A 72,089-nucleotide genomic window follows, 5' to 3' on the forward strand; every position below is an offset into this window, starting at 1 on the left:
ATAGGTGGTATATTGAGTGGGACACTTGAAAACATGTCAACACAATCAATTAAAAATAAATTTTATAAAAAGAAGAAAAACAATACTATAGCAGAGACCTGATGATGTGAGAATGAAGAAAATGTCAAATTGAGCATTCAGTAAATACAAAGCATTAATAATAATTCTGGTATTCTGACACTGTAATATTTTAGAACACAGCAACTGGAGTGCCTAAAAGCCAATCATTTTAGAATTATGGAGGGCCAGATTTAAAAGGGGCCTTAGAGAGCTCTTAATCCAAATTATTTTCTTCTACTCTTAGTGCAAATACTTCATCTGGGGCCTAGGAAGCATGTTGCCCAAGTACGGTAAATAGATTTAAATAAACATACAACATGAAAAACAGAAAAGGAAAAAATGTGGTCCTTCCAGAAATTAGTAACACTTTCTTATTTGTAAGTATTCCTTGTCTCCTAGTTAGTTCAGGAGACTGTATTTCTGTGGCTAAGTAACGAAGGCCCAACTAGGGCAGAGCCCAGCGACCTGAGCTTCTGCATCTAGTAATGTTTTAAAATAACTACTGGTCTTAGGTATTGACACAGTTCTCATTTGTTAGTAGTCTTTACAGGGAGGACAGAGGGCCTCATAAGAACTAATGAGTAGCCATGAAGTATATATATTTCAGTACACAATACATGTTATATTACTAGGTATATATATGAGTATTCTGTTAACATGCCAAGAAGATGAAATTGAATTTTTAAACTAGTTTTAAACAGACCTTTTTTCTTAATTTACTGGGGAAATTAAAATAACTAAAGCTGTTGGTAACAGGTAAATGCCAGGAACGGTTGGGTGATACTCAAAGCTACACACAGATACCTGGATTTTTCGGGGCTGTTCTCTGCTGAGTCCATGTCGCTTTGGGGTCCTTCTTCTTTCTTGTTAAACTCCTCTTCTTCTTCCTTCCTTTCAGCATCTTGGGCTTCTTCCTCAGCGTTTTCACATTGATATTTACTTGTTCCTTTAGTTAAGAATAAGACAAACTTTGGGGCCAGATATTCACAGGAAAAAATCCCAATTCATAAGGAATGGGGACATCCAGCACTCAACCCGCAAGTGAAGCAAGACAGTGGAAGTAACCAGGAAAAGAACAGCTAGGCACCTTCCTACTGGTTGATGCAACACTCCCGCGGCCCCTCATTGCTGCTGCTCAATTGTTTTCATAGTGACCTGATTTCCCTAGTAAAGCTGTGCTGCTGATGCCTGCTGGCCCTTCAGAGAAGGGATCAGAATCATCGGGGTCTAGGGCATTCATAGGGTTTGGTCAGAACTTTCTTGTGAAAATATTGTTTCCTTCACTGACAAATTCTATGGCGAAGTTCAGTTGGTCCTCAACTCCATGGGGGAGATGGATATATATATAAAAATTTTTTTCAGTCTCCCTATCAGTTCGTAATGTTTGCGGGTTGACTTTTTAAGGCTCTTGATACTTTTGGCAGTCATGAAGCAAACAGGAGACATGACATTGGCTTTTTCCTCTCCTTTGGGTTCCCCACCATGTCCTGCCTGCTCACTCCTGAAACCTTCCCCTGGGTCGTTCGGACATTCGCTGATAGGCTGTGCCCTGCACTGAGGAGCTCAGGTTGCTTAGTGCAGGTTGGGAGAGAGTAAGGTATTTTTTCTCAAGGTGGGGGAGGTCGTTATGAAGTTGGGCTTCTCTTCCACAAGGCCTGTAGTGCAGTGGTTCTCAACCTTTCTAATGCCGTGACCCCGCAATACTGTTCCTCATGTTGTGGTGACCCCAAACCAAAAAATAATTTTGGTGGCTGCTTCATAACTGTAATTTTGCTACACTTATGATTTGGAATGTAAATACCTGATATGCATTATGAATTTTCCCATGGTTTTAGGCGACCCCGGTGGGGTCGCGACCCACAGGTTGAGAACCGCTGCTGTAGTGTGTTCAGGGCCCCAACCCCCCTGGTGCACATGGCCAGCCAGGGCGCCAGCTGTGCCTACAGGCCTTGGGGCTTCCCTGGCCCTGGGGCCTCACAATCCTGATGCCTTTTCTGCGTGATGCTCACCTTCCAGGGCTTCAGACTCCTGCGTGGGCTCCTCCCTGGCCTGGGGCTGGTCCTCGGGCTCCAGGGCCAGGGCACCCTCTCCAGAGCCTGTGGCTCTATCTCCAGGGCCCTCAGGCACCAAGACTGCAGCCCCTTCTCTGGTGCACTGGTGGGCCTGGCCAGGGATGCCGGACAGATGAGGTCTGGCCGGGACCGTCCTGCGGCGGTCGCGAGGTCGCTCAAGGATGTGGTCATTGTGGTATATGCGGTTCAGCGACCTGCTCACCGCGTCCACGAAAAAGATGTGAAAACCCTCCCTAGGCAACTGGCGAGGGGCTTCCGGCACATTCCAGTTTTGCTCCATGTCGTCCTCCCCCTCGTCAGCTGCCCCGATGTCAGAATCCTCGCTGACCCTGCCCTCTGGGACTTCCACTGCTGCGGCTTCCTCCCCCAGGCCCCTGATAGCCCTTCCTACTACCTCCAGCCCGGCTACATTTTCCCCGTGGAGCTCCAGGTCTTGAATCACCGCCCCCTCATCTCCAGCTTCCCAGACCCCGGCTCCCGCCTCATCCATGGAGCTCTCCTGAACACCGGGGGCCAGGTTTCTATCACCAGAGTCAGACATGGCTCCAGGAAATACCTCAACCTAGACGGGATCAGGCTATGGCGTCAAAGGCCAAGATGGTGGCTACTGGGAGGAGACTGCGGACCGTGGACCCGGATGTGAGGTGGACGGAGTCTTAGAAGGGACAATAGTCTCCGGTGGTGCCTGAAGAAGCCCAGGGACCACTAGGGCAGGGGCGAAGACACAACAGGGGGCCATACGCTTTGGTCACAAGCTCACTGGCTGAGAAGCACAGATTGACATGTCGTATGTCCAATAAATGACCAAAGCCCTTCAGTTCCAGGATGGCTTAGAACTGCCTCTCTTTTCTTTGAGGCTTTTGGGTCCTGAGCTGCCTTCAGGTACACACAAGTTCTGTCCTTTTAATTTTGCGATTGTCTGAAAAACTATAGTAGTCTAATATGGAGGCACCCTGGGCCATATGAACTGAGAGGTCCAGGGTGCCTCCATATTATTATTATTATTATTATTATTATTATTATTTTCATGTGCTAATCGTTCAGGTGAGTAGGGAAAGAATCATAAAAATGCTTTGTGGCCCAGACCTCAGCAGCAGTAACACTCCCCTCCCGAAAAAAGAGAGACTAACTTGGACCTATAATGTGGTTAAAGCTACTTGGAAAATAATATAATTGAAATAGATGCATTCAGAACTGTGTATTGCAGTGGTAAATGGCAGGACCTGGAAGGTAGGTAATAAACCTGACATTCACTTCAAACCTCTAAAGAAGGAATAAAAAAGACACATGTCTTTTATTTTTATTTTTATTTTTATTTTTAAAAGATACATGTCTTTTAAAGCAGTGGTCCCCAACCTGTTTTGGGCCATGGACCCGTTTAATGTCAGAAAATATTTTCACGGACCGGTCTTTAGGGTGGGATGGATAAATGTATCATGTGACCGAGACAAGCTTCAAGAGTGAGTCTCAGATGATGTAACAGAGGGAATCTGGTCATTTTTTAAAAATTAAACGTCATTCAGACTTAAATATTAATAAAACGGAAATAATGTAAGTTATTTATTTTTTCTCTGCGAACCGGTACCAAATGGCCCACGGACCGTTACCGGTCTGCGGCCTGGGGGTTGGGGACCACTATTTTAAAGGATCAGGTCAGGGGTCCCCAAACTTTTACACAGGGGCCAGTTCACTGTCCCTCAGACCATTGGAAGGCTGGTCTATAAAAAAAACTATAAACAAATCCCTATGCACACTGCACATATCTTATTTTAAAGTAAAAAACAAAATGGGAAGAAATACAATATTTAAAATAAAGAACAAGTAAATTTAAATCAATAAACTGACCAGTATTTCAATGGGAACTATGGGCCTGCTTTTGGCTAATGAGATGGTCAATGTGCTCCTCTCACTGACCACCAATGAAAGAGGTGCCCCTTCCGGAAGTGCGGCAGGGGCTGAATAAATGGCCTCAGGGGGCGCATGCGGCTTGCGGGCCGTAGTTTGGGGACCCCTGGATTAGGTTATCTTCTAAGAGCTAATCATGATCCACATGAAAAGAGCGGGCTTTCTAGATGTTTCTGAGGCAACAGTACAAGATTGGTGATGTTAAGATTCCGGTAATCAAGACCTCAAGTGTAAGCAATTCTGAAAATTATAGAAAAATTAGTTTATATTCATTCTGTAAAAGAAAAACATTTTATAATACTAATTTTTTTGAAAAACAAATGTATATAATTATGTATAATATTTAGATAAGTGTAATATCCAAATCTTATTTTATAATACCAATATAATTCTATCAAGATAGATTTCACATTGAAAATCAAATGGATTTTCACATTTCAATGTTTTTTTTCTTCTTCTGGTCCCACCTCAAGAATGGAGCATGATGTCATAAATCACTGGTTTAAAGATGGAAGGCAATGTCGAAAATCTGCAATCCAAATCGTTACTATAGAGACAGCAAAACGAAGGCAGAATCTCAATCTGAGATCTAGAGTTGGCTTTAACATTTGCCCCCGATGAGATCTTGGAAAAGCTACCTATCATATCGAGGCCTTAGGTTTATCACCCATCTGAAAAAGTAATGATTACCTATCTCTGAGAATCAAATAAAATAATGCTGAAAAAGTCCTATTCACACTGTGAAATTCTATATACATATTAGGGGTTATTATATCAATAATAATTTTTCTGTTCTTGATCTATTGCAGAGACGTTATTGTGTATTCTCTCAGGCCTTCAGAGGAAATAATTTATTTTCATTTTGGAGAAATCAGTTGTTCCCAGCTATATGGAGTTACATCCTTCCTCCTTGGCTAAGTTCATACCCTATCTTCAGTCAAGATTTGGGTGAGATAGATAGATTAAATGAAATAGGATTATGTTTAGAATATTAACCATTTTTGAGAATATTTTTCCTAGTTTTACTTTTGCCTTCTAAGTTGGTTAATATTTCTAAGTACATAGTATTCCATTTTTATGTTTCAATATCTAATAGTATTTTCTTTTTCATGGTTTTAACATCATTGTAAGTTTGTAAGTCTTTTCTTAACCAGAAAAACATTTATATTTTCTTCCTTTTGGAGATTTTCTGAATGTTTGTGCTTAACTCCTTCCTTATCCATTTGGAATTAATACTGACACATACTATAAGATTTGTTGTGTGTATGTGACAGAGAAGAGACAGAGAGAGGGACAGATAAGGAGAGAGATAGATGAGAAGCATCAATTCTTCGTTGCGGCACCTTAATTGTTCTTTGATTGCTTTCTCATATGTGTTTTGACCAGGGAGCTACAACAGACCTGGAGAGCCCTCGCTCAAGCCAGTGACCTTAGGCTCAAGCTGGTGAGCCTTGCTCAAAACAGATGAGTCCATGCTCAAGCTGGTGACCTCAGAATTTTGAACCTGGGTCCTCCGCACCCTACTCTGATGCTCTATCCACTGCACCACTGTCTGGTCAGGCAAGGCTTTTGTTTCTAGAAGCTCACCTATAGCACCATTTTTGAGCAATCATTCAACTCTCTAATGAAGTGTAACCATGCACCCTTTACCACTTTCTTTAAAGGCAGAAGAGATGCAAGAGGAAACATATTATCCCCAAATGTCAGAGCTGGAAAGGCCTTTCGAGATTGAATCTAAGACCATTCTTTTTAAAATGCAGAAGTAAAGGTATATGGCAGCTAACTGGCTTTTCCAATGTCATGTTGTGAATAGAACCAACCTCCTGACCTTTAATCTGAACTTGAGACAGGCTTCTTTCTTATACATGCAGCTTCAGGAGAAACTTGGAAGAAGAAGGTTAATTAACCATGCAAAACATAAAGAGCCATGAGTTGAGGGTCTCTAAAAGCCCCATACCACCCCTCCTGATCCGCAATCAGACAGCAAGTATTTACCCAACACCTACATACAATGCTTCATGGAAGACCTTGCCAAGGATGGAGAAGCAAGTGCCAACATCTCAGGCAACAAGCATCTCACAGTTTAATTGGGAGAAATGACTGCATGTTCAGAATAAAATAAAAAGAAGCTCCTGACATTCAGAGTTTAACTGGCACTTACACCTAAGACATCTTATTCTTCTATAACACAGAAGCAGGCCTTACATAGAGCACCAACATCAGATAAGGCCAATCTGAGACCATGACATAAGGAAACCACAAGGCCACTTTGTAATTTTGTTAAGCAGAGTCAAAAACAAGGTCACAACATATTAAACATCTTCTTCTGTTAGCTAAAATGAGTGCCTACCTCTTATTTACCAATTATAGCTATATCCTGGTTTTAGTTCCCCCTTCCAATAGATAAGATTGATTGAACTACCCATCACAGAATTGCCCCTGCTTGGTAATCCCATCTAATCTAGAGCAAACCCCCATTTGTTCAAAACTTCTCCAAATAACCCAACCGAAACTCAAATTCTATAATGAGTTCTTTCTGACACCTCTTACTGAGACACCACATGGTTCTGCATGGTGAATGTTTTCCCAAACTGAAATAAGTAACAAACCCAACTTGTTCAACTACAACCATGTTCCTGTGCTCTTTGGTTGGAGGACAATGACAACGTAAAACAGTTCATCTTTATACTCTTATATATTAATTCATTCAATTCTGCAGCAGAGAGAGTCAGGAGGCATCACAGTTGATGGGTTTTTCTCAGGAAGGCTTCCCAGAGGAGGGAGGACATAGAAGATGGGCAACATGTCCTGCCTGAGAACACATGCAAAGGCAGGGTATTTTCTCCACATGGCCCGTGCTGTAATGTGCTCATAACCGCAGAGGGTCTAAGAAGAGCCTGAGTCTTGGGGCAGGGAATGGGAGCAGATGTTGCTCCTGGCTGAGGGTAAATCTAGGGGATTTGATATAAGTTCTGTGGTGAGGAACGTGCCAGATGGAGCACTCTTGTTTCCTACTGTATGTTGTGAGCTAGGACCAGGACTGCCTCCACTCTTTCTTAGAAAAAACAAATACACTCTGGGAGATGTTTTATTTTGTATTATTAAAATAGCACTCCTGCTTTATTTACCTCCATCTTGTTTTTGTTCATCCATTCTTTTTACCTCAACCTTTCAACACTACCCTCACTATTCACTTAATGAGGAGATAGCATGTTACTAAAGCATAATGAAACAAAAACAAAACAATATCCATACAAATGTCTTTCAAGGTCCTGAAAAGCTGGGCTGTCCACTTGAAGCTATAGGACAAATAGTCTAGACACTAGCCAGTCAGTAGCTGAGCATGTTTTAAGCACCTACTATGTGCCTGAAATTATGTTAAAGGTTCAGGACTCACCAGTGCACAAAAGCCATGGTTTATCCTAGACCATGGTCCAGAAGGTTTGACATGCACTTTGATAATGATCTAGTAAAAAGATGAACAGAATGTGTTATGGGAGCATGGAGGGTGAATGATTGGTGGCGGAGAGGGGAGGGAGGTGGTTTCGTGGTCAAGAGGAGGCATTTCAGGTGGGTCCTAAAACCTAGCAGTCCCAACTGTAAGTAAATGGGGGTGGAAGGGAGGTTACTGTGGGTAAAGGAAGCAACAAGAACAGTGGCAGAGACGTTTGTGTACCTATGTAGGGAATGAAATGGCTGGGCCATTGGGCAGAGTGGCAGTTCGGCCTTTAAAGCAAATTAGAACCACAAGTGCTTTAGTAAAGAGTTTGCCCTTTGTCCTAAAAGTGGGGTTTCTGTCTTCCAAACAAATGACCATTGAGATGGTGACAGAATGAGTGGAATAGTTTGTGGTGCATTCATGAATGAGTAGTCAAGAAAAAGTTTGCTAAGGCACTCAAAGTTCTTCATAGCAAGTTTTAGTACTCATATTTCTTATAAAATGAATACGTTTTTGTATGAGAGATTAATAAAACAGACATGCCAAAACAGGGAAACAAAAGTCATACACATCTTGCTCATAAAAATCTATAGGGCCCTGGGTGGTTGGCTCAGTGGTAGAGTGTAGACCTGGCATGTGGATGTCTGGGGTTTGATTCCTGGTAGGAGCACAGAGGAGATGCACCCACCTGCTTCTCCACCTCTCCCTCCTCTTGTCTCTCTCTCTCTCTCTATCTATCTCTATCTCTCTTTCTCTCTCTCTCTCTCTCTCTCTCTCTCTCTCTCTCTCTCTCCCCTTCCTGCAGCCATGGCTCTGTTGGAGCAAGTTGGACCCGGGTGCTGGTAATGGCTCCATGGTCTCAGCCTCAGAGCTCTGTTGCAGAGCAAAAGAGCAATGATCCAGATGGGAAGAATGTTGCCCCCTAGTGGGTTTTCCTGCTGTATTCCGGTTGGGGCACATGGGGGAATCTGTCTCTGCCTCCCCTCCTCTCACTGAATAAAAAAAAAATCTGTAAGATAATAAGCCAATACAAAAACGAACAAAAGAGATTGATACATATATCATAGATAAATGCAAATGATTTTTAAACAAATGGACAAGTGACTTTTGACCACATGAACATGTGCTTCAACCCAATGCAAATTAATTGTTTTGAGGTATTAATCATTAACAGTTTTTAAGTGCTTATTATAGGTTGGGCACTATTTTAAGTACTTATATAGATTATTTACTCCTTGCAACAATTTATGATGTGAATACTATTATTATCCATCTTCTGCAAATGAGGAAATCAAAACAGAGAGAGGTCTAGCAACTTTCTCAAGGTTATACATCTTGTAAGGGGCAGAGCCTGAATTAAGAAAAAAGAGTCACCCTTGCCAACCCTTGTTATTTGAGTATTTACTGATGATAGCCATTCTGGCAAGTGTGAGGTGATATCTCATTGTGGTTTTAATTTACATCACTCTGATGATTAGTGACATTGAGCATCTTTTCATATGTCCATTGGCCTTCTATAAGTATTCTTTAGAAAAGAGTCTATTCAGATCCTCTGCCCATTTTTTAATTGAATTATTTGTTTCTTTGGTGTTAACTAGCATGGGTTCTTTATACATTTTGAATATTAATCCCTATTAGGTGTATCATTGGTGAATATGTTTCCCTATTGAGTAGATTGTCTCTTCGTTTTTTTATGGTTACCTTTGCTGTGAAACAATTTTTAGTTTTGTTGTAATACCATTTGTTTATTTTTTTATTTTTTTTCCTTGCCAGAGGTGATATCTCAGAAAAAAATATACTGAGACTCATGGACATAGATAAAAATTAAGTGGTTACTAGGGAAAAGGGGTAGGGAGGAAGGGATTAAAGAGGAACAAATATCTATTCCTCATAGGTGGGATATAAAACTGAGACTCATGGACATAGATAAATGTAAAATGGTTACTTGGGGGAGGGATGAGGTGGAAAGGAGTAAAGAGGGACAAATATACAATGACAGAAAATGATTTGATTTTGGGTGATGGGCACACAACGCAATCACCAGTTCAAATGCTATAGAGGTGTTCACCTGAAACATATGTAGTCTTATTGATCAATATCACCCCATTAAATTTAATTTTAAAAAAGAAGTAATTAAGCTAAAGTGAGGTCATTTGAGTGGACCCTAATCCAATATGATTGGTGTCCTTATAAGAAAAAGAAATTTGGACACCACTACATAAAAAGAAAAGATGATGTGAAGACACAGGGAGATTGTGGCCATCCACAAAACAAGGAGAGGCCTGGAACCAAGTCTTCCCTCAGAAAGAACCAACCTTGCCAACACCTTGATCTTGGACTTCTAGACTCCACAATTGAAGAAAATAAATTTCTGTTGTTTAAGACCCCCCTCCCCCAAAAAAATATTGCTAAGAGAAATGTCAGAGATTTTACTGTCTATGTTTTCTTCTAGGATTTTTGTGATTTTGAGTCTTACAAGTTTTTAATCCACTTTGAGTTTGTTTTTGAGTATAGCTTAAAGAGGTGATCTAGTTTCGTTTTTCAGCAAGTGTCTGTTCAATTTTCCCAGCACCATTTAGTGAATAGACTTCTTTCTCCATTGTATGTTCTTGCCTCCTTTGTCAAATATTAATTGACCATATAAACATGTGCTTATTTCTGGGCTCCCTATTCTGTTCCATTAATCTCTCTGTTTTTATGCCAGCACCATGTTGTTTTGATTACTATGGCCTTGTAGTATAGTTTGATATCAGGTAGCATGATACTCCTAACTTTCCTGTTCTTTCTCAATATTGCTGAGGCTGTTTGGGAATTTTGTTTTGGATCCCATATAATTTTTTGGATTATATGTTTTAGTTCTACAGAATATGCCATTGGTATTTTGACACGGATTGCACTGAATCTATACTTTCTTATGGGTAGTATCAACATTTTATTAGAGGAATGGTGTTATCTTCCTATCCATTAACAAACACAGTGTATGCTTTCATTTATATGTGTCTTATTTCATTTCTTTCTTCACTGTTTTATGATTTTCGAGTACAGGTATCTTGCCTCCTTGGTTAAATGTATTCCTAGGTATTTTAGGTGAAAATGTAAATGAAATTGTTTTCTTAGTTTCCTTATCAAGTGTTGGTGAGGATGCATAGAAATAGGAACCCTTGAGCACTGTTGGTGGAAATGCAGGTTAGTGGTGCAGCCACTGTGTAAAACAATTTGGAGTTTCCTCAAACAACTAAAACTGTGTCTGTCTATGACCCACTTATTCCACTTTTGAGGATTTATCTGAAGAAAACCATCATTAATTCAGAAGAATATATCTATATATGCCTATACTTAATGCATCACTATTTATAATAGCCAAGATATAGAAGCAACCCAAGTGCCCATCACCAGACACATAAAAAATCTGTATGACGTATATACAGTGGAATATTACTCTACCATGAAAAGAATGAAATTTTACCATTTGCAACAATATGGTGGACCTGATAGTATTATGTTAAGTGAAAAAAGCCAGTTAGAGAAAGACAAATACCATATGAATTCACTTACATGTGGAATTTTGTAAACAAAATAAACTAACAAAACAGAAACAGACTCATGCTTGACCAGGCTGGGATGCTGAACATCCAGGTTTGAAACCCCAAGGTCACCAGCTTGAAAAGAGGCTTACCAGCTTGAGCATGGGGTCACCAGCTTGAGCAGGGGATCATGGTCATGACCTCATGGTCACTTCCTTGAGCCCAAAAGGCACTGGCTTCAAGCCCAAGGTCACTGGCTTGAGTAAGGGGTCACTGGCTCAACTGGAGCCCTCCACTCAAGGAATATATGAGAAAGCAATCAATGAACAACTCAAGTGCCACAACTATGAGTTGATGCTTCTCCTCTCGCTTCCTTCCTGTCTATCTTCCCCTGTCTGTCCTGCTCTCTGTCTCTCTCATAAAAAGAATAGAAAGAAACTCATAGATACAGAGAGAGAACTGGCGATTGCCAGAGGGGAGGTGGGTTGGTGGGCTGGGTGAAAGAGGTTTGGAACTAAGAAACACAAATTTGTAGTTTCAAAATCTTCATAGGAGAGTAAAGGATAGGAAATGTACTCAATAATAATTATGTATGGTGCTGGAAATATTGAGGGAACACTATGTAAAGTGTAGGATTGTTTAACTACTAAGCTGTATAACTAACTCAGTACAATATAAAAATCTAAAAATATGACCCATAATCTCACTACCCAGAAATAATCACTCTGCCATTTGGTTATAGTTTTCTTTATTTTTTCCAGGTTGGTAAGAAACTATAACTTCTTTAACATGTAATCTAAAAGTTTATTCTTAGAAAACTCGAATTTAGAATAAACCAGATTCCTTTCCATGGAATTTTTGAAACATAAATTATTTGTGTGCGGTGGCACAGTGGACAGAGCCCCAGACGGAGATGCAGAGGACCCAGGTTTGAAACCCCAAGGTCAGCGGCTTGAGTACAGGCTTATCTGGCTTGAGCACTGGCTCACCAGTTTGAGCTCAGGGTTGCTGGCTTGAGTGTGAGATCATAGACATGACCCCATAGTCGCTGGCTTGAGCCCAAAGGTTGATAGCTTTAAGCCCAAGGTCGGTGGCTTGAGCTCAAGGTCACTGGATTGAGCAAGGGATCACTTGCTCTGCTGTAGTCCCCGGTCAAGGTACATATGAGAAAGCAATCAATGAACAGCTAAGGAGCTGCAATGAAATGATGCTTCTCATCTCTTTCTTCCTGTCTCTGTCCCTATCTGTCACTCTGTCTGATTCTCTCTCTCCGTAAAAAAGAAAAAAAAAAGAAAAAAAGACTCTTGAGTTTGCTACCAGTAAGGAGCTCAGATGTAGAGAGGCCAATGTAAGATGGATTATAAAGTATGCTATTACAGCTTCTGGAAGAAGAGGTTATTAATGTCAGTTGGTATTTATGTAACCATAAATACATGTAGAAGCAAAGCTTTTTCCCCAAACTTGTGGCCCACCTTCTCTTTCTCTGATCATCTATTCTTTCACCCACTTTCTCATCTAGATTGTAGAGACTAGGCCCATTTACCACTTAAAGTCACACGTTAAACTATAGCACTACTAATATGAACACTAACACGATCTTCCTCGGCACTCATGTAACCGCGCCGGCTTAAGAAGTAAAACATTAGAAACGCAGTTGAATCTCTGTGCATTCTTTCCTCAGTAGTAACCAGTGTTGTGAATTTGATGTTTCTTTCCCATGCACATCTTTACTTTGCCTACATTTATTGGCATGAAACGTGTGCTACTAAATACACACTTAAATCCCAAAATATAGTATTTTTTTGCATGTTTTAAAATTGTATATAAATTGTCTTATAGTATCTGTATTCTTCTGCGACGAGCTTAGTGCCTTACACTTTTCTTTACTACTACCACCCAATCATTACCTTTACACAGGTGTGTGACTTGGGCCCCAGTGAGTTCTAGCCTCCTCTCCAGCGGAGTCCTTGCTGTCATGGTCAGTTAAAGAGTAACACTTTTAAGCCAGTGAATTAAGGTTGGCTTACCTTGGGTGAATGTCAGCTTATTCCACTACTGTCTTAAGCTGAAGTACAGGGCTGATACCAGCTGCATGCTGTCGCCGCCTAGATCACATAGGAAACTACACTTTTAAAAACTACTGCTCCAGAGCATCTTTTTTTTAACGTCAATATTTTAGCCTTTCTTCAACAAAATAAACTGATACAAGCTGACCAAAATCTGAAAAGATATCATTCTTTGCACAAAAACTTCCTGTTAACTGTTTAAATGTACTTCATGACTAATTTTAAGAAGACAAGACTTTTTCTTTAAATATTTCAGTGCTTAATCATCTGACTATGATTAAGTTTCTTTTAATTTAATGGCCAACACAAAAATCCTCAAACAAGCTAATAGTTATCGAATACTGTCTTACTGGAACAAAACTATGCACATGGTCAGGTTAGAAGTGTATCATTTACTAAAAGTGTATCAAGACCATTTTTTTCCTACACACGATGAAGGCACAGGTCATGCAAGCTGGCTTGAAAACTACTAACATTAGTTTCTCGAAAAGGATTTCCAAGCCACTCTGGCCTTCATTAAGTATTTTGATACTTTACAGCTGTAGTCTTATAGCTATGACAAAAGTACTTCACCTGAACCATACTATGTGAGTTCAAGGTTGCAGTTAATTCTACCCCTAGCAAAAAGAGTGGGGACCATCAAAAATTTCAGAAGAAAGCACTGATTTTAAAATCTTTAAAAAGATTCTTATTTACAGCCTCACCTGTGGTGGCACAGTGAATGGAGTGTCGACTGGGAACACTGAGGTCACTGGTTTAAATTCCTGGACTTGCCTGGTCAGGGCGCATATGAGAGTTGATGCTTCCTGCTCCTCCCCACTTCTCTCTCTCTCTCTTTCCTCTCTAAATGAATATATAAAATCTTTAAAAAGATTCCTATTTAGCTACCTAGAAAATAAAGTAAAAAAGAAGCTGTAAGCAACTCAGAGTATATTTAGTCTATCTTTTTTTAATTTTAATTTTATTTAGAAAATTAAATTTAATGAGGTGACATTAATTGCTAAGAGTACAAAGGTTTCAAGTAAATATTTCTGTAGCATTTGAACTGTTGATTTTGTTGTGTGCCCATCACCCAAAGAGAGATCATTTTCTGTCACCATATATTTGTCTCCCTTCCCTCCCCTCCCCTCCTCTTGCCCCCTGCCCCTGGGGACCACTTCACTTTTAATTATGTCCATGAGTCTCATTTTTATAGTCCACCTATGTGTAAAATGATATAGTTCTTAGCTTTTTCTGACTTACTTATCTCACTTAGTATAATGTTCTCTGGGTCCATCCATGTTGTGGTAAATGTCACTATATCATCATTTCTTATGGTTGAGTAGTATTCCGTTGTATATATGTAGCACATATTCTTTATGTAATCCTCTATCGAGGGACACTTTCATTGTTTCCATGTTTTGGCCATTGTGAATAATGCTGTGATGAACATGGGGCTGCATGTGTATTTGCTTACTGATGCTTTCTTTAGTGGCATATGACACACATGGCTCGCTACAGCTGGCACTATGCAAAATAATGTTGGTTTTAGGGTTCTCCTTCCACTTCCGATTTTGTTTTCTTTCTTTTTTCTTCTCATCCGGTTCTTTTCCTGTGTCACAGTCATCATTTTCTATACCTTATCTTAGCAAGTATAATACTGATCTTGACACTGCATATTCCTGGGGGCACAAATACAGGAAACGTTGCTTACAAATTTTAGCTGTAACAGCCTCACTTAACATTCCAAATGGGAACATTTCAGGAGTATAAAAGCAATTGAAGAATTTTGTACTCAACTCTACAAGATCGATTTTCCTTGCAACCTTGTTGCTTAATGCATTCTGAGGACATTCTTCCTATTCTTCCAAAGTATTTGGCACGCAATGTGGCCTATGTAACCTGTGGCCTATGAGAAAAGCAGAGATCAGAATCGTCCCTGTATGAACTCATTATGTATGTTTTAGTCAATACTTTCTGAAAAGTGTTTTTTTCAGCTGAAAGAGTAATTGTACTGTGACACTCCTAGGCTCCCCAGCATCTGAGTATTTGTGCCGAATATCTTTCAGGTGCACTAAAATAGGTTCATCAGGTTTCTGAATCACATTTCTGTGCAACTCTGCAATCTTCAAACATTAATGCCAAAATAAAAAAATCTTTTTGGATAGACTTTACCTTCAGACTTTCTTCTCAAGTGTTTTTTTTTATTAGTAGTAGTATTTACTATAACTGTCTTCTCAACACCTTGTTTCCATTTATTTTCACCTTTCAAAGGCTCAAAAGATGCTTTTGTACTTCTTATCAAACAGAGGTTGATAGAAACAGGCCGATATTCTCTCACTATCAGGAAATGCTTTATGATGTTTGGATTTTATTTTTGGCAGTTCTAAGTTTTCTGAGGGCATTTATATTACTGTTTAACAGCATTAGGCAAGTCCTGAAAGAAGTTTGCACATGCTTCAACTGAATCAACACATCATTTTTGGGAATCTGCATCAGCCTGGAATTTGGTTCCCTTCAACAGGTTTTTCTTCCTTCCTGTCCTCAGCAACATGGTGGCCCCCTCTTGTCACACCTTCTGATGCTGGTGCCACAGCCTCTATAGCAAAAAAGAGAGCCTTCTGGACACAGCTTGAAGGTTTTTTGCTTGTTGACCTCAGTACCTTTATTTTCCCCATCATTATGTGTGAGGCCAAGTCGCTCAAGTGTCCTCCACCCCATAATTAAGACAGGAAGCTCAGGCCTGACCAGGCGGTGGCACAGTGGATAGAGCATTGGACTGGGATGCAGAGGACCCAGGTTTGAAACCCCAAGGTCACCAGCTTGAGCGTGGGATCGCTGGTTTGAGTGTGGGATCATAGATGTGACCCCATGGTTGTTGGCTTGAGCCCAAGGTCGCTGGCTTGAGCAAGGAGTCACTCGCTCAGCTGGAGACCCTGGTCAAGGCACATATGAGAAAGCAATCAGTGAACAACTAAGGTGCTGCAGCGAAAAACTAATGATTGATGCTTCTCATCTCTCTCCCTTCCTGTCTGTCTGTTCTTCTCTTTCCTTCTCTCTGACTCTCTCTCTCTTTCTCTGTCAAAGAACAACAACAACAACAAAAAAGACAGGAGGCTCAGGATGGTGTGGATCGTGAAAGATGATGGGCAGTCCCTCAGCGCCTATTCTATCTACGGTGCCAGGTCGCCGGATCCCTCCTCTTGGCCTTCATTGGATTCCTCCTTCGCATCAAGGTTAATTAACATGTTCGGCATTCCTCTGGACATTGCCAGTTTATCTCCTCCACCTCCATCCCCGTAGCAGGTGCTTCCCGTCTGCCAATGGAGCCGGTGTAATGTCGCTTTCATCATGCATGTTGGGGAACCCAGACACCTCTTGAATAGCTATAAGGGAACTGGTGGCGCAGGCGGAGCAAGCAGTGAAGAGGTAGCAGTGGTGCCGCTGGGGTGAGGGAGATGGGCTGTGGCTGAAGTGGAGGCCTCCCTGCTGGGTGAACTGTTGTCAGGTCCGAGTTCAGAGGCAAGGGACAGAGGCTGCGGGTGGGGGCGGGGGCACAGGAGCTGGAAATAGACCTGAGGCTTTAGGAAGACAGGACAAACTTCATTGGCAGCGGCAGCCATAAGCACTTCGGCCACAGGAATCAGAGCAGCCTGAGGCATTGCGTAGGTGTTTTCTAGTAAAATTCACAAAAGTGGCACCAAGCCATGACTACAAGAAGTGGGGGTAACATTATCAGTTATATAAGGCAGGCCCACATGCATATTGTCCTGGCCTGTTTCCTTAGTCATGCATGGCCAGATCTGATGTAGCGGACCTGTCCTCACTGACTGCATCTTGTGCAGGCTGCTTACCAACTCTGGGGAGACCGGCTTCCCCACAACTCTATTAGGCGATGATGGCTGAGGAGCAGAGACTTTGCCTGAGCCTGAGAGTCCAGGCACCTCAGTGTAGGGCCGGACCACAGCACCAGGCTAGCAGAGGATTTCCTGTCAACCTTGGGTTGGCATTTAAATCTGGCCAAAGTCAGGGCAAGGCAAGAAGGAGCAGCTAGGCTCAGCAAAGGTCCAGAGTCAGCCCCAACCCCTGCTGTTCCCTTTAGCAGTTTCTCCAGCTGGTCCTGCAGCGCTCCAGGTCTAAGTTCATTTGCTAGAAGAGGTGATTGACAGGCACTGTCTTGGTGGCCCTGCCCACTCACCCACCCCACTGCTTTGGTTTGCTTTTGAGCTGGGGCTCACTGTTCCTCTCTGCATGCAGGCCCCAGCGGCATAGGAACACCCAGTTCATGACTACAGATGTGCCATATGCAAAGTGCAGAACAGGCAGCTTCTAGTAGACAATTCTGTAGATACAAATCCATGAGGGAAGCAGCTTTCCGCCACTAACGCAAACTCGGACCAAACTTTTCTTTGACCTTTTGGTGCAAGGTCAAGGACACAGCATGGTTTTGTGCAAAATGCTCTGGAGATGAACACTCAGGTATCAATGAAAATGTTCTAGATCTGGAAGAGACCTCAGAAGTATGGAAACAGTGAATATCCAAACATGGTTGTAATGCAGGAATCACCTGGGAGGCTTACCAGATCAGATTGCTGGGTCCCACCCCAGAAATTAGGATTCCACGGGTCTGATGTGACCTGAGAATTTGCATCGTCAACAAGTTTCTGTGGGAGGCTGCTGCTGGTCTGGGCACCGCCCTTCCAGAACCACAGGTCTGATCCAATGTCCTCATTTCACAGGTGACCCAAGTGAGGCAGAACCCCAGCTGCAGTCTAGAGTTGGTGCAATGCTGGTGGCCAAGGCCAGGCAGGTTCACGTTGGATTCGGGCAGACGGTGGAGGAACTGCAGAGCTGGAAAGCCTTGGTTGGGCCGTTCCCATTTAATATTAGATTCTGGCAATGTGGACAAGCAAACAGGCGGGGAGAACCGCTTCTCCCAGCAGCGGGCAAACCAACAGGAAAAGGGCCCCTCACAGTGTGGGGAAGCGATCAGGGCAAAACCGCCAGGAGTCAGAGCACCCGTAGCTCTATGTAGGCTTCTCTGCCATGTGCTCATGCACTAATCATGCAAAGTGCAAGCGAGCAAGCCTAACACAGCTGTTTTCCCGACGGTTTTAACACTGACCAGATGTTATGCGTTTGCAATCTCATTAGCTTCTCTGGGCCTCCATTTTCCATCGGCAAAATTAGGGTAATAACCTGTGTCCTGCCTACTCCACGGAGTTGTTTAACTTAGAAGGCGGCTGCTATTGGGTAGTTACTCAGGCCTTCTGCAACAACCCTCTTTCTCGGATGGGGCAGTCACAGGATCATGGGGTCCACGAACTTAAATATTGCCCGGCTGACTACTTACTGGGTCAGAGTTCATACGTTGCCTTCCATTTCGTCCGGGACTGAAAAAGGGAGCGACCGTGTCAAATTGAGAGTAGGACAGAAACCATCTATTCTTTCTGTATATCTTTCTCCGTTTGTGTTTGCCTGTTATGTTAGGTAATATTTTTAAGTATATTGGTATTGCTTTTCCATGTGGGAAGTTTCTCAATGTTTTCCTTTTCTACTTCTTCCATGTTCTTTAAATTCACCAAGTTTTTTTACTATTCATGTATATATTTTATATGATTATATTATCATTCATATATATTTTTTTCATCTTTCAGTGTGAATTTTATTATTTATATCTTTATCTCGAGTTAAATATATATATTTATTTTTTACAAGGAGTGAGAGAGTGTCAGAGTGATGGACAGATAGGGACAGACAGACAGGTACAGAGAGAGATGAGAAGTATCAATCATCAGTTTTTCGTTGCAACACCTTAGTTGTTCATTGATTGCTTTCTCATATGTGCCTTGACCACCGGCCTTCAGCAGACTGAGTAACCCCTTGCTTGAGCCAGTGAAGCTTGTGAGCTTTTTTTTTTTCAAACCAGATGAGCCCACACTCAAGCTGGCGACCTCGGTGTCTCGAACCTGGGTCCTTCCGCATCCCAGTCTGACACTACCCACTGTGCCACTGCCTGATCGAGCTCTCTGCAGTTATATTGACATGTAAGTTGGAGTTTCAGTTGGCTTTTTCCCCTGCAACCATTAACTTCTGGCACAGTTTATTTCATACTCCCTTTCCTCTATCTTGTGTGGTTAGTCTAGTGCAGTGGTTCTCAGAGTGTGCGCCAGGTGCACTGGTGCACCCTAGAAGATTTCTAGGTGCGCCCTATGGTATTCCATAGAAATATGTGCCTGTTGGGGACAAAAAAAACCAACAGGGTTTTTGGAGTTTATGTTTTTGGGGAACAGAGGTGTGGAGGATTGGCTCTAAGCTGCCAGTCTGCCCAACCCTCCACCTCACTTGCCTGATTAGGTGCTGGATTGTTTACACTACCTCTCATGTTCCCGAGAAACACGGGAGACAACTTTCTTCTCTCCTTTGTTTCGTGTCAAGTTAAGATAATATGTATGGTGGGGTTTTTGGTACTCAACACAACTAAGAGTAAAAAGAGAAATTCTTCAATGTATTGACAAGGAAATGAGAGTTTGCCCTTCAAATAGATGCCCAAACATTGAATAAATTGCTAGGACACATCAGGCTCATGTTTCTCATAAACACAAGATGAAAAAACTTAACACATTTGCACTGGGACCTGCCGAATTTACTAATCTTACTAAGAATATATCTATATATATAAAAAGATAACTTTTTGTTGTTTTTTTTTAATTTTTTAACTCCTCTTTTTTACAAATTCTAAAACTCATAACTCAAAAAATGTAACAAAATGTTTTACAATGTCAGAATAAATTTAATTTTGTTGTATTTATTTTGTTTAATTACCATAAAAGCACACTTGGACTTTATATATATATATTTTAAATACTTGACTTCATTATTATAACATATTTTTCAGAAATTTGTATATGGTGTGGCTACAATTATTTGTAGGATTTTGAATGCACCCCAACGTTAAACAGTTTGAGAGCCAGTGGTCTCGTGTAATGCCAGTGGTTGAGGCCAGGCAGGTTAGCATTGAATCTGTCAAGTTGTAGAGGAACTGCTGAGCTGGAAAGCATGGGTCATTCCTGTTTATTACATTCTTGTAACAGCAGGTGAGCATCAGGCAGGGGAAACTTCTTCTCATGGTGGTGGGCGAGCAAACCAGAAAACAGCCCAAAGGGTAAGTGCCTGTAACCTTATACAGGCTACACACACTTGGCATTATGCCACGTGCTCATGAACTAATCATGCAAAGTACAAGCAAGCAAGCCTAACACAGCTGTTTTCCCTACATCTAGCTAAAAGTTTTTCAATTTTGTTTAGCTTTTAAAATAAACGTTTAGTGTCATTGATCATTTCTATTGTTTTTATATTCTCTGTTTTATTTATTTTTTATTAAATTTAATGCAGTGACATTGATAAATCAGGGTACATATGTTCAGAGAAAACATCTCCAGATTCTTTTGACATTTGATTGTGCTGTATACCCCTCCCCCAAAGTCAAATTGTCTTCTGTCACCTTCTATCTGGTTTACTTTGTGCCCCTCCCCTCCCCCAACCCCTCTCTCCTTCCTCGCCCCATCCCCCCTCCCCACACCCCCGACCCCTGTTGCCATCACACTCTTGTTCATGTCTCTGAGTCTCATTTTTATGTCCCATCTACGTATGGATTCATATAGTTCTTAGTTTTTTTTCTGATTTATTTATTTCACTCTGTATAATGTTATCAAGGTCCATCCATGTTATTGTAAATGATGCAATGTCATCATTTCTTATGGCTGAGTAGTAATCCATAGTATATATGTACCAAAGCTTTTTAATCCACTCGTCCTCTGATGGACACATGGGCTGTTTCCAGATCATCGCTATTGTGAACAATGCTACCACAAACATGGGGGTGCATTTCTCCTTTTGGATCCGTTCTATGGTGTTCTTGGGGTATATTCCTAAAAGTGGGATAGCTGGGTCAAAAGGCAATTCAATTTTAAGTTTTTTGAGGAATCTCCATACTGTTTTCCACAGTGGCTGCACCAGTCTGCATTCCCACCAGCAGTGCAGGAGGGTTCTTGCACTTACTCGGTGTTGTTTTGTTGAGGAGTGCCATTCTGACTGGTGTGAGGTGATATCTCATTGTTGTTTTAATTTGCATTTCTCTAATGATTAGTGATGTTGAGCATTTTTTTATATGCCTATTGGCCATCTGTATGTCCTCTTTGGAGAAGTGTCTATTTGTTTCTTTTGCCCATTTTCTGATTGAATTGTTTGTCTTCCTGGTGTTTAGATTTACAAGTTCTTTATAAATTTTGATTATTAACCCCTTATCAGATGTATTATCAAATATGTTCTCCCATTGTGTAGTTTGTCTTTTTATTCTGTTCTTATTGCCTTTAGCTGTGCAAAAGCTTTTTAGTTTGATAAAGTCCCATTTGTTTATCGTGTCTTTTATTTCACTTCCCCTTGGAGATAAATCAGCATATATATTGTTCTGAGATATGTCAGAGAGCTTACTGCCTATGTTTTCTTCTAAGATGCTTATGGTTTCATGACCTACATTTAAGTCTTTTATCCTTTTTGAGTTTATTTTTGTAGAGAGAGAAATGCTTGGAAGCAGAAGTGGGGTCTCTAAAACATGGAGCTCGGGACAGAGGTCTCTCTTGCCTAAGTCTAAAAGCAAGACTATAGTATCAACTTACACAGTGTAAGATGGACAAATCAAAACCAGTTTGAAGGTGCTTCAATCCTACTATATGGAAGAAGGTCTATTGGCCTGCCTCTGCTTCACCATATGGTTCTAGCCATAAGAAATAAATCATACATTTTAAAATGTCAACACACACATACACATACAAAATGGACGTGGAAGTGTTAGGTTTGCTTCACTTTAACAGACATTAGTAGAGCACCTACTAAAGAAAAACTCAGTAGACTTTGGAACGGAAAGAAAACCTCTTACTGTCCCAGCCATTCAGAAGTTCATAGTCCAGGTGGTCAGGGTCCGCGAGGAGGGATGGGGCAGTAGACACACGCACACACACACATACAAATATTTAAAAATAATGCACAAATACTTGGTCATGAACGTTTATAGCAGCATTATTTATGACAGCCAAAAGGTAGAAACAATGCAAATGTACATCAGCAGAAGAATCGATAAACAACTTGAGATACATGCATACACTAAAATATTCAGCCATAAAACAATGAAGTATACATACATACAACCTGGATGAACCTTAAAAATATGTTAACTGAAAGAAGCCAGACAAAAAAGGGTAGATACTATATGATTCATTTATATGCGATATCCTGAATAGATAAATTCATCGAGGTGAAAAGCAGATTGTTGGTTGCCAGGGGCTGGGGGATGGGGAGATGGGGAGTGACCGCTTAATGGGTACAGGGTCTGGAGGTAATGAAAATATTTTGGAAATAAAGAGTTGGTGGTTGCACAAAATTTTGAATGTCATTGAATTGTTCACTTTTAAATGATTAGTTATAAATGAATTTTGCCCCAAATATAGAATGATGATATAACGTAGAATATGAGATGTGTCACCACAGAATGTAAGAGAAAGTATCAGTTCTACCAGGACAGCACTTAGGAAACATTAACTAAATGCAGAAATGAGGCTGTCTAGTGTCCCCCTACAACCCTACACCTGCTCTGATCCTTTGGTCAATATGACTCTACCATTTTTTCCATGTTAAACAGTCTAGAGCAGGGGTCAGGAGCCTATGGCTCGTGAGCCAGTTGTGGCTCTTTTGATGACTGCATGTGGCTCGCAGAAAAATCTTTAATAAAAAATAATAATAATGTTAAAAATAGAAAACATTCTCATGTATTACAATCCATTCATTTGCTACCGCTCATGTTCATGGTTGCGGGTGGCTGGAGCCAATCACAACTGTCCTCCAGGACAACACCAAATTTTTATTGGATAATGTGTAATGTCCACGGGTCGTTGTATGGTTCTCACAGAATTACTTTTTAAAATATGTGGCATTCATGGCTCTCTCAGCCAAAAAGATTCCCGACCCCTGGTCTAGAGATTAAGCCCATTCTTTCCCTTTCTTCTTTATTTTTTTCATTTTGGTTAAGAAATATTTCAGACCTACATAAAAGTATAGAGAATAGTACTGTCAACATCTATGCATGCACCACTTAGCTTAAGAAATGTACAGTATTTACCAAGTATAAGACGCACTTTTTTGGGGAAAAATTTGGGGTCTAAAACCTGGGTGCATCTTTTACAGTTTTGTAGATTTTTTTATTTGCACATTTTCCCTTCTTGGCTTTTGTACTCATTGTTGAAGAGAGTGATTTGTCATCAGACACAGATGAGGACAACAAGCTAATGGATGGGAGTTTTGACAGTGATGAGGAGTGGCATGAATTTTATAAGACTTGAATTCAATAACTTTATGTAATACATTTCTTCCCAATTTCTGGCCCCAAAATTAAGGTGCGTCTTATACATGGGATCATCTTATACATGGGGAAATATGATAAATTGAAGCTCACTGTGGAACCCTTTTCCACTCTGCACTGTCGTATATGTACGTGTGCTAATTATGACACTGGGGCCTCGGAACCCTCCTCAGTAAGATCCTTTCCCTTTCTTTCTTTGAAGTAACTATTGTAGTGGAATAATCCATTGCATGAACTTGAATGGGAACACAGCGAACAAGAAAAGAATGTTCTGCCAAGAGAATTGTTTTGTGATTCGAAGGGGAGTCACTGAAACAAGTCTATGTGACTGAAAGCGGTTGCTAGACTCCCTTCTCAGCAAAACATTTTCATAAGGTTCTACTGCTTCCTTCAAGGCTATTCCTTGAGATAAAAGAAAAGAATGTTTTGGGAACCATAGAAGCAATAGTAGTTAATGCCGTTTGAGATTGTATTGTTATTAAGCTATCATGCAGATGTATTCCATGTATATTTAAGTAAAGGTTATGCTTGATGCTATGCCAATTTCTCAGTAAACAAGCTTTTTGAAATCTTGTGAACAAAAATAGGACACAGCGCGAACTCGGTGCCATTTGCCTGAGAGAGCAGTGGTTCTATGCTAGTTCACAATTATTTTGTCTGCTGATCTCTCTCTCTGTGCCCCTGACTCTCAACAACATTTGGCACCTACCATGAGGCCTTAAGAAGGGATTAGGAACGGGTGGAACTGAAAGGGTAAGTTGGACATGCTGTGTATGCAAAACGTTTGGGAATAACTAGCAAAGTCATGGGGAATCCCATTTATTATTAGATGACTATGTACAAGTTTTAAAATCCCATTTAAAGGGACCTGGAATTCAAAATAAGACAAGGTTTGTTATGTCTTCTAAATGCTATTCAGAAACATTGTTATTTTTATTCTCCTGAACATCGTAATCAATTGAATTTCAATGTTTGGCAACAAGTAGAGAAATCTTTATGCTGTGCTCATCATCAAAGAGCTCTCCTTGATGCTGAAATGTATGCTGCTTATAATGTTACTGCTACACCCCTTAGCCCTTTGCAATCAGATGGAGATTCTGTTAAGGACTTGAGTGAGGTTATTTAGAATGAGCATGAAGGACATGATTCAGCACAGAATGAGCAGAATAATATTTTGGACAATACTGCCTCTGCTTCTGAGGTTACTAATAATGCTAATGAAATTCAGACATCCATAGGCTTTCATCCCTCTTTCCAAAAAAATGACAGGGCCCCAATAGTTAATGTTGCCTGTCTAAACATTTATTAAATAAACTACAACTTACACTGGAACAACAGGAAACTGGAAATCAGTATACGGCTTATCCTGTTCAAAAGTAAAATATATGTGAGCCTATGGCTCCTTCAATTTAAGGTCAGGAATTAATTGGTACTGGCAGGGGAAGGATTTTTCAATTCCCTCAAATCTCTAAAATGCAACAGGTGCTTGTGCATCATGATGATTTAAAATCTAATTCTAGTAATTTTTCTGCATCTATGTTTCCAATTATTCAACAGCCTTTTCCTCCTAATGATTGTGGGGGAGGGCATAATGTCCAATTTGACCACATTGAATTTACTTTCTTAAAGCTAGTCAAACAATCTGTTGCTACGTATGGACCTCAGTCCCTATATGTTCAAGGCCTTATCTCTTCCTACTGGAATGATCATTTAGTGGTTCCTTTGGATTGAGATTTACTTGCTAGTATGGTTTTGGAACTGGGACCATATTTACAATTCAAATCTTGGTGGAGAGAGGAGGTTCTTCGAATATCTCGTATAAATGCCAGAAATAATCCCCCAGGAGCCACTTTTGAAATGCTCATCGGCACTGGTACTTATGCAGCTGTGGGACAACAAACTGGTTATACTGATGCTGTTATAGCTCAGATTAGATCTGCTTGTCTTAAAGCCTAGATGCAAATCACTGGAGTTGAAGACAAGGGAGAAAAGCTTGCAGCTTTACATCAGTTGGTACAAATTCAATTAGAATTAGGACATATAGAAGAATTATGAAGTCCTTAGAATTCTCTAGTCTTTGTAATAATAAAAAAATAAATAAATACTGATTTTCTTTGGTGTTTTAGCTACAATCCTCTGAGCTATCATTTTGTTTCTTTCTTTTTCTTTGCCTGGAAACTGAGGTGGGGGACGTGTGTTGGATCTGACTATAGAAAATATCCCAACAGTTGCCAAGAGAATTTTTGGGGGGAAATTTTGTTGTCTCATCCATCATCAGTCCCTCTTTCAGAAAATGCCCTGATTAAAATCTGGCAGGCATTTTTCCAATCTGACTGTGCTCTGAAATCCTGGGTTTCTCTTTGGTTTATCTAGTCTAGTTTGTCTGATTCTAATTTCTGTTTATTTTTTGTTTGATGTTGTCTAAAATGTGATTTTTTTAAGGCCTCAATTAAGTGTTTACATGCAAAAATTAAAAATACTGGCTTTTATATTGAAAATATAGTTTTATCCATATATTTCTTGCTTTAAAATTAGAAATTATAAAGCACACTCATTTAAATTTAAATTGAATAGAATATAGATCCTTAATACTTGCTAAATGGAGTGATGTCAGAGAAATGGTGCCGTGAGGAGTGAGACCAACAAACCTCCCCAAAATTTCAACAAGTTCATTAACCACAGACAGAAAAATCTATCCTTGGAGTATATGGAATTTTCACACACTGAAGGTGAAGGTAAGACCGAGCGAAAAATTCACTAAATATATAATCAACCCTGAAAGAAATAAGTCAGACAAAGAAGCATTCTGCCTTTCTCACTAACCTGAGCAAAGGCTGCTTTTAATAGGAACTGAGAGTGTGGGGGGGAGCTAAGGGTGTGGAGGAAGCTAGGCTGCGGCACAGATGTTCGTTCAAGCCGAGGAAAGAGTGTGCCTGTGGTTAATCAGCCCACATGAGCAACCACCCGTGCAATGCGAACAACAGCCCGTGCAGCACCTCGAGCAACGCAGCTGCCCACACGCCAAGCCGCGAGCATCCCAACTGCACACACAACATGCTGCGAGTATCCCGGCCGCCCGTGCATGCCATGAGCAACCACCTGCATGCGAGCAACCACATTCGCCACAAGCAGCAGCTGCAAGTAGTGCGTGGGGAGTGCGCCAAGGTGAACTTACCTATGCCCAAGCTTCTCTAGGTGTGCGGGGCACCTCATTCAGCAATTCAAGCTAACAATCAAGCGTTGGAGCAGGGGTGCACAGGCAGCTTGCAATCCTTTCTAGAGCAATTCGGCAGATCCAATTACTGAAATTAGCTTAACCCACAGGCTACTCACCTCCCAACTGAACTACGTGGCTCTCATTGACAAGATCTCTCTCAGTTCAGCGATCCAAGACAAGAGGAGTGACATTTTTTAGTGCTTCTTGCTAAAGGGATGGGGGCAACTTCTGATTGGCAGAGCTTTCATACTCAGGCCTATATGCTAAAAAGAGGGACTTGGCAAATATTAAGACATTCTGTACTGCAGGCAGTGACTAGGGCATCTTCTTCTCAGCCAAAACAGGTTACAAAGTGTGAAAAGCCTGGGGAAAGTGGCCCCACAGAGTGCTAGGCGTGCTGAACAGGTCTGGAAGCTTAGAGAAAGTCACCTTGAGAGCAATTGGATCCCAGCTCCGCCTGATTACCCTGGCAGCTCTGACTGCCAGAGCCTTACCCAGAGACCTGCATTGACTGGGGATAGAGTGGGGATTTGCCAGCTCTTTGAGCCTCTAACTCACCAGGCAGAGGCAGCAGCAGCCTCAAAGCTGGATTATCAGGCTGCTAATTCAGGAAGGAGAGACTAGGAGAGAGGCTCCGGGAAAACAGACACTCTCATTGTTGGAGCCTACAAACTCTAACAAGCCTTGACTACCAACGAGACTGAAGCCAAATATAAGACATTGCCGAAGAGTCTCATCAACTGAAAATCCTTACCTAAGCATGCCACAGGGACAGAGCCTGGGGTACAGAGTCACTGATCCGGAGGAGGGAGAGGAAGGAAAAAGGAAGAAGAAGTTAACCTCTCAAAATCAAGAAAAATCCACAAACTTTATAATTTGTTCCACTATTTTTTTGTTTCTTTCATCTTCTTGCCTTTATTATTATTATTTCTATTCCCTCCAACTTGGTCCTTTTATTCTCTGCCTGTCTTACTCTTTCCTTTTCTTGAACTACACTACCCATAAGTGTTATATTTTATTTCTTTTCTTCTTCCTTACTTTCTATGAGGGTTACACTCCAAAACCCTTAACTCTCTCCCCCTCACTCTTTTTCTTTTTTTCCTTTCCTTTTCCCCTTTTTCTTATTTCTCCCTTTTTATTAGTTTCTTCTTTTCTCCTTTTACATTTCCTCTCATTCAATCCTCAATCACGAACAAAGTATTTAAACTGGAAAACAAGTAGGGGTTTTTTTGTGGCATTTTGGGTGCCTTTTACTTTACTTTTTAACACATTAGCATTTCTCCCAACCCAGGATCTCCATTCTATTTAATTTTTGCTCCACTTAATTCAATAGTTTTTTTTCCCTGTTTCCTGTTTCCCTCTTATGTCTATCATTATATCTCTTAGTTGACCATCACTTACAAGCAAACCATTTTATACTAGACCCAAGTTTTTTTCCTTTTTTGCATTTTGTGGGGCCCTACTTCCTTTTTTGCCCCTTGAACACTTCCCCCCAACTCAGGCCCTCTGTTATAGGCAGTTTTTTATTCCATTTAGCATAATATAATTTACAGTTCATCATGATATTTTCTGAAGGAGGAGGGAAGAGAACAGGAAGAGAAAAAAAAGGGGGGGAAATAATAAATTATTATTGTTTTTTATTGTTTTTTTCCAAAATTTTTTTACTTTTTCTTTTTTACCTTTTTTTAAACTTATTATTCTTTATTAATTCTCATTACTAGTATCAACAAGACCACCCTCAGATGCCATTAAGAAAAAGGAAATCAAATATCATGGATACAGATAGATGTGGAAAAATATATGGAGAAAAAAATTAATATATTGGAAACCTTGGAGCTAAATGACAGAGAATTTAAAATATAAATCCTAAAAATATTCAGAGATATACAAGAAAACACAGAAAGGCAATTGAGGGAGCTCAGAAAACAACTCAACAAACACAAAGAATATATTACCAAGGATATTGAAATTATAAAAACAAATCAAACAGAGATGAAAAACTCAATTCATGAACTGAAAAATGAGGTAACAAGTTTAGCTAATAGAACAGGCCATATAGAAGGTACGATTAGTGACATAGAAGATAAGCAACATCAGGCACAACAGAGAGAAGAACAGAGAGACTCAAAAATTTTAAAAATTAGAAAGCCCTACAGGAATTTTCTGACTCCATGAAAAAGAATAACATAAGAATCATAGGTATATCAGAGGGATAAGAGAGAGAAAATGGAATGGAGAATATATTCAAACAAATAATAGACGAGAACTTCCCAAGCCTGGGGAAAGAACTAAAGCCTCAAATTCAACAAGCAAACAGAACTCTGAGTTTTCTTAACCAAAACAAACCTACTCCAAGGCACATCATAATGAAAATGGCAGAAACCAACGACAAAGAAAAAATTCTCAAGGCAGCCAGGGAAAAGAAGAATACAACATATAAAGGAAGGCCTATTAGATGATCATCAGATTTCTCAGCAGAAACTGTACAAGCTAGAAGAGAGTGGACCCCAATATTCAAAGCCCTGAAAGAGAAGAACTTTCAACCAAGAATACTATACCCATCAAAGCTATCCTTCAAATGTGAAGAAGAAATAAAAACATTCACAAATACAAAAGAGATGAGGAAATTTATCATCAGAAAACCCCCATTCCAGGGAATACTAAAGGGGGTTTTCGAACCAGATTCAAAGAACAAAACAAAACAAAACCACAAGTAAAAGCTCCACCAAGAGCACAATAAAACCAAATTTAAACTGTGAAAACAAAAGCAAAAAAAAAAAAAAAAAAACACGGGGAGACGACAGAGATTAATAGTAGCAAAGGACAATGAAGTGCAGAAACACTCATAAGATAGGGTACTACACTGAATATGGTAGGTACACTTTTCATTACTTAATGTTAAACACCATTGAAAACACCAACACAGAAGCACATGATTTAAAAAAGGTACCAACAGAGGAAAGAAGTATGGAATACAAACAAACAAAAAAACAACAACAAATGATAGAAAAACAAAAGAGAAGAATCAAACAAGATACATAACTAACAGAAAGCAATTTATAAAATGGCAATAGGGAACCCACAACTGTCAATAATTACATTAAATATAAATGGATTAAACTCACCAATAAAAAAACACAGAGTAGCAGAATGGATTAAAAAAGAAAATCCAACTGTGTGCTGCCTACAAAAAACACATCTAAGCAAGAATGATAAAAACAAATTCAAAGTGAAAGGATAGAAAACAATACTCCAAGCAAATAACATCCAAAAAAAAAGCAAGTGTAGCAATAATCATATCTGATAATGCTGACTACAAGACAGAAAAAGTACTCAGAGCCAAAAATGGTCATTTCATAATGATTAAGGGGATGCTGAATCAAGAAGACATAACAATCTTTAATATATATCCACCAAACCAAGGAGCACCAAAATGTATAAGACAGCTACTTATTCACCTAAAAACAAAAACTGACAAAAATACAATCATACTTGGAGAACTGAATACAACGCTGACGGCTCCAGATAGGTCATCCAAACAGAGAATCAATAAAGATATATTGGCCTTAAAAGAAACACTAGAGCACTTGGATATGATAGACATCTACAGGACACTTCATCCCAAAGTGACAGAGTATACATTTTTCTCTAGTGTACATGGAACATTCTCAAGAACCGACCATATGTTTGGCCACAGAAATAACATCAGCAAATTCAGAAAAACTGAAATTGTACCAAGCACATTTTCTGATCATAAAGCCTTGAAACAAGAATTCAACTGCAAAAAAGAGGGAAAAAAGACCACTAAAATGTGGAAACTAAACAACATACTTTTAAAAAATGAATGGCTCAAAGAAGAAATAAGTGCAGAGATCAAAAGATATATACAAAAAAAAAATAAAAAATAAAAAATAAAAAATAAATAAAAAAAAAAAGATATATACAGACAAATGAAAATGAAAATACGACATATCAGAATCTCTGGGATGCAACAAAAGCTGTAATAAAAGGGAAGTTTATATCACTTCAGGCCTATATGAACAAACAAGAGAGAGCCCAAGTGATCCACTTAACTTCACACCTTAAGGAACTAGAAAAAGAAGAACAAACACAACCCATAAGCAGCCAAAGAAAGGAAATAATAAAAATCAGAGTAGAAATAAATGAGAACAGAAAAACTATAGAAAAAAATAATAAAACAAGGAGCTGGTTCTTTGAAAAGATCAACAAATTTGACAAATCCTTGGCAAGACTCACCAAGGAAAAAAGAGAAAGGACTCATATAAACAAAATCCAAAATAAAAGAGGACAAATCACCACAGACATCATAGATATACAAAGAATTATTGTAGAATACTATGAAAAACTATATGCCACCAAATTCAACCATCTAGAAGAAATGGATAAATTCTTAGAACAATACAACCTTCCTAGACTGAGTCATGAAGAAGCAGAAAGCCTAAACAAACCAATTATCAGGGAGGAAATAGAAAAAACTATTAAAAACCTCCCCAAAAATAAAAGTCCAGGCCAAGATAGTTACGCTATTGAATTCTATCAAACATTCAAATAAGATTTGGTTCTTATTCTACTCAAAACCTTCCAAAAAATGGAAGAGGAAGCAATACTTCCAAACACATTTTATGAGGGCAACATAACCCTCATTCTGAAACCTGGCAAGGACGGTACAAAAAGAAAACTACAGACCAATAATATCTCTAATGAATACAGATGCTAAAATACTAAACAAAATACTGGCAAATCGAATATAACAACATATTAAAAAAAATAATACATCACGATCAAGTGGGATTCATCCCAGAATCTCAAGGATCGTTCAACATAAGTAAAACAGTTAACGTAATACACCATATCAACAAAACAAAGAACAAAAACCACATGATCTTATCAATAGATGCAGAAAAGGCATTCGATAAAGTACAACACAACATTATGCTTAAGACACTCAACAAAATGGGTATAGAAGGAAAATATCTCAACATAATAAAGGCCATATACGATAAACCATCAGCCAACATCATATTTAATGGCATAAAACAGAGGACTTTCCACTTTAAATCAGGAACAAGACAGGGCTGTCCACTCTCTCCACTCTTATTTAACTTGGTGCTAAAAGTTCTGGCCAGAGAAATCAGACAAGAGAAAGAAATAAAAGGCATCCATATCAGAAAAGAAGAAGTAAAGGTATCACTTTTTGCAGATGATATGATCCTATACATTGAAAACCCCAAAGACTCCGCAAAAAGATGACTAGAAACAACAAACCAATAGAGTAAGGTCGCAGGATACAAAATTAACATACAAAGGTCCATAGCCTTTCTACATGCCAACAATGAAATATTAGAAAATGAACTCAAAAAAATAATCCCCTTCCAATTGCAACAAAAAAATAAAATACCTAGGAATAAACACAACAAAGAATGTAAAGGACCTATATAATGAAAACTACAAAGCATTGTTAAGGGAAATCGAAAAAGATACAAGGAGATGGAAAAATATTCCTTGCTCGTGGATAGGAAGAATAAATATAATCAAAATAGCCATATTACCCAAAGCAATTTATACATTTAATGCAATTTCCATCAAAATTCCAATGACATTCTTTAAGGAAATGGAACAAAAATCATCAGATTTATATGGAACTATAAAAAACCCCGAATAGCCAAAGCAAACCTAAGGAATAAGAATGAAGCTGGAGGCATTACAATACCTGACTTCAAACTATATTATAGGGCCACAACAATCAAAACAGCATGGTATTGGCAGAAAAATAAACACTCAGACCAATGGAACAGAATAGAAAGTCCAGAAATAAAACCACATATATATAGTCAAATAATTTTTTATAAAGGGGCCAGCAACACACAATGGAGAAAAGAAAACCTCTTCAACAAATAGTGCTGGGAAAACTGGAAAGCCACATGCAAAATGATGAAACACGACTACAGCTTGTCCCGTTGTACTAAAATTAATTCTAAATGTATTAAAGACCTAAATATAAGACCTGAAACAATAAAGTACATAGAAGAAAACATAGGGACTAAACTCATGGACCTGGGTTTTAAAGAGAATTTTATGAATTTGACTCCAAAGGCAAGAGAAGTGAAGGCAAAGATAAATGAATGGGACTAAATCGAAGTAAAAAGGTTTTGCTCAGCAAGAGAAACTGACAACAAAATGAAGAGACAGTCAACTAAGTGCGAAATGATATTTTCAAATAACAGCTCAGATAAGGGCCTAATATCCAAAATTTACAAAGAACTCATAAAACTCAACAACAAACAACAAACAATCCAATAAAAAATTGGGAAGAGGACATGAACAGACACTTCTCCCAGGAAGAAATACAAATGGCCAACAGGTATATGAAAAGATGCTCATCTTCATTAGTTATTAGAGAAATGCAAATCAAAACTACAATGAGATACCACTTCACACCTGTTAGATTAGCTATTATCAACAAGACAGGTAATAGCAAATGCTGGAGACGCTGTGGAGAAAAAGGAACCCTCATTCACTGTTGGTGGGAATGTAAAGTAATACAACCATTATGGAAGAGAGTATGGTGGTTCCTCAAAAAACTGAAAATAGAACTACCTTATGACCCAGTAATCCCTCTACTGGGTATATACCCCAAAAACTCAGAAACATTGATACGTAAAGACACATGTAGCCCCATGTTCATTGCAGCATTGTTCACAGTGGCCAAGACATGGAAGCAACCAAAAAGCCCTTCAATAGAAGACAGGATAAAGAAGATGTGGCACATATACACTATGGAATACTACTCAGCCATAATAAATGATGACATCAGATCATTTACAGCAAAACGGTGGGATCTTGATAACATTATACAGAGTGAAATAAGTAAATCAGAAAAAAAAACAAGAAATACATGATTCCATACATTGGTGGAACATAAAAACGAGACTAAGAGACATGGACAAGAGTGTGGTGGTTACCAGGGGTGGGGGGAGGGAGGACGCAGGAGGGAAGGAGGGAGAGAGTTAGGGGGAGGGGGAGGGGCACAGAGAAAACTAGATAGAGGGTGATGGAGGACAATCTGACTCTGGGCGAGGGGTATGCAACATAATTTAATGACAAGATAACCTAGACATGTTTTCTTTGAATATATGTACCCTGATTTATTAATGTCATCCCATTAACATTAATAAAAATTTATTTAAAAAAAGAAATAAAAAAATAAACTTACCCAGAGGGCAAAAAATGTTTTAATTAAGACTAAGACTTCAAAAAACATCTTTGAGAGGAGACAAGATGGCGCTGGAGTAGGCGAACGTACCAGCATCTACCTCCCAGAACCAATGTGGATTACAAACTAATTTTATGAACTATCAACTGGAGGAACCCACTTTGGACTAAACTAAAAGGACTCTTCAACCCAGGAACGCTGAAGAAGCCACCCAGAGACTGGTAGGAAAAGCGGAAACGCGGAGAGGGCTGCCCAGCTTCTCGGAGCGAACGGCAGCAGGGAGAGACTTGCGTGGCGGGAAGTGAGTTTAGCAGAGGGGAAAGGGCCCTGAGCCCCAGGAACAAAGCCCCAGCCTGCAGCCCCAGAGCCCAGAAGAAGCATAAGGACAGTATTTAGCTGGAAACAAGTCAGGATACTGTTTGTGAGAGAGTCTGATTTCTCAGACCCAGGATCCTTCTTAAAGGGACCACGCAGAACATCTCTCTCACAAACACTCACCCGGGGCTCCTGGAGACGGAGGGAGAGGGGAGAGAACCACAGTAACAGGAAGAGAGTGCAATCTAGGAGGCATAGGGAGAAACATTTTTGGGAGATAGCCACTCTAACCCCTGGGACGAGTCACTCCCCAAAGCTGAAGTGAATATTTCCCCCGGAAACAGCAATACCAGCAAAGGGAAGCAGGAGAGCAGCCAAACAAGCTCCCCCGCGGCATTCAGAGCAGAGTTGCATAGAAGAAGGGAGCTTTTGGGTCTACGGTAGTGAGTCTTAGGGTCCGAGCTGCAACGCCCCCACCCACACAGCTGAGGGCGCACCGGAGAGTGGGCGGCAGCGGGAGACAAAAGCGCGGTTCTGCTGGCAGGGGCGGAAGCCGGCTGGCCACCACTGGGCTCAGGTGTGAGCTCAATCTTGCCCGGCTAGGGAGAAGGGGGCGTGCAAAAGCGGCTAAGCTCAGCTGCCGGCAGCCTGTAATCCAGCCTCCGGGAGAAGGGCGGGAAACCCAGAAAGGGTAGAAACCAGCCCCGGAGCAAGGGCAGAGGAGCACATCCCTGCCCCGCCTGTGCAACCCAGGCTTGCGGTCTGACTTGGTAGCAGGCTCCTCCCGCCGGGGTGGAGCCAAAAGCCCAGAAGAGGCGGAGTTCCGCTACGAAGCTGAGCTTGGGCACGCAGCCTTTCCTGGTGGTAGAGCCAAGGCTAGCAGCTGTTCCTTGAGTGGGATCATCCTGCAAAGGCAGGGCGAAAGCTCGGAAACAGGCGGAGACCCGCAGCTGAGCAAAGGTGCTTGCCAGTGCCCTCAGGACCGAGCATAACATCACAAACGGGGGCGGGGCAAAGGCCAAGGCCACCAACCCTTGTGCACCCGAGCACGTGATCACAGCCACTCTCCTGAAGAGAAAATGCGGAGGCAGAGAAATACAACACAAATAAACCAAGAGAAATCCCCAGAAAAGGACCTAAGTGAATCAGATATAACCAAATTACCAGATGCAGAGTTTAAAATAACGATTGTTAGGATGCTCAAAGATATTAGAACCACCATAGATGGCCATTACGAAAACCTAAATAAAGAGATAACAAATATAAAAAAGGACATTGAAATAATAAAAAAGAATCAGACAAAAATGACAAATACAATATCTGAAATAAAGAATACAATGGAAGGAATTAAAAGCAGGATGGATGAAGCAGAGAATCGAATCAGTGAGTTAGAGGACACAATAAATAAAGGCATGGAAGCAGAGCAGAAAAAAGAAAAGAGACTCAAAAAGTCTGAGGAAACTCTAAGAGAGCTCTGTGACAACATGAAGAGAAATAACATCCGCATCATAGGGGTTCCTGAAGAAGAAGAGAAAGAACAAGGGATAGAGACTTTGTTCAAACATATTATAGCGGAAAACTTCCCCCAATTAAGGCAGGAAAATATTTCACATGTTCAGGAAGCACAGAGAACTCCATTAAGGAGAAATCCAAAGAAACCAACACCAAGACACATCATAATTAAATTACCAAAGCTAAATGATAAAGAGAAAATATTAAAAGCTGCTAGAGAAAAAAGACAATCACCTACAAAGGAGCCCCCATAAGGATGACTTCTGACTTCTCAACAGAAACACTTGAGGCCAGAAGGGAATGGCAAGAAATATTCAAAGTAATGCAGAACAAGAACCTACAACCAAGACTACTTTATCCAGCAAGGCTATCATTTAAAATTGAAGGAGAAATAAAAAGCTTTACAGACAAAAAAAAACTAAAGGATTTCACTAAAACCAAACCAAGGCTGCAAGAAATGCTAAGGGACCTGTTGTAAACAGATCAAAGGAAAAAAAGAATATAGCAAAAGAGTAAAACAGTTTTAAAGAAAAAAAATGGCAATAAACAATTACATATCAGTAATAACCTTAAATGTTAATGGATTAAATGATCCGATCAAGAGACATAGGGTAGCTGCGTGGATAAGAAAACAGGACCCATACATATGCTGTCTACAAGAGACACACCTTAAATCAAAAGATGCACACAGACTGAAGATAAAAGGATGGAAAAAAATATTTCACGCAAATGGAAATGAAAAAAAAGCTGGGGTAGCAATACTTATATCAGACAAAATGGACTTTAGAACAAAGACCATAGTTAGAGATAAAGAAGGTCACTACATAATGATAAAGGGAGCAATACAAAAGGAAGATATAACCATTATAAATATCTACGCACCTAATATAGGAGCACCTAAATATATAAAGCAGACTTTGATAGACTTAAAGGGTGAGATCAACAGCAATACTATAATAGTAGGAGATTTCAATACCCCATTAACATCATTAGATAGGTCCCCAAGAAAGAAAATTAACAAAGAAACAGCAGACTTAAAGGACATATTAGATGAACTCGATTTAATAGATATCTTCAGAACCTTTCACCCTAAAAGAGCAGAATATACATTCTTTTCAAGCGCTCATGGGACATTCTCTAGAATAGACCACATGTTAGGGCACAAAAGCGGGCTCAACAAATTTAAGAAGATTGAAATCATATCGAACACTTTCTCTGATCACAATGGCATTAAACTAGAAATCAACCACAATAGAAAAATTGAAAAACATTCAAACACTTGGAAACTAAGTAGCACGTTATTAAACAATGAATGGGTTAACAATGAGATCAAAGAAGAAATTTAAAAATTCCTAGAAACAAACGATAATGAGCATACATCAACTCAAAATTTATGGGACACAGCAAAAGCAGTCCTGAGAGGGAAGTTTATAGCATTACAGGCATACCTCAAGAAGCTAGAAAAAGCTCAAATTAACAACTTAACCCTGCATCTAAAAGAACTAGAAAAAGAACAGCAAGTAAAGCCCAGAGCTAGTAGAAGGAAGGAAATAATAAAGATCAGAGCAGAAATAAGTGACATAGAGGCTAAAGAAACAATACAGAGGATCAATGAAACCAGGAGCTGGTTCTTTGAAAAGGTAAACAAGATCGATGAACCTTTAACAAGACTCACCAAGAAAAAAAGAGAGAGGACTCAAATAAATAAAATTAGAAATGAGAGTGGAGAAATAACAACTGACACAACAGAAATACAAAATATTGTAAGAAAATACTATGAAGAACTGTACGCCAAAAAACTAGACAACCTAGATGAAATGGACAAATTCCTTGAATCATATAATCTTCCAAAAATCAATCTGGAAGAATCAGAAAACCTAAACAGACCAATTACAACAAATGAGATTGAAACAGCTATCAAAAAACTCCCAAAAAAGAAAAGTCCTGGGCCTGATGGCTTCACAAGTGAATTCTACCAAATATTCAAAGAAGAACTAACTCCTATCCTTCTCAAGCTATTTCAAAAAATTCAAGAGGAAGGAAGACTTCCAAACTCCTTTTATGAGGCGAGCATAATTCTGATTCCAAAACCAGGCAAAGACAACACAAAAAAAGAAAATTATAGGCCAATATCCCTGATGAACTTAGATGCAAAAATCCTCAATAAAATAATAGCAAACCAGATCCAGCAATATATGGAAAAAATCATACACCATGATCAAGTAGGATTTATTCTTGGGAGGCAAGGCTGGTACAATATTCGCAAATCAATCAATGTGATTCATCACATAAACAAAAGAAAGGAGAAAAACCACATGATAATTTCAATAGATGCAGAAAAAGCATTTGATAAAGTCCAGCACCCATTCATGATCAAAACTCTCAGCAAAGTGGGAATACAGGGAACATACCTCAACATGATAAAGGCCATCTATGACAAACCCACAGCCAACATAATACTCAATGGGCAAAAATTAAAAGCTATCCCCTTAAGATCAGGAACAAGGCAGGGTTGCCCTTTTCACCACTCTTATTCAACATAGTTCTGGAAGTCCTCGCCACAGCAATCAGACAAGAAAAAGAGATAAAAGGCATCCAAATTGGAAAAGAAGAAGTAAAACTATCATTATTTGCAGATGACATGATATTGTATATAGAAAACCCTAAAGTTTCAGTCAAAAAACTACTAGACCTGATAAAAGAATTTGGCAAGGTGGCAGGATATAAAATCAATACTCAGAAATCAGAGGCATTTTTATACACTAATAATGAACTGTCAGAAAGAGAAATCAGGGAATCAATCCCCTTTACCATTGCAACCAAAAAAATAAAGTACCTAGGAATAAATCTAACCAAGGAGATTAAAGACTTGTACTCAGAAAATTATAAAACATTGATAAAAGAAATCAGGGAAGATACAAATAAGTGGAGGCATATACCGTGCTCATGGTTAGGAAGAATAAACATCATTAAAATGTCTATATTACCCAAAGCAATTTATAAATTCAATGCAATACCAATGAAAATACCAATGACTTACTTCAAAGACATAGAACACATATTCCAAAAATTTATATGGAACCAAAAAAGAACACGAATAGCCTCAGCAATCCTGAAAAGGAAGAAAAAAGCGGGAGGTATCACACTTCCAGATATCAAGTTATATTATAAGGCCATTGTACTCAAAACAGCATGGTACTGGCATAAGAACAGGCACATAGATCAATGGAACAGAACAGAGAACTCAGAAATAAACCCACAGCTCTATGGACAACTGATATTTGACAAAGGAAGTAAGACAATACAATGGAGTAAAGACAGCCTCTTCAACAAATGGTGTTGGGAAAACTGGACAGCTACCTGTAAAAAAATGAAACTAGACCACCAACTTACACCACTCACAAAAATAAACTCAAAATGGATAAAAGACTTGAATGTAAGCCATGAAACCATAAGCATTTTAGAAGAAAACATAGGCAGTAAGCTCTCTGACATCTGTCGCAGCAATATATTTGCTGATTTGTCTCCACAGGCAAGTGAAATAAAAGACAGGATAAACAAATGGGACTTTATCAAACTAAAAAGCTTCTGCACAGCTAAAGACAATAAGAACAGAATAAAAAGACAAACTACACAATGGGAGAATATATTTGACATAGCGTCTGATAAGGGGTTAATAACCAAAATTTATAAAGAACTTGTAAAACTTAATACCAGGAAGAAAAACAATCCAATCCAAAAATGGGCAAAAGAAATGAATAGACATTTCTCCAAAGAGGACACACAGATGGCCAATAGGCATATGAAAAAATGTTCAACATCATTAATGATTAGAGAAATGCAAATTAAAACCACAATGAGATATCACCTCACACCAGTCAGAATGGCGCTCATCAATAAAACAACACAGAATAAGTGCTGGCGAGGATGTGGAGAAAAGGGAACCCTCCTGCACTGCTGGTGGGAATGCAGAGTGGTGCATCCACTGTGGAAAACAGTATGGAGATACCTCAAGAAATTAAAAATCAAACTGCCTTTTGACCCAGCTATACCACTGGTAGGAATATACCCCAAGAACACCATAGCACTGTTTGAAAAGAAGAAATGCACCCCCATGTTTATGGCAGCATTGTTCACAATAGCAAAGATTTGGAAACAGCCCAAGTGTCCATCAGAGGATGAGTGGATTAAAAAGCTTTGGTATATATATACTATGGAATACTACTCAGCCATAAGAAATGATGACATAGGATCTTTTACAACAACATGGATGGGCCTTGATAACATTATACTGAGTGAAAGAAGTAAATCAGAAAAAACTAAGAACTATATGTTTCCACACATAGGTGGGACATAAAGATGAGACTCAGAGACATGAACAACAGTGTTGGGGTTACAGGGTGGGGGGAGGTGAGGGAGGGGGTTGGAGGAGGGGAGGGGCACAAAGATCATGGCTTTTCAGCATTGGCCATATTCCCCCCTTAATCTATAGACAGCAAATATTTACGTATGGTGTTCCCACTATAAACACTGCTGTGTTAGGGACAAATGCTGACAAACTATTTCAGCAGTTCCTCCTTCTTCAAAGTCTTATATGTAAACATAGAGCTCCATGTTTCATAGGACATACTCAAGCTCATTCCATGCTTCCTGGTGCTTTAGCACAAGGGAATGCCCCCCCTTTTTTTTTTTGTATTTTTTCTTTTATTTATTTATTTTTTTGTATATTTCTGAGGATGGGGATGGGGAGGCAAGCAGACAGACTCCTGCATGCGCCTGACTGGGATCCACCTGGCATGCCTACCGGGGGGAATGCTCTGCCCATCTGGGATGTTGCTCTGTTACAACCTGAGTCATTCTAGCAACTGGGGCGGAGGCCATGGGGCCATCCTTAGTGCCCAGGGTGGATTTGCTCCGGTGGAGCCTTGGCTGTGGGCGGGAGGAGAGGGACCGGGAGGGGGGAGAGGGGGAGGGGTGGAGAGGTAGATGGGCGCTTCTCCTGTGTGCTCTGGCCGGGAATCGAACCCGGGAATCCTGCACACCAGGCCAATGACTCCGACGGGTCTACCATATCATGCTTTTTACTTAAAAAAAAAAAAATTTACATTTCTTTTGAAAGCTGATGAACAGGAGACACCAAATCTACCTTCTTTATTAGATCTAGCTAATAACACTGTTCTGTCTTTTTTCCAAATAGCTCCAGATATATGGAAAAGATTTATATAGGCGGATGGGGATCCTCAAACCCCTCAGCGAGATCTTCTGAGAATGGCTTTTAAGATACCTAGAGGCAGAAAAAGCCCAATAGAGATCAGGGGGAACTACCAGCTTTTAGGATACACCCTTAAAGGCTCCAGCACCCCAAAGGGGTCTCATAGGATGCCATCTGGGTCCTGCTTCAATAGTGGAAAGGAAGGTCATTGAGCTAAAGCCTGCCAGGCTTACACACCTCTGCTGTGAGGAAACAGGGACACTGGAAGGTGGGCTTCCCCCTCGCTCCTCTAAGGGAGGGTTCAGTCTCTTCCAGGCCTGCTCCAGCCACCTATGACCTAACCTTGCCCAGAATGCTGGGGTTTGCCACTGAAGGCTGAAGGTGCCCAGGGCCATCGACCCCATCTACGACACTGTGGACGAGCCTAGGGTATTTCTTCCAAGAAGCAGGTAAACTGATCTCATTTGCACAAGGGCCACTTAACTATGTTTTGCCTGAATAGTCAGGTTCTTTATTCTTCCCTCAAAGATCTCTGTTGTGGGTGTTGATAGTCCTATTTTCTGCTGCTTTGCTTAATATATAGTGATTCCTTTATTCCTCCTACCTCAATGCCCCACTCATATTTCAGGCTGGGACCTACTCTTAATTTAGAGCTCTCTTTCCTCCTTTTGCCAACTTGTATTATGAAGTTACCTTTGCCACCCAGCTTAGTGTATCCCAAAGTTCTCTTTCCAGGCCACAGTCACAGAGCTCCAGGGAAAAGCAACCTGGTCTCAACTCTCCAGGCAGAGGAGAACAGAAGCTCCATATCCACGCATGCTGCAAATGGCTTTTTCCAGTCTACCTGAATCATTACCAGCTAGAAGCAGCGGTCATTGGGACTTGGACATGAGCTGCAAAGTATAGAATGGTGACAACAACTCCAGTGCCATATGGACTTTTCCTGTGGGGAACTTTCCTGGACTCCTGCTCCCTGTGACAGCTCCTAACAGACTGAACTGTGGTTGGGTTGCATTTTTCAGGGATTTGGCATGGTGAGGGGGCCAACTTGGACTTGGGGAACATGTTAAGGACACTACTCATTTATGGATTCTTGCTGTATTGGCCAAGAGTTTGCTTAAAGGCTTTTAATCACTGTAAAAAAAATAGAGGACTAGATGAAGAAGATGGGGCACATATACACCATGGTATATTATTCAGCTAGGAGAAATGGTGACATTGGATCACTTATAACGGAATGGTGGAGTCTTGGTAGCATTGTGCAGAGTGAAATAAGCGAATCAGAAAAAAACAGGAACTGCAGGATTCCATACATTAGTGGGACATAAAAGCGAGACTGAGAGGCATGAACAGGAGTGTGGTGGCTATGGGGGGTGGGGGGAGGGAAGGAAGGAGAGGGGGAGGGGAGGGGGAGGGGTACAGAGAGAACTGGATGGAGGGTGGCAGAGGTAGATCTCTCTTTGGGTGATGGGTATGCAACATAACTAAATGACAAGATAACCTGGAAATGTTTTCTTTGAATGTATGTACCCTGATTTATTGATGTCACCCCATTAAAATAAAAATTTATTTATATATATAAAAAAAAACATCTTTGACTCTGTTTCTAACAATGTTAGCTGTTGTGTCTATTAACAATAAGCAGAACTAACTATTCTTACTAAGTTTATATAACTTCCACAATGTTGAATAGCCCGACACTGTATCAACATTATGTAAATCAACCTTTATAAAAAATTCATCAGAAATATCCTCAATTTTTAATAATCCATTATATAGATGACATATTAATAGCTTGTGACAATAATGCTGAACTTGCAGTCATCCTTAAAGATACTTCTGAAACCTTAAATCAGTATAGTTTAAGTATAGCTGAAGACAAAATTCAAACATCCTGTCCTATTAACATTGTTATTGATTCACAACATGTAGAACGTATAGTTAAACTTATAGAAACTGTTTATGTTTCAAATTAGTTCTAGATTGCAGAAATTGTCTCAAGAGTTACAACATTTATTGTAAAAATGAAATTTGCCTGTCTATATAACTTACCTTCGTTTTCATACAGCTTTACCCGGACCTATGTTTACTACAAATAATAAAGTTAATCAATTACTCATTAGATCAATAGAGATAGCTACTAAATTTCATACAAAGACTCATACAAGTAGAAAAGGTTTAATGCGCCCTGGCCGGTTGGCTCAGCGGTAGAGTGTTGGCCTGGCGTGCGGGGGACCCAGGTTCGATTCCCGGCCAGGGCACATAGGAGAAGCGCCCATTTGCTTCACCACTCCCACCCCCCCATCCTTCCTCTCTGTCTCTCTCTTCCCCTCCCACAGCCAGGGCTCCATTGGAGCAGGGATGGCCCGGGCGCTGGGGATGGATCCTTGGCCTCTGCCCCAGGCGCTAGAGTGGCTCTGGTCACGGCAGAGCGACGCCCCAGAGGGGCAGAGCTTCACCCCCGGGTGGGCAGAGCGTCGCCCCTGGTGGGCGTGCTGGGTGGATCCCAGTCGGGCACATGCGGGAGTCTGTCTGACTGTCTCTCCCCGTTTCCAGCTTCAGAAAAATACAAAAAAAAATTAAAATTAAAAAAAAAAGAAAAGGTTTAATGCAAAAATTTAAAATTACCAGGCAAGGAGCTCGGAATATTGTTAGAAACTGTCCTCAGTATAGTATTATAAATGCTCCTCCATTACCGAGAGGAATGAATCCTAGAGAAAAACGCAGTAATAACCTATAGCAAATAGATATTATTCATATTTCTTCTTTTAGAAAACTATCTTATGTACAGTTCTATTAATATTTATTATTCCTTTCAATAGGCCATACCTTTGTCTAGAGAAAAGGCTAATTGTATCTTTCAACATCTTATTGAAGCTTTTGATGTTATAGGCATTCCTAAAGCAATTAAAACTGAAAATAGTCCTGCCTATACATCTGCTAAATTTCAACAATTCTTAGCATTTTAGAATATTAAACATACTACTAGAATTACACATAACCCACAAGGACAAGCAATTATTGAACGCAGTAATTGCACTCTAAAAAATATGTTACTTAAACAAAAAGGAGAGACAAGGAAGATTATCTCCTAGACTTATGTTACCCAAAGCTTTATTTACTTTAAATTTCTTAAATACAGGAAAAGATAATTTGACTGTTGCAGCAGACATTGGACAAAAAATAACAGTTCTAAGATTAATCAACCTGTGCATTATAAAAATGAGTTGGATCAATAGGTACCTAGTGTAGTGCAACATTGGGGAAGAGGGCTTGCTTGTGTCATTGCAGAATCCAGTGAATTCCTTTGGAATTCTGCTCGCAGAATTAAACTAACAACATGAATAAGAACAATAGATTCTTTCCATATCTGCCCATTGCTGAGAAAGAAGAAATGAATTTCAACAGAAGAATCTTAAAAGTGCTGCTGCTTGGTATTGAAAAGGCTAAAATATCAAGTTGGGGTCAACTTAAAAAGCTGACCTTTAATGGTAAAAAGATGCTACAAGCGACTAGAAAAGAAAAAAAATGTTACTAACCTGTTTTTAGCAATGATTGCTTTAGTAAAAATTCCGGTAAGTAGAGCTGAAAATTTTAGTTATTAGGCATATGTCCCTAATCCTTCATTAAGTAGAGATATTTATTAGGAAAATAGTGCCTTTCCTATTTTTGTTAATGACTCTAATTGGCTTCCAGGATCTTTTAATGATAGAGGTCCCTTAGCACCTTTGGAAGAAGGCATGAAATTAGAAAATTATACAACAGGAGTTGAGGGATTGATTACCTATATGGATAGGACAAGAGCCACGTTGTCTCAAAATAGAAGCTCAAGCTTGGCTCTTTATTGTAAAAAAACAGTAAAAGAGAAGGAAAACAAAAACATTTGTTATAAGGATATGAATTTAAAAGTAATACATCTGTATGTGACATGTCATAGATTAAAGCCCTCATGGTTCCGACCCATTGAAAGGGCAGGGTGCTGATTTAAAGTGGCATAAGAACAATGGTTTAATTACAGCTGGTGGTCAAGGTAATAATACTATCATATGGCATAGAGGAGGGATGTCACCCCGAGCTCCACATATAAAATTTGGTCCTATACAATATCATTTGTAGAAAGTAACCACGGCACTTAAACATATGTCAGCGTAGAAAGAAAAAAATCTGGAGAAATTATCCTTCTAATCATATTATGTTAATCTTTAAGAGAAATGAATCACATTTTATATCTGCTTGTGTTAGATTGCCTTATATGTTTATTATAGGTGAAAGCAAATAGACAGCTGAAAATTATTCAATAACTTGCAATAAGTGTACTTTTTATACATGTATTAACTCTTCTGTTCTTTTTAATGAAAATAGTCAAAGTCTTTACATTTTGAGAACCCAAACAGGAGTCTGGATTCCAGTACAGATGCATCAGATGTGGCAGGGTTCCCCTTCCATGATGCTGTTACAACATCTTATTATGCCCTTGAAGCAAACCAAGAGACTGGTTGACCTGATGATCACCATCATTATGGGACTAATAGCTGTAACCACCGTGGCTGCTGTATCTGGGGTTGCATTACATCAAAGTATACAGACCGTGGACTTTGTACAAAAATGGCATGAAGATTCTGAACAACTGCGGACTTCTCAATAATAGTAACATTAATGCTAAAGTTAATGATTTAGAACAGACTATGATTATGTTAAGAGATCAAATTGTTAGCCTGCAAAGACAAATTAAGCTAAGATGTGATTAGAATGTAACTCCTTTTTGTGTTGCCCCTATTCCTTAAAATCATACTTACTTCCCTTAGGAAAATGTTAAAAAGCATTGGTTAAATCATGATAATATGATTAAAGAAATAATTGAATTACAAAGACATATTCATTAAGCTTTTCAAAGAAAATTAGAAATTCTGATAGGTCAACCTATATTGAAGGGATTAATAAATAATTTATCACAATTAAATCCTATTGAACATATTAAAGGATTTATGGGATCCACTGTAGGACTTTTTATAATAGTATTAATTCTATGTTTTCTTTTATATGTAGTCTGTTAACGAATGAAAGCAAGAGAAATAAGGGATGAATGACAGAACGCTGTGTTTTCTGTGGTGCTTCATAACATTCAGCATAAGCAAAAAAGGAGAAATGTGGTAGAATAATCCATCACATGATATTGGATAGGAACACAGCCAACAAGAAAATAAAGTTTTGCGAAAAGAATTGTTTTGTGATTCGAAGGGGAGTCACTGAAACAAGTCTATGTGACCAAAAGTGGTTGCTAGACTCCCTTCTCAGCAAAACATTCTCATAACGTTCTACTGCTTTCTTCAAGGCTATTCCTTGAGATAAAAGAAAGGAATGTTGTGGGAACCATAGAAGCAATAGCAGTTAATGCCTTTAGATATTGTATTGTTATTAAGCTATCATGCAGATGTATTCCATGTATCTTTAAGTAAAGGTTATGCTTGATGCTATGCCAATTTCTCAGTAAACAAGCTTTTTGAAATTTTGTGAATAAAAATAGGACACAGCGCGAACTTGGTGCCATTTGCCTGAGCGAGTGGTGGTCCTTTGCTAGTTCACGATGATTTCGTCCGCTGATCTCTCTCTCTCTTGTGCCCTGACTCACAACAACAAACTATCATCCTAAATAAGATGTTTATCTTTCCCATGATGCTGTTGCACACTGTAACTCTATGCATCTCTCATATACATACTTTTTGCTCTAGATATTTGTATCCACAATCAATATATGGTGATAATTTTGTATGTATTCTATGAACTATAGAAATGATCCCTCAAAGTGTAGTCTTGGCATGTTTTTTAGACTCTATACCTATACCTGGTATTATTTTTGAATCTCCCTAGAACCAGCTTTCCCCCTTTAGCATCATTCTGCTGCCATCACCCACTCTTAGCCCCTCTGTCTCTCAGCCCCTGTGAATTCCAGCCTCCTGCCCAGTCCAGCCCTTGCCATCCTGTTCTGTTTCCCTGCAACAGTCCTAAGCCAGTGAGTTAAGGCTGGTCCTCCCTACGGTGAGGCTCATCTTCTTCCTCTGGGGCTTTAAACGAGTGCTTTTCAAATTTGAGCTGCATCCCAATTCCCTGCAGGGCTTGTTAAAACACAGCTTGCTGGGCCTACCCTCAGAGTTTCTGCAGGAGTAGGTCTTGGATGGAGCCTAAGAATTCTTGGGTGATGGTGATGATGCTGATTTGAGAACGAAATATTGAGAGCCACTGCTCCAGATCAACATCTGGGCACAGTCTCAGCTTTCCTTCAGAACTGTGTGCTAGAGCCTCTCTGTCTACCAGATGTATAATGCAAGTCACACGTGTACTTTTAAGGTTTCTTACACAACTAAGTAAAAAAAAAACTGCAAAATTTATTTTAATAATATATTTTAATTCAATATATTACCACTTAAACAGGTAATCAGTATAAGAGTTATTAGTGAGACAGGTGACATTGTTTATAGTTACAGCACATCTCAAACTAGACTAGCCATATTTCAAGTGCTCAGTAGCCATGAATGGCTAGTGTCTAACATAGTGGACAGAGCAGCTCCACAGGTTTGACGTCATCTTTCTCTTCACAAAAAAAATTGCTTTGAACTTGACATATTAGTTTATTTTGGGCTGCCATAAAATAACTTATACAGGCTTACAAGATAGTGGAAAGTGATTTCCTTCAAAATAGAGGTAAGTGGGAGATTTGAGTCAGGATCATCTAAATAAAATCAGCCTGCTTTTCAGTTTAATTAAAAACTAACTTATTGTTAACTAAAAGAAACACTGTAGAATATAACTATAAGAAATGAAATATATCATTGGATATCATTGTTTGAGTGGTGAACTTTGGAATGATATCAGTATTTATTAAAATGCCCATGGACTTATGAAAATGAAAAATTTAAAAGAATGAACAACAGTTTCTTCTTTCTCTATCTTCTTTCTATTCCTTCAAACTGCAGGATGAAATGAGAGAAAATATACAATTAATACAGCATTAACCAGCTCCAATGACTTTCTAAATCTAATAGCCCTATGTGTATCACCTGCATTTGTGTGCTATATCTCAACAAGTAGAGAAGAATGGCACATTTCCCTCTTGTAGCCTGCCTTCAGGACATTCAGTCCTGTCCAAAAGATCCATTGAGACATTTGGTCCACACTAAAAGGTCCCTGATAATTAGTCCCGTCTAAAATGCCCATGCTTACAAAACATCCTTAGTTCAAAGAACCCATAATGTTGATTTACACTTCTGGATTACAGAATTAATACATAAAAAAATTACTACCTTGTTTTATTGGTCCAACAATTGTATTGTGACTGTACCACCAATAATAACCCTTCTTGCCTTGGTAGCCTAACTGGTAATGGCACATTGGGTTAGGTAGAGGGGTCAGAGTTCAAATCTTGCAGGAGAGTGGAATTTAAACATCAAGGATCTTTTGGTATGGACCAAATGTCCAATAATCATAACCAGTACTCTGGCATATAGGGTGTTCCTGTAACTGATGGCTTCAATCATGTGATCATACAAACCCTGTCTCCCTCTTGCCTACCTAACACCATAAATACTTTCTCAAGATGCTTCTTTTCCTTGAGAAGCCATTCTGGGATTTAAACAAATCTCTCCACCTTAATAGCTTGTGTTCATTCTACAAGTGATACTCTTACCCTCCCAGACCCTCAGTATTCCATATATCTCATAGGAGAGGCTGTTACAAAATATGCAGCTGTGAAAGTGTAAAAAAAAAAAAGAAATGTCAATCATTTACATATACTCAAAAATAAGATAGGCCTTGATACTTAACTACTCATTCAGTAATAAACAAGCATGCTATGACTAAGTTTCTTTTCTTTTGACTGTCATATAAAATATAAAAACCTACAACCCAACAAACGTTTACGTATTAGTTATTAAATGTGGTTCTACCTAGAAACAGAGGGAAAAAGGGGATGGAGGGGGTTGGGGTAAAAAGAGGGAATGAGGGGTGGAAAGAGACTTTGCAGGGGGTATGAGGGGCATAATGTGGTGTATAGGTGGTGGTATATTGAGTGGGACACTTGAAAACATGTCAACCCAATCAATTAAAATAAATTTTATAAAAAGAAGAAAAATAATACTATAGCAGAGACCTGATGATGTGAGAATGAAGAAAATATCGAATTGCACATTCAGTAAATACAAAGCATTAATAATAATTCTGGTATTCTGACACTGTAATATTTTAGAACACAGCAACTGGAGTCCCTAAAAGCCAATCATTTTAGAATTATAGAGGGCCAGATTTAAAAGGGGCCTTAGAGAGCTCTTAATCCAAATTATTTTCTTCTACTCTTAGTGCAAATACTTCTTCTGGAGCCTAGGAAGCATGTTGCCCAAGTACGGTAAGTAGTTTTAAATAAACATACAACATGAAAAACAGAAAAGGAAAAAATGTAGTACTTCCAGAAATTAGTAACACTTTGTTATTTGTAAGTATTCCTTGTCTCCTAGTTAGTACGGGAGACTGTATTTCTGTGGCCAAGTAACAAAGGCTCAACTAGGGCAGAGCCCAGCGACCTGATCTTCTGCATCTAGTAATGTTTTTTTTTTTTTATCTGAAGCTGGAAACGGGGAGAGACAGTCAGACAGACTCCCGCATGCGCCCGGATTCACCCGGCACACCCACCAGGGGCGACGCTCTGCCCACCAGGGGGCGATGCTCTGCCCGTCCAGGGCGTCGCTCTGCCGCGACCAGAGCCACTCCGGCGCCTGAAACAGAGGCCAAGGAGCCATCCCCAGCGCCCGGGCCATCTTTGCTCCAATGGAGCCTTGGCTGTGGGAGGGGAAGAGAGAGACAGAGAGGAAGGAGGGGAGGGTGGAGAAGCAAATGGGCGCTTCTCCTATGTGCCCTGGCCGGGAATCGAACCCAGGTTCCCTGCACGCCAGGCCCACGCTCTACCGCTGAGCCAACCGGCCAGGGCCTGCATCTAGTAATGTTTTAAAATAACTATTGGTCTTAGGTATTGACACAGTTCTCATTTGTTAGTAGTCTTTACAGGGAGGACAGAGGGCCTCATAAGAACAAATGAGTAGCCATGAAGTATATATATTTCAGTACATAATGGATGTTATATTACTAGGTATATGAGTATAATGTTAACATGCCAAGAAGATGAAATTGAATTTTTAAACTAGTTTTAAACAACCGTTTTTCTTAATTTACTGGGGAAATTAAAATAACTAAAGCTATTGGTAACAGGTAAATGCCAGGAACGGTCGGGTGATACTCAAAGCTACACACAGATACCTGGATTTTCCGGGGCTGGTCTCTGCTGAGTCCATGTTGCTTTGGGGTCCTTCTTCTTTCTTGTTAAACTCCTCTTCTTCTTCCTTCCTTTCAGCATCTTGGGCTTCTTCCTCAGCGTTTTCACATTGATATTTACTTGTTCCTTTAGTTAAGAATAAGACAAACTTTGGGACCAGACATTCACAGAAAGAAATCCCAAGTTATAAGAAATGGGGACATCCAGCACTCAACCCGCAAGTGAAGCAAGACAATGGAAGTAACCAGGAAAAGAACAGCTAGGCACCTTCCTACTGGTTGATGCAACACTCCCGCGGCCCCTCATTGCTGCTGCTTGATTGTTCTCACAGTGACCTGATTTCCCTAGTAAAGCTGTGCTGCTGATGCCTGCTGGCCCATCAGAGAAGGGATCAGAATCATCATGGTCTAGGGCATTCCATAGGGCAGTTGTCCCCAAACTTTTTGCACAGGGGGCCAGTTCACTGTCCTTCAGACCATTGGAAGGTCAGACTTTAAAAAAAATCTATGAACAAATCCCTATGCACACTGCACATATCTTATTATAAAGTAAAAAAACAAAACAGGAACAAATACAATATTTAAAGTAAAGAACAAGTAAACTTAAATCAATAAACTGACCAGTATTTCAATGGGAGTTACGGGCCTGTTTTTGGCTAATGAGATGGTCAATGTCCGGTTCCTTATTTGTCACTGCTAGATGTAACAAGTGATGTGACGTGCTTCCGGAGCCGTGAGGCGTGCATCCCACGTCACTGGAAGTAGTACTGTATGTGAGCAATGCCATGCTTTGCGTCTCTCACTGACCACCAATGAAAGAGGTACCCCTTCTGGAAGTGCAGCAGGGGCCGGATAAATGGCCTCAGGGGGCCGCATGTGGCCCACGGGCCGTAGTTTGGGGACCCCTGCTGTAGGGTTTGGTCAGAACTTTCTTGTGAAAATATTGTTACCTTCACTGACAAATTCTAAGGTGAAGTTCAGTTGGTCCTCAACCCCATGGGGGGTGTGTGTGTGTATATATATATATATATACCCATATATAATATATATTAAAATTTTTTTTTCAAAGTCTCCCTATCAATTCGTAATGTTTGTGGGTTGACTTTTTAAGGCTCTTGATACTTTTGGCAGCCATGAAGCAAACAGGAGACATGACATTGGCTTGTTCCTCTCCTTTAGGTTCCCCTCCATGTCCTGCCTGCTCACTCCTGAACACCTTCCCCTGGGCCGTTCGGACATTCGCTGATAGGCTGTGCCCTGCACTGAGGAGCTCAGGTTGCTTAGCTCAGGTTGGGAGAGGGCAAGCTATTTTTTCTCAAGGTGGGGGAGGTCGTTATGAAGTTGGACTTCTCCTCCACAAGGCCTGTAGTGTGTTCAGGGCCCCAACCACAGGTCAAGGTGCTACCTGCTTGCTCGCCTTGGGCCTCATCGGCCCTGGGGTCTTGTAATCCCTGGCCTGTTCTGTGTGATCCTCACCCTCCAGGGTTTCAGCCTCCAGTGCGGGCTCCTCCTCTGCCTCAGGCTGGTTCTCAGGCTCCAGGGCCAGGGCACCCTCTCTGGAGCCTTCAGGAATCTGGGACTCCTCTCCAGTGCCCGTGGCTCCATTTCCAGGGCCTTCGAGCCCCATGACTGCAGCCCCCTCCCCTGAGCCCTCTGGCACCGAGAGCACAGGGACCTGGACCAGGCCGTTGGCCCTCTGATGCCTGGGCTGGGCCATCCTGTGCTCGTGGAAGGATCTCACGAAGACATGGTTGTTGTATTGCTGGAGGTGCATCAGCTCACGCAAAACGTTCAGGAACATGTAGCGTAAGGCCACTAAGGGGAACTGGCGGGCGGCTTCCGGCACATTCCAGTCCTGCTCCATGTCGTCCTCCCCCTCATCAGCTGGCCCGATGTCAGAATCCTCGCTGACCCTGCCCTCTGGGACTTCCACTGCTGCGGCTTCCTCCCCCAGGCCCCTGATAGCCCTTCCTACTACCTCCAGCCCGGCTGCATTTTCCCCGTGGAGCTCCAGGTCTTGAATCACCGCCCCCTCATCTCCAGCTTCCCAGACCCCGGCTCCCGCCTCATCCATGGGGCTCTCCTGAACACCGGGGGCCAGGTTTCTATCACCAGAGTCAGACATGGCTCCAGGAAATACCTCAACCTAGACGGGATCAGGCTATGGCGTCGAAGGCCAAGATGGTGGCTACTGGGAGGAGACTGCGGACCGTTGACATGTGGACTGTGGACCCAGATGTGAGGTGGACGGAGTCGTAGAAGGGACAATAGTCTCCGGTGGTGCCTGAAGAAGCTCAACGACTGCAAGGACAGGAGTGGATGTCAGGAACCACGAACAGGGCTTCACCCGAACACAAAGGGCAGGACCAGAGGAGGCACAAAGGGTCACGTTCTCTCTTCACAAGCTCATAGGCTGAGAAGCGAGGATTGACATTTATGTGTCCAAAGAACGGTCAAGGTTTTTCAGTTCTAGGATGGCTCAAAATAGCCTCCCTTTTCTTGGAGACCTTAAAGTTCTGCGCTACCTTTAGGTACACGTAAGTCCTGCCATTTTAATTTAGTAGTGTGATATAGAAGCAGCTCGGTTACTGACACTTATTTGGAAATGCACATTTTTAAAAAAATATTTTACTTCTTCATTTTAGAGAGGAGAGAGAGAGAGAGAGAGAGAGAGAAGGGGGAGGAACAGGAAGCATCAACCTCAGCATTCCAGTTCAACACTTTATCCACTGTGCCACCACTGACCAGACCAAAAAAAAGTGCATTTTCAACCAGTGTTCTGCAGGAGGCACAGTAGTGTGTTGCTATATATATTTATTAGAGAGAAAGAGACAGGGAAACAGGTAAAGCATGTGCCCTGACTTGGGGACGTACTGGCAACCTCTGTGTTTCCCCATGATGCTCCAACCAACTGAGCAATACAGATAGGGCTTAAAGAATTTTAAAAACGTGCAAAATAGAGGCATAGTCAGAGAGAGCAGGTTGGCAGCTGGGGGTAGGTGGGTGGAGCGTTCGAGCAAACAAGAAAATAAAAGAGAAAAACTCATGGATGGGAATAATAAATAGAGTGGTGAATTGGGGAGATTGGGAGAGGTGGAGGAGAATACAGGAGACATAAATGGTGATGGATGGAGACTGGACTCAAGAGTGGTGAACACACAATGCAGTGCACAGAGATGAGTTGTAGAATTATGCACATTTCTAATTTTATTAACCAATGTCACCTCAATAAATTGTATAAGAAAGGAAAAGAAACTACAATATTTGACTATTTAGTCAGGAGCAGTGACCTCTTTTTTTCTTATATTTTCAAATAAAAGAATGACAAAAACCAACACAAAAATAGCTATCTGGTGTGAATGAATCAAAATCATACCTACTTTTTTTTGTCAGATTGGCAAAAAATATATAATTTTTGGCGTGCTGCAAAATTTTAATAATTAGTTTGTGTGTGCTATGAGATGAAAAGGGTTGAAAACCACTGCTCTAAAAGGCAAAGACTAAACATTTTGGGTTTGGGAAAACTCAGAGGTAAATTTGAAACCACTATGTATATACTGATGTCACAGGAGGGAAAACAAATTTTCACAAATATTTTAATGTTTAAACTAAAAATATGATGCTAATTGCATACAATTTTTAAATTTTTTTTCTTTTTTTCCAAGTGAGAGGAAGGGAGATAGAGAGACAGACTCCAACATGCACCCCCACCAGGATCCTCCCAGCAACCTCCGTCTGGGGCCAATGCTCTGCCCTTCTGGGGCTATGCTTGCAACCAAGCTATTTTTCGCACCTGAGGTGGAGAATCCATGGAGCTAGCCTCAGTGCCTAGGGCAAACGGGCTTGAATCAATTGAGCCATACCTGCGGGAGGGGTAGAGAGAGAGAGAGAGAGAGAGAGAGAGCAAGAGAAGTGAGAGAGAGAAGTGAGAAGGGGAGTAGTGGAGAAGCAGATGTTTACTTCTCCTGTGTGCCTTGACTGGCAATCAAACCCAGGGCATCCACACACTGGGCTGACACTCTACCACTGAGCCAACTGGCAAGGCCCACATACAATTTTTTGTAATAAAGGTCTATTAATGGGAAGAGTGGAATTTTTTTTTTTACTTGAAGGTAAAACAAATTTACAAGGCCTTTTATAAATTCAAATTATATTTGCAGTAGAAAGTTTTAGCATTATAATTTAGAATAACAGATTTGGAAAGTTTCACATTTAATTATTTCTACGTGTTTAGTGGTTATTGCTATTTTTTAAAGTTTGATGCTTATGTTTTTTGGCAAACTTTTATGCTATAACTAGAGATTTGTGGGGAGGTTTTCATGTTGAGACAGATCTTTCTCCTACACTATTTTCATTCTGCTTTTAATTTTTGATTGCTAGGTGAGCTCTTACTACAGAGCCGAAATTTCTCACTTTTTAAAAAACTTTTTCTAAAAAATTTTTATTGATTTTAATTTATTGTGTTTACATACATCCAAATATTTCTCCTCCCACCCCCATGTTCCCCTCGACATCCCCCCTTGACCTCCTTCCCCCCAACACCTTCCTCCCTTCCCTCCAGGATTTGCTTTACTGCTCTCTATAATGCTGTGTTATGTATATATAATTTCACTAATCTCTTTCCCTTCTCTGATCCCATCCTCTCATCCCGTTTTCCTCTGTCTGCTTTCCCTCTATCCCCTTTGATCCCGCCTCTGCCTCTGTTCCATTGCTCAGTTCACACTGTTCACTGGATTCCTCAAATGAGTGATGTCATATGATACTTGTTTTTCTCTGCCTGGCTTTTTCACTTACCATGATAGTTTCCAGGTCCATCTATGTTTTCGCGAAAGTTAAGATTTCTGTCTTCCTCACAGCTGTGTAGTATTCCATTGTGTATATCAGGAGTTGGGAACCTATGGCTCATGAGGCAGATGTGGCTCTTTTGATAGCTGCATCTGGCTCACAGACAAATCTTTAATAAAAAATAATAATAACGTTAAAAATATGAAACATTCTCATGTATTACAATCCATTCATTTCCTACCGCTCATGTTCATGGTTGTGGGTGGCTGGCGCCAATCACAACTGTCCTCTGGAACAACACCAAATTTTTATTGGATAATGAGTAACATACATGGGTCATTGTATGACTTTCATGAAATTACATTTTAAAATATGTGGCGTTCATGGCTCTCTCAGCCAAAAAGTTTCCCGACCCTAGGTGTACATGTACCACACTTTAAATCCACTCATCTACTGACGGACACTTAGGCTGTTTCCAGATCTTGGCTATTGTAAACAATGCTGCCATAAACATGGGGGAGCATTTCTTCTTTTGAATCAGTGATTTGGTATTCATAGGATACATTCCTAAAAGTGAGATGGCTGGGTCAGAAAAAAGTTCCATTTTTATTTTTTTGAGGAATCCTCATACTGTTTTCCACAGTGGCTGCACCAGTCTGCATTCCCACCAGCAGTGCAGGAGGGTTCCCTTTTCTCCACATCCTCACCAGCACTTATTATGTGTTGTTTTGTTAATGAGCGCCATTCTGACTGGTGTGAGGTGATATCTCATTGTGGTTTTAATTTGCATTTCTCTAATGATTAGTGATGTTGAACATTTTTTCATCTGCCTATTGACCATCTGTATGTCCTCTTTGGAGAAGTGTTTATTCATTTCTTTTTACCATTTTTTGATTTGATTGTTTATCTTCCTGATGTTGAGCTTTAGAAGTTCTTTATAAATTTTGGTTATTAACCCCCTTATCAGATGTATTGGCTAATATGTTTTCCCGTCATGTGGTTTCTCTTATTATTTTGTTCATATTGTCTTTATTTAGCTGTACAAAACTTTTTAGTTTGATACAGTCCCATTTGTTTATCCTGTCCTTTATTTCACTTGCCCATGGAGATAAATCAACAAATATATCACTGTGAGAGTTGTCAGAGAGCTTACTGTTTATGTTTTCTTCCGAGATGATTACGGTTTCGTGACTTACATTTAAGTCTTTTATCCATTCTGAATTTATTTTTGTGAATGGTGTAAGTAGGTGGTCTAGTTTCATTTTTTTGCAGGTAGCTGTCCAATTTTCCCAACACACCATTGAATGCTCTTACCTCCTTTGTCAAATATCAATTGTCCATAAAGCTGTGGGTTTATTTCTGTGTCCTCTGTTCTTATGCCAGTACCAAGCTGTTTTGAATAAGATGGCCTTGTAGTATAACTTGATATCAGGAAGTGTGATACCCTCCACTTAATTCTTTTTTTTCAGTATTGCTGAGGATATTCATGTTCTTTTTTGTTTCCATATAAATTTTTGGAATATTTGCTCTATATTTTTGAAGTATGTCATTGGTATTTTAATAGGAACTGCATTGAATTTATAGATTGCTTTGGGTAATATACACATTTTAATAATGTTTATTCTTCCTGTCCATGAACACGGTATATGTTTCTACTTGTTTGTATCTTTCTTGATTTCCTTTAACAATGTTTTATAATATTCCTAGTACAAGTGTTTAACCTCTTTGGTTAAATTTACTCCTAGGTACTTTATTTTTTGTTGTTGTTGCAATAGTGAATGGGATTGTTTTCTTAACTTCTTTTTCAGACAGATCATTGTTGGTGTATAAAAATGCCACTAATTTCTGAATATTGACTTTATATCCTGCCACCTTGCTGAATTCATTTATCAGGTCCAGTAGTTTTTTGACTGAGACTAGGGTTTTCTATGTAGTGTCATATCATCAGCAAATAATGATAATTTTACTTCTTCTTTTCCAATTTGGATGCCTTTTATCTCTTCTTGTCTGATCTTTGTGGCTAGGACTTCCAGAACTATGTTGAATAAGAGTGGTGAAAGGGGGCACCCCTACCTTGTTCCTGATCTTAAAGGGATCCCTTTTAATTTTTGCCCATTGAGTATGATGTTGGCTTTGGGTTTGTCATAGATGGCCTTTATTATGTTGAGGCATGATCCCTGAATCCCCACTTTGCTGAGACTTTTGATCATAAATGGGTGCTGAATTTTATCAAATGCTTTTTCTGCATCTATTGATATTATAATGTGATTTTTATCCTTTCTTTTGTTTATGTGTTGAATCACATTGATTGATTTGCGGATATTGTACCAGCCTTGTCTTCCTAGAATAAATCCCACTTGATCATGATGTATGATTTTTTCATGTATTGCTGGATCCAGTTTGCTAATATTTTGTTGAGAATTTTAGCATCTAAGTTCATCATGGATATTGGTCTATAGTTTTCTTTCTTTGTAATGTCTTTGCCTGGTTTTGGATTAATCAGTATTATGCTTGCCTCATAAAAAGTGTTTGGAAGTCTTCCCTCCTCTTGAAATTTTTGAAATAGCTTGAGAAGGATAGGAGTTAGTTTTTCTTTGAGTATTTGGTAAAATTTGCTGGTGAAGCCATCTGGCCCAGGACTTTTGTTTGTTGGGAGGTTTTTGATAACTGTTTCAATCTCATGTGATGAAATCTGTCTGTTTAGGTTTTCTGATTCTTCTATATTGATTTTTTTAAACAATAAACTCTAAGTATATTTTACCATCATAAAAAATTCAGATCTCTTAATGGTTCACAGCTGATGTTCAAGTTGTGATTCATTAGATGTATTATAAAATAATGCTTTTATAGGGTAGGTGATTTCTTGGATTTTCTCAAATATAAAAGTATAATCCTAAGATTTTCCCCAAAATTAAAAAATACTATGTTTTGCCTTGGGAGAATCACCAGCTAAATTCCAGAGCATTATCTTTTCTTGGTTTCTCATGTCTTTTGTATCTTTCAGATCCCTTGAGTTTGTTCTTAGGGTACAATAAGAAGATTTTTCTGAGGCTGCTTGTTTTGACTGCAGCATCATTATTCTTTTTAGCTCTTCCACAGTTTCTGGGTAGATATGGTATAAAATTTCAAATCCTACTCTGGATGTTACAGTACACAACCCCATTTTCTTTGCTTCCTGAATCCCTCACTACTTGTTGATGTATCTTTTTTCTGTTCAGACCGTATACAGGACCCCTTGACTTGTAGCATGCGTTCTTTCACACTGTCCTTTGTGGGCTTCTCTGGTGGGGAGGGAAAGGTGACAGCAGTCTCTCTCCCAGAGTGTAAGGCAGGTAAGTTCCCGGCACACATAATTTCCTCCCTCCTACGTCTTCTTCACTTGCAATATATTAAAGCAGTACAACTACATAGATGGATTGGGTAAGCCTGAAGTAACTTTCCGTGGTCAACATCTTTCATCTCAGACCCATTCTCACCTCCCCCAGCTCACTTCTAGAAAACATTTTTTTCTTTTTCTTTAAATTAATTTTAATGGAGTGACATTAATAAACCAGAATACATATGTTCAAAGAAAACATCTCTAGGTTATTTTGACATTTGATTATGCTGTATTCCCATCACTCAAAGTCCAATTGTTTCTGTCACCTTCTAACTGGTTTCTTTCCCCCAACCCCCTCACTCTCCTCCCCCCCATCCCGTAACCCCCACACTCTTGTCCATGTCTCTGAGTCTCATTTTTATGTCCCACCTATGTATAGAATCATATAGTTCTTAGTTTTTTCTGATTTACTTATTTCGCTCAGTATAATGTTATCAAGGTCCATCCATGTTGTTGTAAATGATCCGATGTCATCATTTCTTATGGCTGAGCAGTATTCCATAATATATATGTACCAAAGCTTTTTAATTCACTCGTCCTCCGATGGACACTTGGGCTGTTTCCAGATCATTGCTATTGTGAACAATGCTGCCACGAACATGGGGTGCATTTCATCTTTTGTAACAGTGCTATGGTGTTCTGGGGTATATTCCTAAAAGTGGGATAGCTGGGTCAAACGGCAGTTCGATTTTTAATTTTTTGAGGACTCTCCATACTGTTTTCCACAGTGGCTGCACCACTCTGCATTCCCACCAGCAGTGCAGGAGGGTTCCACATCCTCGCCAGCACTTTGTGTTGTTTTGTTCATGAGTGCCATTCTGACTGGTGTGAGGTGGTTTTAATTTGCATTTCTCTAATGATTAGTGATGTTGAGCATTTTTTCATATGCCTATTGGCCATCTGTATGTCCTCTTTGGAGAAGTGTCTATTCATTTCTTTTCCCCATTTTTTGATTTGATTGTTTGTCTTTCTGGTGTTGAGATTTACAAGTTCTTTATAAATTTTGGTTATTAACCCCTTATCAGACGTACTGTCAAATATGTTCTCCCATTGTGTAGTTTGTCTTTTTTTTCTGTTCTTATTGTCTTTGCCTGTGCAAAAGCTTTTTAGTTTGATATAGTCCCATTTGTTTATCCTGTCTTTTATTTCACTTCCCCATGGAGATAAATCAGCAAATATATTGCTCCGAGAGATGTTGGAGAGCTTACTGCCTATGTTTTCTTCTAAGATGCTTATGGTTTCATGACTTATATTTAAGTCTTTTATCCATTTTGAGTTTATTTTTGTGAATGGTGTAAGTTGGTGGTCTAGTTTTATTTTTTTGCAGGTAGCTGTCCAATTTTCCCAACCCCATTTGTTGAAGAGGCTGTCTTTACTCCTTTGTATGCCCTTAACTCCTTTGTCAAATATCAGTTGTCCATAGAGTTGTGGGTTTATTTCTAGGTTCTCCGTTCTGTTCCAGTGATCTATGTGCCTGTTCTTATGCCAGTACCAGGCTGTTTTGAGTACAATTGCCTTGTAGTACAGCTTGATATCAGGAAGTGTGATACCTCCCCCTTTATTCTTTTTTAAGATTGCTGAGGCTATTCATATTCTCTTTTGGTTCCATATAAATTTTTGGAATATGTGTTCTCCATCTTTAAAGTATGTCATTAGTATTTTAATTGATATTGCATTGAATTTATAAATTACTTTGTGTAATATAGATATTTTAATGATGTTTATTCTTCCTAACCATGAGCATGGTATATGCTTCCACTTGTTTGTATCTTCCCTGATTTCTTTTATCAATGTTTTATAATTTTCCGAGTACAAGTCTTTAATCTCCCTGGTTAAATTTATTCCTAGGTACTTTATTTTTTTGGTTGCAATGGTAAAGGGGATTGATTCCTTAATTTCTCTTTCTGACAGTTCATTGTTAGTATATAAAAATGCCTCTGATTTCTGAGTATTAATTTTATATCCTGCCACTTTGCTGAATTCACTTATCAGGTCTAGTAGTTTTTTGACTGAGACTTTAGGGTTTTCTATATACAATATCATATCATCTGCAAATAATGATAGTTTTATTTCTTCTTTTCCAATTCAGATGCCTTTTATTTCATTTTCTTGTCTGATTGCTGTGGCTAGGACTTCCAGAACTATATTGAATAAGAGTGGTGAAAGGGGGCACCCCTGCCTTATTCCTGATCTTAAGGGGATTTCTTTTCATTTTTGCCCATTGAGTATGCTGTTGGCTGTGGGTTTGTCATAGATAGCCTTTATCATGTTGAGATATGTTCCTTGTATTCTCACTTTGCTGAGAGTTTTGATCATGAATGGGTGCTGGATTTAATCAAATGCTTTTGCAGCATCTATTAAAATTATCATGTGCTTTTTCTCCTTCCTTTTGTTTATGTGATGAATCCCATTGATTGATTTGTGAACATTGTACCAGCCTTGCCTCCCAAGAATAAATCCCACTTGATCATGGTGTATGATTTTTTTCATATATTCCTGGATCCAGTTTGCTAATGTTTTGTTGAGGATTTTAGTATCTAAATTCATCAGGGATATTGGCCTATAATTTCCTTTCTTTGTGTTGTCTGTGCCTGGTTTTGGAATCAGAATTATGCTCGCCTCATAAAAGGAGCTTGGAAGTCTTCCTTCCTCTTTAATTTTTTGAAATAGCTTGAGAAGGATAGGACTTAGTTCTTTGAATATTTGGAAGAATTCACTTGTGAAGCCATCAGGCCCAGGACTTTTCTTTGTTGGGAGTTTTTTGATAACTGTTTCGATCTCATTTGGTGTAATTGGTCTATTTAGGTTTTCTGATTCTTCTAGATTAATTTTTGGAAGATTATATGTTTCAAAGAATTTATTCATTTTATCTAGGTTGTCTAGTTTTTTGGCGTAAGTTCTTCATAGTGTTTTCTTACAATATTTTGTATTTCTGTTGTGTCAGTTGTTATTTCTCCACTCTCATTTCTAATTTTATTTGAGTCCTCTCTTTTTTTCTTGGTGAGTCTGGTTAAAGGTTCATCGATCTTGTTTATCTTTTCAAAGAACCAGCTCCAGGTTTTATTGATCCTCTGTATTGTTTTTTTAGCTTCTACGTCATTTATTTCTGCTCTGATCTTTATTGTTTCCTTCCTTCTATTACCTTTGGGCTCTCCTTGCTGTTCTTTTTCTAGTTCTTTTAGATGCAGTGTCAAGTTGTTTTTTGAGCTTTTTCTAGCTTCTTGAAGTATGCCTGTAATGCTATGAACTTCTCTCTCAGGACTGCTTTTGCTGTGTCCTATAAATTTGAGTTGATATATGCTCATTATTTTTCGTTTCTAGGAATTTTTTTTATTTCTTCTTTGATCTCATTGTTAACTCATTCATTATTTAATAACATGCTATTTAGTTTCCAAGTGTTTGAGTATTTTTCAGTTTTCCGTTGTGGTTGATTTCTATTTTCTTGCCATTGTGATCAAAGAAAGTGCTCGATATGATTTCAATCTTCTTAAATTTGTTGAGACTGCTTTTGTACCCTAAGATGTGGTCTATCCTAGAGAATGTACCATGATCACTTGAAAAGAATGTATATTCTGCTGCTTTAGGGTGAAAGGTTCTGAAGATATCTATTAAATCGAGTTGATCTAGTGTGTCCTTTAAGTCTGTTGTTTCTTTGTTAATTTTCTGTCTTGAGAATCTATCTAGTGATGTTAGTGGGGTATTGAAATCCCCTACTATTATAGTATTGCTGTTGATCTCTCCCTTTAAATCCATCAAAGTCTGCTTTATATATTTATGTGCTCCTATGTGAGGTGCATAGATATTTATAACAGTTATATCTTCCTGTTGGATTGCTCCCTTTATCATTATGTAGTTACCTTCTTTATCTCTTAATATAGCCTTTGTTTTAAAGTCCATTTTGTCTGATATAAGTATCCGCTACCCCAGCTTTTTTTTCATTTCCATTTGCATGAAATATTTTTTTCCATCCATTTATCTTCAGTCTATGTGCATCTTTTGTTTTAAGGTGTGTCTCTTGTAGACAGCATATGTATGGGTCCTGTTTTCTTATCCACTCAGCTACCCTATGCCTTTTGATCAGATAATTGAATCCATTTACATTTCAGGTTATTATTGATATGTAGTTGTTTATTGCCATTTTATTCTTTAAAACTCTATTCCTCTTTTGCTATATTCTTTTTCCCCTTTGATCTGTTTACAACAGGCCCCTTAGCATTTCTTGCAGCATTGGTTTGGTTGTAGTGAATTCCTTGAGGGTTTTTTTTTTGGTCTGGAAAGCTTTTTATTTTTCCTTCATTTTTAAACAATAGCCTTGCTGGATAAAGTAGTCTTGGTTGTAGGTTCTTGTTCCGCATTACTTTGAATATTTCTTGCCATTTCTTTCTGACCTCAAGTGTTTCTGTTGAGAAGTCGGAAGTCATCCTTATGGGGGTTCCTTTGTAGGTGATAGTCTTTTTTTCTCTAGCAGCTTTTAATATTTTCTCTTTATCATTTAGCTTTGGTATTTTAATTATGATATGTCTTGGTGTTGATTTCTTTGGGTTTCTCTTTAATGGAGTTCTCTGTGCTTCCTGAACATGTGGCATGTTTTCCTGCCTTAATTGAGGGAAGTTTTCAGCTATGATATGTTTGAACAAAGCCTCTATCCCTTGTTCTTTCTCTTCTTCTTCAGGAACCCCTATGATGCAGATGTTATTTCTCTTCATATTATCACAGAACTGTCTTAGAGTTTCCTCAGACTTTTTGAGTCTCTTTTCTTTTTTCTGCTCTGCTTCCGTGCCTTCATTTTTCTTGTCCTCTAACTCGCTGATTCGATTATCAGCTTCATCCATCCTGCTTTTAATTCCTTCCATTGTGTTTTCATTTCTAATATTGTATTTGTCATTTCTGACTGATTCTTTTTTATTATTTCAATGTCCTTTTTTATATTTGCTATCTCTTTAGGTGTTCATAATGACCGTCTATTGTTCTAATGTCTTTGAGCATCCTAACAATCATTATTTTAAACTCTGCATCTGATAATTTGGTTATATCTGTCTCATTCAGTTCCTTTTCTGGGGATTTCTCTTGATTCATTTGTGTTGCATTTCTCTGCCTTCTCATTTTGTCTGTGTAAAAGAAGATTTTGGCCACTGGAGTCCACTGGGTGTGTCCTCTTTGTTCTCTAGGTGTGGTGTGTTGGCAGGCCCACTACCCCCTCTGCTGTTGCTGCCTAGGGCATTTGGGTATGGGTGCTGCCAGTGCCAACCCACTGGGGCTGTTGCTGTGGTTTCTGCCTCTCCTTTATGGGAGTGGCTGTGATCATGTGCTTGGCTATGCAAGCCTTGGTTGCCTCGACCTTTGCCCTGCCCCTGCAGGTGGATTTATGCTTGGCCCTGAGGACAGGCGTGAGCACTTTTGCTCAGGTGCGGGTCTCCACCTGATTCCAGGCTTTGCCCTGCCCTTGCTGGAGGAGCTCGCTCATGGGACGGCTGCAAGCCTTGGCTCTACAGGCCAGGCAGGGCTGCATGACCATGCTCAGTCATGGGTCTTCACCTGTTCCGGGCTTTCATTCCACCCCTGCAGAAGGAGCCGGCTCCTGCGTCAGACCACAAGCCTTGGGTTCTGCAGGCGGGGCAAGGTTGCACTCCTGTGCCCTTGCTCATGGGCAGGTCTCTGCCCCTTCCGGGGCTCCTGCCCTTCTCCCCGCAGGCTGGATTGCAGGTGGCCTGCAGATGGGCTTAACCACTTTCACACGTCCCTTCCTCCTCAGCCGAGCAAGACTGAGCTCACATCTGGGCCTCAGTTGTGGCCAGATGGCTTCCGCCCTTGCCAACAGAACTGTGCTTCCATGTCCTGCTGCCACCCGCCTTAGGGTGAGCTCTCAGCCGTGTGGGTGGGGGTGCTGCAGCTCAACCCTAAGACTCACTACTGTAGTCCCAAAAGCTCCCACCTTCTAAGCAACTCTGCTCTGAGTACCGTGGGAGAGCTTGTTTGGCTGGTGTCCTGCTTCCCTTTGCTGGTGTTGCTGGTTTCATGGGAAATATTCATTTCAGATTTGGGGAGTGACTGTTTCCAGGGGTTAGGGTGTCTGTCTCTCAAAGTGTTTCTCCATGTGCCTCCTAGATTACACTTTCTTCCTGCTACTCTGGTCCTCTCCTCTTTCCCTGTGCCACGGAACCCTGGGTGGGTAGTTGTGAGATATGTTTTCTGTGTGGTCCCTTTAAGAAGAGTCCTGGGTCTGAGAAATCAGTCTCTTTCTCACAAACAGTATCCTGACTTGTTTCCAGCTAAATACTGTTCATATGCCTCTTCTAGGCTCTGGGGCTGCAGGCTGGGGCTTTGTTCCTGGGACTCAGGACCCTCCCCTCTCTGCTAAACTCACTTCCCACCATTTGAGTCTCTCCTGGCTGCTGTTCGCTCCAGGGAGCTGGGCAGCCCTTGCTGCGTTTCCGCTTTTTCTACCAGTCTCAGTGTGGCTTCTTCAGTGTTCCTTGGTTGAAGAGTCCTCTTGGTTTAGTCCAAAGTTGGTTTTTCCCAATGATGGTTCTTAAAATTATGTTATAATCCACTTTGGTTCTGGGAGGTGGAAGTTGGTATGTCCGCCTACTCCATCACCATCTTGTCTCTCCAATATATTGATTTTTGAAAGATTTTATGTTTCGAGGACTTTGTCCATTTCACTTAGGTTGTCTAGTTTTATGGAATACAGTTCTTCATAGTGTTTTCTTACAATCGTTTGTATTTCTGTTGTGTTAGTTGTTACTTCTCCTCTCTCTAATTTTAATTTTATTTATTTGAGTCTTCTCTCTTTTTTTCTTGGTGAGTCTGGTTAAAGGTTCATCAATGTTGTTTACCTTTTTAAAGAACCAGTTCTTCATTTCATTGATCCTCTGTATGGTTTTTTTCTCCTCTCTTGTCATTTATTATTATTTCTTTCTTTCTACTTCCTCTGGGTTTTACTTGCTGTTCTTTTTCTAGTTCTTTTAGATGCAGGGTTAAATTGTTTTTGTTTTTTGAGCTTTCTCTAGCTTCTTAAGGTATGCCTGTAGTACTATGATCTTCCCTCTCAGGACTGCTTTACTGTGTCCCATAAATTTTGAGTTGTTGTATGTTTGTTTTCATTTGTTTCAAGGAAATTTTTTATTTCTTCTCTTATCTCATTGTTAACCCATTCGTTTTTTAATAACATGCTATTTAGTTTCCAAGTTTTTGAGTGTTTTCCAGTTTTTCTATTGTAGTTGATTTCTAGTTTCATGCCATTGTGATCCGTGAAGAAGCTTGATATGAATTCAATCTTCTTAAATTTGTTGAGGCCCGTTTTGTGTCCTAGTATGTTGTCTATCCTAGAGAATATACCATGAGTACTTGAAAAGAATGTATATTTTGCTGCTTTAGGGTGAAAGGTTCTAAAGATATCTATTAAATCCAGTTTATCTAGTGTGTCCTTTAAGTCTGCTGTCTTTGTTCACTTTCTTTCTAGAGGGTCTATCCAGTGATGTTAGTGGAGTATTAAAATCCCCTATAATTATGCTGTTGCTCTTGATCTCACCCTTTATGCTCATCAAAATCTGTTTTATGTATTTAGGTGCTCTTATATTAGGAGGTGCATAGATATTTATAATGGTTATATCTTCCTGTAAGATTGCTCCCTTTATCATTATGTAGTGACCTTCTTTATCCCTTACTATAGCCTTTGTTTTAAAGTCTATTTTGTCTGATATAAGTATTGCTACTCCAGGTATTTTTTCATTCCATTTACATAAAATATTTTTTGCCATCCCTTTATTTTCAGTCTATGTGTATCTTTTGTTTTGAGTTGTGTCTCTTGTAGACAGCATATGTATGGGTCCTGTTTTCTTTTTTTTATTTTCTTTTTTATTTTTTTGGGGGGGTCCTGTTTTCTTATCCACGCAGCTACCCTATGTCTTTTGTTTGTTGCATTTACATTACATTTAAGGTTATTATTGATATGTAGTTGTTTATTGCCCTTTTATTATTTAAATCTGCATTCCTCTTTTACTAGATTTTCTCCCACTTTTTTTGTTTACAGCAGGCTTTTAACATTTCTTGTAGCATTGGTTTGGTTGGAATGAATTCCTTGAGGTTTTTTTTTTCTGTCTGGGAAGCTTTTTATTTCTCCTTCAATATTAAATGATAGCCTTTCTGGATAGAGAAGTCTTGGTTGTAGGCTCTTGTTTTGCATTATTTTGAATACTTCTTGCCATTCCCTTCTGGCCTCGAATGTTTCTGTTGAGAAGTCAGATGTCATCCTTATGAGGGCTCCTCGGTAGGTAGTAGACTACTTTTCTCTTACAGCTTTTAGTATTCTTTCTTTATCTCTTAACTTTTGTATTTTAATTATGATGTGTCTTGGTGTTGGCCTTTTTGGGTTCATCCTTAATTGAACTCTCTGTGTTTCTTGAACTTGTGTGACTTTTTCCTTCATCAATTTAAGGAAGTTTTCAGCTATGATTTCTTCAATCAGATTCTCTATCCCTTGTTCTTTCTCTTCTCCTTCAGGAATCCCTATGATGCGGATGTTGTTTCTCTTCATGTTGTCAGAGTTCTCTTACAGTTTCTTCAGACTTTTTGAGCCTCTTTTCTTTTTGTTGCTCTGCTTTTGTGCTGCTTTTATCATGTCCTCTAACTCACTGACTTGATCCTTAGCTTCATCCATCCTGCTTTTAATTCCTTCCAGTGTGGTCTTCATTTCTGATATTGTATTTGTCATTTCTGACTGATTCTTATTATTTCAATGTCCTGTTTTATACTTGCTATCTCTTTATTTAGGTGCTCATTATGTCCATCCATTGTTGCTCTAAGATCTTTGAGCATCCTACAAATCATTATTTTAAACTCTGCATTCGACCATTTGGTTATTTCTGACTCATTCAAATCTTTTTCTGGGGATTTATCTTGAGTCATTTGGGTTGCATTTCTCTGCCTTACCATTTTGTCTGTGTACAAGAAGGATGTGGCCAAAGGAGTCCAATGGGTGTGGCCTTTGTGTTCCCTAGGTGTGGTCTGTCTGCAGGCCCACCACCTGCTCAGCTGCTACCTTGTGTGTTCAGACACGGATGTTGCAGGCACCAGGATGCTGTGGTGGTCGCTGAGGTTTCCTTTTCACCTCCACAGGTGGAACTGTGTTCGTGTGCTTGGGAACAAGCCTTGGCCAGCCTGGCCTCTGCACCTCCCTCAAGAGCAGGACTGTGCTCATGTTCCTGAGCTGCAATCCCTGGCCAGCCCTGGCCTTTGCCCTGCTTCACGGGTGAGACTGCACTCCTGCATCTGGGCTACAAGGCTTGGCTGGCCTCGGCCTTCACCCCACCCTTGTGGGTGGGGCTGGGCTCCTGCACTCAGACACAGGCCTCAGCCAGTTCCCCAGCTTTCGCCTTGCCCCAGCTGGCAGGACTGCAGGGGGACTGTTCTCACTCACCCAGCCTGCAGCCATGGGTTGGACCACCTTTGTGCACTCCTTTTGCTGCCTCAGCCGCCCTCATCCTCTGTCCCCATCAGGCAGGACTACGCTCGTGCCTGGCCTCAGTTGTGGCTGGCCCCGGCTTTTGTCCCCACAGGAAGGACTGCTCTCGCATCCTGACCGCAGCTGTGGCCAGTCCCTAGCTTCTGCCCCTGCTGACAGACCACACTTCCACATCCCACCGCCACCCACTGTGAGCACTCAGCAATGTGAGGGTAGTGATGTAGCTCAGACGTTAGCACTCAATACTGTATCCCTGACGGCTCCCTCCTTCTAAGTGACTCTGCTCTGAGTGCAGCAGGAGAGTTTCTGTTTGGCTGGTGACCTGCTTCCCTTTTCTGGTATTTCTGGTTCCAGGAAAAATATTCACTTTAGATTTGGGGAGTGACTCAGCCAAGGGGTTAGGGTGGCTGTCCCTCAAAGTGTTTCTCCCTGTGCCTTCTAGATTACACTCTCTTCCTGCTACTCAAGTTCTCTCAACTCTCCCAGTCTCCCAGAGTCCCAGGTTAGTGGTTGTGAAAGAGGTTTTCTACCTGGTCCCTTTAAGAAGAATCCTGGGTCTGAGAATTGTCTCTTTCTTGAAAAATCCTGCCTTGTTTTGCAGCTAAAAACTGTCCATACATCTCTTCGAGGCTCTGGAGCTGCAGGCTGTGGCTTTGTTTCTGGGGCCCAGGACCCTCCCTTCTCCACTAAATTCACTTCCTGCTGCGTGAGTCCCTCTGTGCTGCCATTCCCTCCTGCGAGCTAAACAGCCCTCTCCATGTTTCCACTTTTTCTACCAATCTCAGTGTGGCTTCTTCAGTGATCCTTGGTTAAAGAATCCTCTTAGTTTAATCCAAAGTTGGTTTTTCCAGATGATTATCCTTAAAATTAAGTTGTAGTCCACTTTCGTTCTGGGAGGTGGAAGTTGGTATGTCTGCCTACTCCATCGCCATCTTGCCACTCCTCCAGAATGGCTATCTTTAATTAATCAACAAACAACAAGTGTTGGCAAGGATGTGGATAAAAGGCAACCCTTCTGCTTTGTTGGTGAAAATGAAGATTGGTGCCACTGTCTGAAATAGCACAAAATAACCTCAAAAAATTAAAAATAGAACTGCTTTATGACTCAGAGATTTCACTCTGGGAATATATTAGAAGAAACCCCAAACACTAATTTGAAAGAATATATGCATCCCTATGTTTATTGCAGCATTATTTACAATAGCTAAGATATGGGAGGAGCCCCAATGTCCATCAGTTGATGAGTGGATAAAAAACTGTGGTCCTGCCTTGACTGGATAGCTTGGTTGGTTAATGTGTCTTCCTGATGTGCAGAGGTTGGAGGTTTGGCCCCTGGTCATGGCACATACAAAAACAAATTGATGTTTCTGTCTCTCTCTCTCTTTTCCTTCCTCTCTCTCTAAATATCAATCAATAAATCTTTAAAAAGCTGTGGTCTATTTACACAATGGTATACTACTCAGCCACAAAAAGAAGGAAATCTTATTTTTGTGACAGCATAAATGGACCTTAATAGTATTATGCTAAGTGCAATAAGCCAGTAAGAGAAAGAAAAGTACCACATAATTTCACTTATATGTGGGATCTAATGAACAAAATAAACTAACAGACAAAATAAAAACAGATTTATAGATTACAAAACAGTCTGACAGCTGTCAGAGGAGAGGGTGTTTGGGGGATTGGGTGAAAAAGGTGAAGGGATTCAGGAAGAAAAAGACAACTCATAGACACAGAGACAACAGTATGATGATGACGAGGGAAAGGGGGAAGGGGCAGTAGAAGATCATTAAAGGGGAATAAATGGTGGTGGAAGGAGACTTGCTTTGGGTGTTGAACACATGATACAATTAGATAATTATAGAATTGTACTCTTGAAACCTTTATAATTTTATTTAACCAATGTCACCTCAATAAATTCAATTAAAAAACCTATGGTTATGAAATGACAAAGATTATTATGACTAACCCTATCTGAGCTGAGGCACTGGTGACTAATTCAGACATAAAGGACAGTAGTACTAATATCAAATATGATGCTGAAACGTGCCTTAGTTCATTCAATGTACTATGAAAGGTGATCTTTTATTTGAAGTCCATGCTACCTCCAAGTAAGTCCCTTACTCCTCTCTCCAATTTAACAACAAACCACTACATCTCTTAACACCATTAAAGTCAAATCACTATGGTGACATTCACTATGCAGTCAACACAGAGTAGTTAAATCAAGACATTCAAGGAACTCGGACAAAGCACTGTCAAAATATTTGGTAATAAATGTCCACAATTGGTAGAAACATATGAGGGGTATATGAGCTTTTATATAGTGGTTTCTGCCATTTCTCTTTGTGATAATTCACTCTTAGTAAATCCAGTTAGCAAAGATTAGTATTTTATTCATGAGTGGGCACACTGCTTCACTACTCACAATTCATCAGAATGTTTCTTTACCTCTTATGATCATTAAGTTGTATGGACTTGTTAGGAAAAATCCAATCCTATGCTCCCTGCCCTTCATAAAATCCGTATATGAAGAGAGTTCCAAAAACAGTGTAAAAAATAACAACTGAGCATTGACTCCTTAACTAAACAACAAATTAGCATTTAAAAATATTTTATAAACCTAGCAATTTTAATAATATCTGTTGACTAATGAAGCTACAGGACATATACTGAAGAACCTAGTTGTTCAATCACTCACCAAGCATGTATTGACTACCTACTATATGCCTGGAGTTGTGCTGGTGAGTTCCCACTCACAGATGCCTAAGACTCATGACTTGCCCTAGTTCATGATCTAGAGGGTTAGACAGACAGTTGGACAATGATGACACAGATGTCAAGTGCTAAAACAAGGATGAACACAAAGTGCTATGGGAGCGCTAAGAGAGAGTGATTAACCAACTGTGAAGGGGGAGGAGGAAGTGGTTTGATGCATGGGAAAATGTTCTAGAAGAAACATTTATCTTGATCCTGAAGGCTCAACAAGAGTGTATATAGCAAAAAAAAAAAAAAAAAAAAAGTGTATATAGCAATGAAGGGTGGCATGGCAGGGGAAAAGGTGGGGAACCTGCAGGTAAAGGAAAGAACATGCATAGTGGAAGAGATGTGTGTGTGTGTGTGTGTGTGTGTGTGTGTGTGTGTGTGTGTGTATAATTGTCCAGAAAATGAACAGGCTCCAGTGTGGGCAGAGTGGCAAATAGGCTTGGAAAACAGAATCAGGCAATAATTACTACTACCAATAAGTAATTATTAGTTTTAATCATTACTAGTAAGAAAATCTTCTGCCTTGGCTGGATAACTCAGTTGGTTAAAGCGTTGTCCCAGGAAGCCAAGGTTGCAGGTTCCATCTCTGGTCAGGCCATATAGAAGAATCCAATGAGTCCTGTCTGGATGGCTCAGTTGGTTAGAGCCTTGTCCTGAAACACAGAGGTTGCCAGTTCAATCCCTGGTCAGGGCACATGCAGGGAACAGATTCATGTTCCTGTCTCTTTCTCTCCCTTCCACTCTCACTAAAATCAATAAATTAAAAAAACAATTAACGGTGCATAAATAAATAGAACAACAAATATCTCTTTCCTTTTTCTCTATAAATTAATTTTTAAAAATTTAGAAAAATAAAAATAAATTGTTCTTCCTCATATATAAATACACATTTCTCTTGGTGCCACCATTCCTTTCCCCACTCATCTAACACAGTGCCCTCCCATTCTCTTTACCTCCTACCCAAATTGATCCACTTTATTCATTAAATCATCCATTTACACACCTACCAAAATTACCAGGTACTTTCTGCTGTATCAATGTCATCTCCCACTGGAACTGTCATTTGTATCTGTTCTTATTTGACACATGAAACCTAAAAATGGCAAAACTGTCCACGGTCCCCAGCCTAGTGGGGCTCCCCATCATCATTTCTTTGCCCCTTTTGAGAGGTTGGCTAAGACCTCTGGAAGCCAAACCCTCCAAACTGCACGCAGTGTCAGGGTTCTGACATACTTGCCAACTCTATTTATATTCTATCATTTCCTCTTCAGTTGTCTCTTCCACTTATCTGCAGGACCAAAACACAACATGGTGACTGCTGTTAATCATGAAGTCTTTGATAAAGAAATTTGCATCTGGATCATTTTTTTGTGTGTTTGTGCAGGAGGCCAGTCTGGGTACTGGGCTTGCCATGGAGAAAACCGTTTTTATTAAA

General features: G+C 39.9%; 2 protein-coding genes across 2 annotated transcripts in view; both read right to left on the minus strand.

The window, feature by feature from the left end:
- LOC136317612 (cancer/testis antigen 47A-like) overlaps window positions 1–2,673 on the minus strand; it is a 12,795-nt gene extending 10,122 nt beyond the window's left edge. The window contains exons 1-2 of the mRNA XM_066250441.1: window positions 2,070–2,673; window positions 865–1,006 (exon numbers count right to left, since the gene is read on the minus strand). Coding sequence (XP_066106538.1) covers window positions 865–1,006; window positions 2,070–2,673 — 746 coding nt within the window. The remainder of the gene's footprint in view (window positions 1–864; window positions 1,007–2,069) is intronic.
- Window positions 2,674–45,651: 42,978 nt separating this feature from the next.
- On the minus strand, window positions 45,652–52,389 carry LOC136317613 (cancer/testis antigen 47A-like). Its single transcript, XM_066250442.1, has 4 exons — window positions 51,670–52,389; window positions 50,541–50,733; window positions 50,250–50,391; window positions 45,652–45,664 (listed from the first exon to the last, which is right to left on the minus strand). The coding sequence occupies exons 1-4, from the start codon at window positions 52,387–52,389 to the stop codon at window positions 45,652–45,654; spliced, it is 1,068 nt and encodes a 355-aa protein (XP_066106539.1).
- Between the last annotated feature and the right edge of the window lie 19,700 nt (window positions 52,390–72,089).

The sequence above is a fragment of the Saccopteryx bilineata genome, chromosome X, assembly GCF_036850765.1.
Source record: "Saccopteryx bilineata isolate mSacBil1 chromosome X, mSacBil1_pri_phased_curated, whole genome shotgun sequence".
Taxonomy (NCBI): domain Eukaryota; kingdom Metazoa; phylum Chordata; class Mammalia; order Chiroptera; family Emballonuridae; genus Saccopteryx; species Saccopteryx bilineata.

What these genes read in the sequence shown, in the direction of transcription:
- LOC136317613 (XM_066250442.1), bottom strand. Translation starts at nt 52,389, where the DNA reads ATGTCTGACTCTGGTGATAGAAACCTGGCCCCCGGTGTTCAGGAGAGC. An exon ending in GGCCCAAGGCGAGCAAGCAG is followed by an intron (nt 50,734 to 51,669) that starts GTAGCACCTTGA and finishes AATGGTCTGAAG; the next exon opens with GACAGTGAACTGGCCCCCTG. An exon ending in CGGGAGTGTTGCATCAACCA is followed by an intron (nt 50,392 to 50,540) that starts GTAGGAAGGTGC and finishes TCTTAACTAAAG; the next exon opens with GAACAAGTAAATATCAATGT.